The 70327-nt window shown below is 35.9% G+C and overlaps 8 protein-coding genes across 11 annotated transcripts; all 8 read right to left on the bottom strand.

The window, feature by feature from the left end:
• Positions 1–5059: 5059 nt before the first annotated feature.
• LOC107641686 (proline-rich receptor-like protein kinase PERK15) lies at positions 5060–8778 on the bottom strand. Of its 3 annotated transcripts, XR_001620399.3 has the most exons (10): positions 8331–8778; positions 7693–8242; positions 6992–7585; positions 6817–6887; positions 6614–6690; positions 6215–6359; positions 5952–6116; positions 5652–5885; positions 5407–5568; positions 5060–5303 (listed from the first exon to the last, which is right to left on the bottom strand). XR_001620399.3 is itself a non-coding variant. In XM_016345159.3 (9 exons), exons 2-8 carry the CDS (start codon positions 8171–8173, stop codon positions 5658–5660), a joined length of 1761 nt encoding a protein of 586 aa, XP_016200645.1. In that variant the 5' UTR covers positions 8174–8242; positions 8331–8752; the 3' UTR covers positions 5060–5568; positions 5652–5657. The 3 variants fall into 3 exon arrangements, 2 of the variants coding, with proteins under 2 accessions (XP_016200645.1, XP_088345019.1); XM_016345159.3 differs by having other exon boundaries at positions 5060–5568; positions 8331–8752; XM_088488893.1 differs by lacking the exon at positions 5060–5303 and having other exon boundaries at positions 5431–5564; positions 5648–5885; positions 8331–8752.
• Positions 8779–8918: 140 nt separating this feature from the next.
• Positions 8919–9743, bottom strand: LOC107642865 (anti-muellerian hormone type-2 receptor). Its single transcript, XM_016346360.3, has one exon. The coding sequence runs from the start codon at positions 9646–9648 to the stop codon at positions 9148–9150; it is 501 nt and encodes a 166-aa protein (XP_016201846.1). The 5' UTR covers positions 9649–9743; the 3' UTR covers positions 8919–9147.
• Positions 9744–10730: 987 nt separating this feature from the next.
• On the bottom strand, positions 10731–14639 carry LOC107642863 (Leucine-rich repeat (LRR) family protein). 2 transcript variants are annotated; one of them, XM_016346359.3, is made up of 3 exons: positions 12987–14450; positions 11314–11536; positions 10731–10992 (listed from the first exon to the last, which is right to left on the bottom strand). In XM_016346359.3, the coding sequence occupies exons 1-2, from the start codon at positions 14076–14078 to the stop codon at positions 11318–11320; spliced, it is 1311 nt and encodes a 436-aa protein (XP_016201845.1). In that variant the 5' UTR covers positions 14079–14450; the 3' UTR covers positions 10731–10992; positions 11314–11317. The 2 variants fall into 2 exon arrangements, with proteins under 2 accessions (XP_016201845.1, XP_016201843.1); XM_016346357.3 differs by having other exon boundaries at positions 10731–11536; positions 12987–14639.
• Positions 14640–18085: 3446 nt separating this feature from the next.
• Positions 18086–20535, bottom strand: LOC148563362 (uncharacterized). Its single transcript, XM_088486767.1, has 5 exons — positions 20386–20535; positions 19642–20233; positions 18919–19358; positions 18558–18647; positions 18086–18475 (listed from the first exon to the last, which is right to left on the bottom strand). Exons 1-5 carry the CDS (start codon positions 20401–20403, stop codon positions 18086–18088), a joined length of 1530 nt encoding a protein of 509 aa, XP_088342893.1. The 5' UTR covers positions 20404–20535.
• Positions 20536–42689: 22154 nt separating this feature from the next.
• PBRP (plant-specific TFIIB-related protein) lies at positions 42690–45674 on the bottom strand. The gene is made up of 3 exons (XM_016346356.3): positions 45013–45674; positions 44479–44637; positions 42690–43730 (listed from the first exon to the last, which is right to left on the bottom strand). Exons 1-3 carry the CDS (start codon positions 45601–45603, stop codon positions 42981–42983), a joined length of 1500 nt encoding a protein of 499 aa, XP_016201842.1. The 5' UTR covers positions 45604–45674; the 3' UTR covers positions 42690–42980.
• A 6286-nt stretch (positions 45675–51960) lies between these two features.
• On the bottom strand, positions 51961–55075 carry LOC107642861 (polyol transporter, putative (DUF1195)). Its single transcript, XM_016346355.3, has 3 exons — positions 54402–55075; positions 54100–54315; positions 51961–52378 (listed from the first exon to the last, which is right to left on the bottom strand). Exons 1-3 carry the CDS (start codon positions 54627–54629, stop codon positions 52310–52312), a joined length of 513 nt encoding a protein of 170 aa, XP_016201841.1. The 5' UTR covers positions 54630–55075; the 3' UTR covers positions 51961–52309.
• A 796-nt stretch (positions 55076–55871) lies between these two features.
• On the bottom strand, positions 55872–57708 carry LOC107640124 (spindle assembly abnormal protein (DUF620)). The gene is made up of 3 exons (XM_016343674.3): positions 57394–57708; positions 56963–57304; positions 55872–56363 (listed from the first exon to the last, which is right to left on the bottom strand). Exons 1-3 carry the CDS (start codon positions 57706–57708, stop codon positions 55872–55874), a joined length of 1149 nt encoding a protein of 382 aa, XP_016199160.1.
• Positions 57709–64820: 7112 nt separating this feature from the next.
• On the bottom strand, positions 64821–67890 carry LOC107641685 (putative polyol transporter 3). The gene is made up of 2 exons (XM_016345158.3): positions 67589–67890; positions 64821–66466 (listed from the first exon to the last, which is right to left on the bottom strand). Exons 1-2 carry the CDS (start codon positions 67683–67685, stop codon positions 65076–65078), a joined length of 1488 nt encoding a protein of 495 aa, XP_016200644.1. The 5' UTR covers positions 67686–67890; the 3' UTR covers positions 64821–65075.
• Between the last annotated feature and the right edge of the window lie 2437 nt (positions 67891–70327).

The raw sequence follows: 70327 nt of genomic DNA, 5'->3' as shown, positions 1-70327 counted from the left end.
CCTCGGTCGAGCATTCCCAGGCGAATGGACAAGCAGAAGCGGCCAATAAAGTTATATTGGCAGGATAGAAAAGGCTTCAAGAAGCAAAGGGAGCTTGGGATGAAGAGCTTCCTCAGGTACTATGGGCCTACCGAACCACACCTCATTCAACTACTGGCGAAACACCTTTCCAACTTGCTTATGGTATTGAAGCCATGATCCCTATTGATATCAACGAGCAAAGTCCAAGGGTGAGATTTTACAATGAGGTTGGTAATGTTCAAGCCCACAAAGAAGAACTCGAGTTGCTCCCAGAAGTCCGAGAACAAGCACAGATAAGGGAAGCAGCGTTAAAGCAAAGGATGGCAACAAGGTATAACCAAAAGGTCATTCGAAGAAGCTTCGCCTCAAACGACTTAGTCCTCATCCGAAATGACATCGGAGCAAATAAGTCGGGAGAAGGAAAACTTGCTGCCAACTGGAAAGGACCCTACAAGATAGTTGAGGTCTTGGGAAAGGGCTATTATAAAGTGACTGACCTAGGAGGATTCGAGCTCCCAAGGCCATGGCACGCTTGCAATATGAAGAGATATTACAGCTAGAAACGAACCTCGCTCCCTGATGTACTCTTTTTCCCGACTTCATAGTTTTTTCCCAAAAAGGGTTTTTCCTAAAGGGGGTTTTAACGAGGCATCAAAGCAAGAGCTAGGGGCAGAAAAGCCATAAGTCGCACCCTTAGTAGCAAAAGCACCCTTATGAAACCACATTTCATTAGTAATAACATCTCTGTTTCCATCTCTTTACTTTTCTCTTTAAAATTTCCATTTATCATTACCACGATACGCACTGACTTAAGCTCAGAAAAGTGCAAAAATCCACTGACCAACCTACGTGGTCGGCAAGATAAAGCGACGAGGTACAAGTCAGTATAAAGAGGTTATAAAAGTCGATCATAACAACTCGGAAGTAAAATAGCTAACGACTTATAAGTCGGAAATCCCAAGCGAAACTAAATGCATCACAAGAATAACCTAAGTTATGAAAACAGTTCAATAAGCACAGCGAAGTTAAAATGTAAGCGAATAAAATAATGGAAAGCGAGATATACGAAAGCCCATTGAAGGTCAAAGTCGGCAGCATTCCCATAGGAATCTAATCAAAGTTGAGATTACTTAACAAAAAGTTTCTCAGAAGCCACAAGTCAAACTATCTTAGAAAAGTTTTTCAAAGCTTCACGAAACTAAGTTTCATATAAATAGTAAGCAAAACGTCACTACATGCATAATAAAACGACGATTTTATTAAAGGTCCCATCCAAAAAAAAAGACCAAACGAAATAAAATTTGTTGTTAAAGGCCCTATAAAAAGGACCAAAAGTCAAGGAACTACTAACAAAATACACAAACAAATATAAAGAGTTCATAAAAAGACCCACAAGTCATGCCTTTAAAATCATTATCACTTGGGGCCAAGGAGGGGGTTTGAGTCATTGGCAGTGGAAGAAATCAGATCGGCCACAGGAGTCGAAGGGGTTGGAGGGATCTCTTCGGCATCACGAGTTAGAGCAACCTCGGGACCAGTGGAAGAACTCGGCATATCTACCTCACGAGGAGGGATTCAATAATACGTTGTCCCATCATCTTCAACTCGAAATCAGTCTCGGGACGAGGAGGAAACACTATCTCTCCATTAACAACAACCTTGTCAGGGTGAAGAGGGGATAAATCCAAGTTGGGGGCAATGACTCCGACTTGTTGTTTCAACACCCTAAACACCTCTTCAGTACCCTCAACAATGGAGTCCTCCAAGTCCTGGTAGCTCTCCCGAAACTGCTCAACCTCCTTTTTCAAATCAAGATTGGCCGAAAAGATCCTAACATAGTTCTGTTCAGCTTTGTCCTTCAGACCCTCAGCCATAGCACACTAGCCCATTAATTTTTTCTCCCTCTCCCGAGTCTGAGCAAGCTCTTCCTTCAGCCTATCATTCTCCTCCTGCAACCTTTTCTCATCATCTTGATACATGACAATCCTCCCATGGATATCCTCCAAAGATTTTGAGTAGCGCTCAACGAAGTTTTGTCAAAGATATCAAGAAGAGAGGTACAGACCCCAGCAGTCCAAATTCCCCCTCGGATCAAGATCTGAAGATGATTTTGGATAGCAGCATCATCCATAGCAATTTGACTATAGGGAAGGATGTGCTTCCTAGTAAACTTAGGCCCATCAAAGCCGGTATTCCCAACACTAGAGGAACTGGCTTCCATGGTCTTGCGTTTCTTTTTTTCAGGTTCCGAGGAGGATTGAACTGGGGGAGCAGGAGGAGGAGGAGGAGAAGCAGGAATAGGGTTTACCAAAATGGGCTAAGAAAAAGTCCCCAAACTCGAAACTTGACGATGAGGGGGAGTGACGGAAGCCTCGGCCTCCTGTGTAGCAGCTCGGGCGCGGGCATTTCTCTTAGCCTCTTGTACCTTGTTGTAAGCCACCCTCGATCTGCTTTTCATTTTCTGAAAGAAAAAGAAAAAATAATTAGTATCCAAATCGGAAGTAAGGCAACAGATTAAAACAAATCGGAAGTAATCAAATTCGACTACCAACAAGTAACTACCTAGCTCGGTCATGACGTAGCTCGGAGCTCCAAGAAGAAATTTCTTGGTGTCTAGGTTTGGAACCCGCCCCCAGGCCTTTTGGAAAAAGTCAACTATAGCCTCCTCTACCTCCTCCAAGTCTACTAGACTGTATTTTTCTACAGGTGAGGTTTCTACCCAGTATAAAAGAAACCGGGGCTCATTGTTTTCGTTCAAGAAAAATGGGTGATGGTCTTCGATAGCTTGGACTTTGAAGAAAAAATTCTTGAAATCATGGAAGGATTCATCAAAGATAGAAAAAATTTTCCGGCCTTGAATAACTCGGAAGGAAACCCACTGCTGCTTATTCCTAGTACTAAAAGGTTTTGTCAGATGGAAAAGATAGAAGAAGATCTTTAAAGAAATCGGAAAGTCAAGCCCTTGGCTGACAAATTGATAAATTTTGAGAAAACTCCAAGAATTAGGATGGAGTTGGGTAGGAGCTACTCTACAATGGGACAATACTTCCATTTCAAAATCGAAAAAAGGCAGGGTAACCCCAAGACGGGTAAAAAGACAGTCATATATGAAAATAAAGTGGGGTCAGTGTCATTAATCCTCCCACAACAAACTCGGTCCTCGGGATCTGGGGCCACTAACTCATATTTGGGTTCATCGCTATCAAGGTTACAGACCCTATGGTGTTTTCTGAGCTCAATTATAAAAATGGTATCTACTATTGGGTGTTCAGATAGCACAGAGGAGTCTACCCATCTCAGTAAGGATTCAGGGATACGAGAAGATATTTTTTCAGAAAATGAAAAATGTACGTAAAAGTGATAACACCTACATTACGCAAAAAGAAATCATCAAAAGTCAGTCCACAGCAAAGCAGTTCCTTTTCAAACAAAAGTCTAGAGCAACCGATAAATCACAGCCAAAAAGACTCTCACAAAAAGAAGAAAACCCAAAATATCAAAAAATCTTCCTACTACGAACAGTAAAAGATATCACAAAGGAATCCCACCCCCAAAGTATACAGAAGAAACAAAAAATACTGTAAAAAGCGAAAGGGAGATACCAAGAACTAACCTTTGTGAAGAAGAAGATAAAGAGGCAAACACTGCAGAACACCAGCGGATGAAAACGCAAGGGGTTTTTTGAGTAAGAACAGAGAAAGGAAGCATCGAAACGAAAGAAAAGAAAGAAGGGAGAGGGAAAGGTATTTATAAGATACCAGGGGCATAATCGTAAAACGGTTCAGTCATTAAGAACGCGCCATTACCAATGTAACTGCCCCCTCCCCCACGTGTAAATGCAAAAGCCAAACAGACGCGACATTTGATTAGACGCGACGGTTGAAAATTCAAAATCACGTTGGTTACAAAACTAAAATCACGTCGGTGTTCCAACTTGAAAGAAAATATCGACTTAAGCGTCCCCGAGTTCAAATTAATACTCGCTCCAACTCATAGCTAAGAGATCGGACTCGAGTAGGGGCACTGTTCATACCCTGACCCAAGATATAAGACAGGCACAATCAAGACAAGAGGCCCAATCCAAAAGGTTGGCCTTCACTAACTATCTGACCTCCACTAAGAAGTCAGAGTCAACACACGCAAGCAGTCAGCACTTATCCAAGGGAATAACTGCCTCCTTAAATCTCCCACCCACTTCTAGAAGAGAGATTCCAACAACCCTAAGATAAAGGGACGGTTATCCACCATTAGAAGTGGAACTACTTCAGCGGTGGTTATTGGTTCCTTCTCTATAAATACATTAACACCCTCAGGTAAACTTAAGTTCCAATATACTTAAACCTTCTTAACCCCTTGCTGACTTAGACATCACAGTGTCTTCGCAGGTACCACTCCTCATTCTTCAAACACACAACTCGGACGGCAGCTCCTAGGCAAGAACAAGTCGGAGGCCACCTTCCTTCAACGTTTGGGCCTTCCATTCGAGCCCAATCATCCGGTTCTAGGTAAACCCCGAAACAGATGTCTATTAAAAAGATTTTTTACAATTATTTAACATTATATATATATATGAACATGTTTTTATGATTAATAACCGTAAAAAATATTTTAAATACTTTGTTCTGACAATTTAATAATTGTATAGAAGATTTTACTAAAATAACTATTCTTATACAATAATAACAGTTGAAAATGGCCATTCCTCTTATAGGTAAAATACTAAGAATAAATAATAAACTAGTTTTTATGGAGCGACAAGATATCTTCATAAAAACATAAATATGAAACATGATTTTATAATCAAGATTAGCTCCTAAAGTATTAGAATTTATAGTTTGATTAACATTAATCTCCTTGAAATGAATATCCGATTTTAACATACAGAGCCAAATATGAATCTCCAGTCAAAATTTTCCCAAAGAAAGATATTCGTAATCATGTATACTCTTAATTATTCTATATAATTGTAATTTTTTATATAACATTATTAAAAAGAAGAAGAAGAAAAAGAAAAGGAAGATGAGGGCAGGCACAGGGCTGTGGTAACAATGACAATAATTTATGAAGGAGCCTCGTCATTACAACATGCACTCACTTTCAATGATATGATTTTTGTTTTTCCCTTCTTAATTAATTACACATAAGAAACCTAACTATACAAACGATAACAAGGGGTTTACGCGAGAAACCACCAAAAACAAAATTTAAAAAAAAAATGAACTTCCCCACCGATCTTATGAAGTTCCCTCTATAGCCATCCAGTTTCCAATACAAGGCAGCACCTGCATGGAGGACATTGGCGGTAAACACCTCTTCATAACTGCCATTTGAATATGAGAGCGACGTAACGGCTATATCTTAAAGAAAGCGGGAAAAAGAGCTAACCGATTTTTAAACTAAACACATTCACAACCAACACATCACTGTCATGGTCATTGTCATCGTCATCAATTTCTTCTTCCTCCTAACCAGCATTGACTGCTTCAGCCTGTCCAATTCCTTGATAATGAACAAACTACCAAGCACCATGCAAAATCTTCTATCTGACTGAGATTCATTCACCATATTAATTCACATTAATTTTAACATGAACAATATATAATTGAAGAATGATAAGGAACTTAACGTGCCTGCAGTTATTTGCTAAAGCTTTGTTCACCACTACTCATGCTATATTCCTGGCTTGCAAACACTGCTTGTCTGAACTTTGCCATATCAGCATTGTATTGCATTGTGTCATAGCCAGAGCTCGCAGTTGCAGGGTTGTAACCACTTGAGGCCGCGTAATTGCCGCCAGACGGCGGCTTAGCCCCCCCATCCTTCAAGTCATCCAATGATACATCTCCTTCCAATGCCCTTACAATCTGATGTACATCTCATTCATTATTATCTTAATTAATTACTCAAAGTATGCAATTAATTAAATGTACCTGACTCATTCTTGGACGCTTCTTAGCAGAGTGACGGATGCTGGAAGAAGCGCAAGCTGCCATCCTTGTCATTTCTTGTTTGTTGTAGTTTCCTTCCAAAAATGGATCCACCAACTCTCCAAAGTTGCCATCTTCCTCCAACCCACGTGTCAGTAGTGGCCGCGCCTGTCCACATTCCCAATAATGTTTTATTCTTCTTCATCCATAAATTAGAGCTAAGGAAAATCCACTCTAAAGTTTAAACATGCATGCATGATACTAACCCAGTCCACTAAGCTATCATCCATGACACCTGAGAGATCCACAGGGCGCTTCCCACTTAGGATTTCTAACAGCATCACCCCAAACGAGAATACATCAGACTTCTCTGTCAATTTTCCACTTGATGCATATTCAGGAGCTAAGTACCTGCATGCGTGTTGCCATGTGAAGATCAGGACATCAAGCTATATTCATTATTTATAAGGATACCCCTTAATTTGATTACCAGTTATGTTAGAACTATTTTTTTTATTAGTTAATGTGACAGATACCTCAACACTGAAGTAAATCATGTCATGTGTTTCTATGAGACTATATCCTATCACTTTTTTGTCAGTGTTGAATTTTTCATTGAAGTTGCTATATATAGGTAATAAAAACCTGTAAGGAAGAAAATGTACCCGAATGTTCCCATGACACGAGTAGATACATGAGTGTTATTATCTGTGGTCAACTTAGCCAATCCGAAATCAGCCACCTATGCATGTTGGCGTGTATATATAATTAATCATCTTCATCAATTATCAATAGTAACGCATGGCATAATGTATGAGTAACGTTAAGCTAGCAAAGTAGAAGATAAAACATAGAAGTAAGTGGGAACCTTTGCTTCGAAGCTATTATCAATAAGGACATTGGCAGCTTTGATGTCACGATGGATGATGCGAGGATGACCTGGGTGTTTTTGTAAATATGGAAAATCAAAACAAATAAGAATGTGTACAATATTATGAAATTAAGAAAAGATAGATATAGATGAAGATAAGAATGTTAATTACAATCTTCATGAAGATAAGCAAGTCCCTTAGCGGCTCCCATGGCAATGCGCATTCTGGTAGGCCAATCCATGGTAGGCTGACCCTTAGCATGAAGATGATGTTCCAGTGTGTTATTAGGGATGAATTCATAGACCAACATTCTCTGGCCACCAGCAATGCAGTAACCAACAAGAGAAACAAGATGGCGATGATGAACACGGCTGATGATCTCAATCTCAGCCTGGAACTCGCGCTCGCCTTGGCCGCTACCACTCTTGAGGGTCTTAACCGCCACTTCCTTGCCATTAGGCAAGACACCTTTGTAGACATAACCAAATCCACCTTGTCCTATCATATTTGACTCTGCAAAGTTGCTTGTGGCCAGAGCTAGTTCTTCGTAGCTGAAGGTGCCGCTGTTGAGAGCCAGTGAAAGGCGAGGAGGCAAATGAGATCCAGTCGAGTAATTCGAACTCATTTCGGCGCTGTTCATCATCAGAGGAGTGGGTGATGAACCCCAACCACCACTATCACCACCGTTTTGCATTCTCACAACATGGTTTGGGTTTTGGCTACCTCCATAGTAACTTTGGCTCTGCCCGCTGTAGTTATTATTCACTGTCAACATTTTTTCAGTAAATGGATCAATACAATTAGCTACGTACATTCTTCTAGGTTTGTAAGAATCGATGAATTAGGAGCCATTTTGAAACGAAAAAGCTTACGATTTAGTTGGTCAGTAGATTTCTCTCCACCACCATAAAAGTACATCTTCTGTTTCTTCCTTTTGGACCTCCTTCTAATGCAAATGATGGCCACAATGAGGAAGAAAACAAACACTATCCCTATCACAACGAATGCTGCAATAGATCCTGAGTTAGTAGAGCTTGAAGAATCTTTAGACGGCGGTGCTAATTTTTTGCTATGTTGTGATGAGCCAGAACGTCCCTCCGGTGGAGTAGGGGTAGTGGTAGTAGAAGGAGTAGAAGGAGTAGCAGGAGTATTATTGGGAGGAGGAGGTGATGATGACGACGGCTTCTTCGAGTCTGATCCATCAGCATCATCAGGCGTGGCATTATCCGGTGTGGCGTTGTCCGGTGTAGCATTATCCGGCGTGGCATTGTCCGGTGTGGCATCGTCCGGCGTGGCATTATCCGGTGTGGCGTTATCAGGAAATCTATTATGAGGAGCAGATTTAGACGACATTGTTATATATCCCCTTCTTCTATCTCAAATTAACACATAAACAAGCACTTCTCTGGAGAATTGAGACCCCTACAAAAGAGAATCAACATATTGTTACATGAAGGTGATTTGTCACAATTAAGAGTAACTAAATGTTTTGTGCAGAGAGAAGGTATACCTGGTAGGAAGAATAGCAGGGGTTCTGGAGAAGAAGAAGAAAAGGAAAAGGAAAAAACTTTGGATAGGAAAAGGTGCGATATTGAAAAAGAAAAGGAAAGGAAACGTTGTAGTTAATCTTTGTCCATCCATGATTGCCAAATCTTGCTTACTCTTCACTCGTCACTTTTAGGTTTTGACCAAAATTTTCACCGGTCTTCATTTCTTCATTATAACCCCTGATTTACATGTTTCCCCAAATATAGCTTAAAACTAGATTCCACACAAATGCGTTTGCGCCGATATATCATCATTTTGTATATTTTTGGTGCAACTAAAATTCGTTGCAGCTTTCTCACCAACTATGATTTCCTATCTTCATTATTAACTTATCAAAATTAGTATCATACAATCCCATGACATAAATAGTAAAACGGTCAACATCTAGTTGAGCATTCTTTCATAATGAAATAACTCTTACTAGCGTGACAATATTATTTCATTTCTTGTTTGGTGGGCCAATTATTTTTCTTCAAGAGAAGTGATTGAACTGAGATTATACGACGGAGTAATGATTTACTTGGTATCAAAACTCAGAAGTAGCCGATACTAATTGTAAAACTAAATTAGTTGAAATACTCTCATCAAATTGGGAGGTACAATATCAACAATAGTAGAATACGAATTGAAAAACAGAGGAAGGTATGGGAAAATGACATACATGGAGCGACCACATCCACAAATGCTAAGATAGAAATAGTAGTGGCCACCAAAATAACATTATTATTATTATCTTGAAAGAAAGAGAAGGAAAAGAAAAGAAAAGAAAAGAAGGTAAGCTAGCCAAAGCACTGATCAGCAGGGAGAGGACCAGGGATGTAACCTTGGTCAAGGTACTGCAAACCAAAGACAAGAAGAATGGCAACAAGTGACAAATAGGAGAAGCCCTCAACAGCACCCAACAGCCCAAAAGGGCCATTGGGAAGACCAGAACCGGTCTTGGCCTTGGTATACAAAGACCAACCCACTATTCCCACAACAACAAGGTAGCTTACACCTTCAAGTGCGCCAATAGAGCCACCTGGACCAGGAGGGAGGCCGCACCCGGTGGTCTTCAGTGTGTAGAGGGACCACCCTATCACTGGGGTTGAGATTAAACCTCCAACTATGGCTGCTTTCTCCACGATTCCGTTGTTGTTGCTGCTGCTGTCGCTGCTATCCTTTGCCATACTCACTATCTTCGTCGATACAAACTTGTTAGGCCTTCTGAGTGAATCATTGAAGCGAATTTTGGAGGCCGATATTGGAGACAGTAGTAACATTCTTGACGAGGCTTCCATCTTCACACGGCCCTTTTACTCCTGCCTCTTGTGGCTTTTGCACTGCTTTAAAAGATAACCCAGACTAATATAAAATTAGTTAAAGATTATATCTGTGTATTTATTTTTTGGTCAATAATAAAGATTATATATTTTCTTTCTCGAAAAAAAGAATATATTATAATAATCCAATAAAAATACGTCCGATTTTATCATTGGGCCAGATGTCTATGTAAAGCTAAAATTCACTTTGGGCTTTTTCGTTGCTAAAAAGAAACAGATATATGCGTGCGCGTATACTACCTCCAAAAAGAATTTAATAAAGGAAATGAGTAAAAATATTTAATATTCACATATCTCTTGATTCTCTTCTTTACCCATAAAACGGGGTAAAACATATATTGTGGGGCAGATAGTACAATACGACGATCGAGTAAAATTCCGAGGTCAAGTTCATCTTGAATTTTTATTCAAAAAGTATTTATCAATTATCTAGTATTCTATTACTAACAATGTGGGGAGAACGTGCCCATCTTCCGATTTAAAAAAAGTCCAACGTGAGGTCCCCCAAATCATATGAGCAAAATGGCTCCGATATTACAACCAACTAGATGTACTCTACCAAACCCAGACCCTTTGTACAACTTTGCGTGTGGCTTACGCGACTAACATTAGGGTCAGCTGAATGATTCCCTCTTTAATCGGTTCGGTTCCAACAATTGGGGAAAATTCAATAACCGACGTCTATGCATAAATATCAATGCGGATCTGCCGTCCAATTGAAGATCAAATACTCAATTCAACGCCACGTGGCAAGCTGCAAAAGTGACCTGTATTATATAATGGAGAATGACAGTACTCAGACAATTGTAAAAAGTAAACATAAAATTTCGTCAATGTGTGGAGTTGGTGGGATAAAAAAGGATTGCATACCTAGATTGAGGGGCCCATTGTCACATGCTTGGCTATTGACTACTACCAAAGGACCAAGCATCGACGACCAAAAATAAAAGAACCATCGTTCACCCTTTGTTGTCATCAAGCTCGATAAATAATAAGATCGGATTGGGTGGTGAAATAACTCCACGTAACAAACACAATAATTTATCATCGAGCCACGTCACTACATCATGCACCCACTTTCATTGATACGATCATTTTTTGATAATTTTTTTCCCTTCTTAAATAGACATTAGAAACCTATCTACATATGTTTCCCAAGTTTTCTTGCTCTCTCACCAAAAGGACACCGATGACATGGGGTTTTACGAGAGAAACCACCAAAAACAAAATTTGAAAAATAAATCCCAACCCATCTTATGAAGTTCCCTCCAAAGGCATCCAGTTTCCTATACAAGGCAGCACCTGCATGGAGAACATTGGCGGTAAACACCTCTTCATAACTGCCATTTGAATATGAGAGCAACGACTATATCCAAAGTAAAGCGGGAAAACGATCTAACCAATTTTTGAACTTAACACATTGGCAACCATCACACAATTCTATTCCCTAATATTTTCCCGTCCAACACAGCTAAATCCCTAAAAGATCAACCATAATTCTGTCTAAGGTGAGGATCCCATGCCAATAATCCGAAATAACATTAAAAACACGACGGATGAACATGTGCTACATCAATGGGGTGGCGTCAATCATGCGTCTTAGATGACTTTAGTATATATTACCGCATCATTGTTCATCATCGTCCTCATCATCATCATCATCTTCATCATCACGCTTCCTCTTGAGGTGTGAATTGGAAGGCAATACCTGAGCATCATCATCATCATCAACTTCCTCCTCCTCCTCACCATCATCGTTACCTCCATTCACTGACCCATCCCCAGCATTGACAGCTTCAGCCTGTCCGACTGGCTGAACAAAATACCCAGCGCCATAGTCCTCTTCCTGTGATTCAAGAGAAAATCATTACATACCGTGTTAAGAAGTTGCCGATACAATTCAATCGAAAATAACAAATATAATTCACATTGATCTTCAAAAAATATAAATATTAATATGATGCAAAGCATTTCTGCATTCGTACCAAGATTAAACAAAACATCACTCAAAAAGTGTAAATAATCACAGCAACATAATATCAAGAAATGATTATCAGTCACCTAATAAAGAAGAATAAATGAGTAATCCTAATTTCAAGCATCACAAAATTAACGATGACTCATCATTAAGTCGTTAAAAAAAAAGGAATCCTAATAGCAAGAATATTACTAAACAGAATTAAAAAATGCAAAGAAAAGTGAAAAACCCTAGCCAATTTGAAGTCATAAGCAAACTGTGACAATGAGTTACAGTACAATAAGTACTGAAAATAATACACATACAATAATTTCCCAAAACTGTGACAATGATTTTGCCCTCAATTTCTACACGTCTTTTCATCTAGCCAATTAAAAGACATTCTAATAACAAGTGAAAAACCTTATAGTGCCAAACTTAGTCACCGATACTAACCCAGGTGAATATAAATCCACAAAAGTATTAGTTGGAAAGTCATTGGAGAAATTAAAATTACACTACATATTAAATATAAGTATATAAATAAATATAAATTACACAAGAAAAGCATCAGAGGTGAATCATGCAAGAAAATAATTAGAGACATAAATTCTGAAGCAAAAGCTCTTTTCCAGAGGTAAAAGTTAAGCAGAAAAGCTTTGGTCAAAAGAAATTATGCTGAAAACCCTTGGAATAAAAATTTTAAAACAGTTAGAAGAGGAAATTATGCAGGAAAACCTTTATAATGATAAATTTAGATTTGGACTTATGCAGGTTTCGATCAGGCGCTGAAAACAAATTAATATTAGAAGGATAAACTTGCGATAGTTATCCCCACAGAAATAACACCAATAACGGAATAATACACCAACAGAAAATAGGCCTGATATAGCATTAAGCAAATCAGTTAAGAACAAAGGATTTAGAATAGTACAACGCTAAGATTAGAACTCAGTACCACTTAAAACCACTCTCATGCTCCAAAGATAAGTAGGGATGAACATCAAGACAAAATAAATCAACATATGACACCATGCAACTTCAACAATCATGGAATGCAACAAAATTACAAGAAGCAGGCAGATACCATATCTATTTAACAACTATCAATTAACATAATTTCACAAATATCAAACGCAAACACAACCATGACTACGGCATCCGCTTCAACAATCTGACAACATGAACAAAAGACGTTAGCCAGATGAAAATCATCAGAAGACGATAGAAAAAATAGTGGCGCAAATGTTTTAACACACAAATATATAAAGAAGCAATCAATAAATTAAAAGCATGAACCATAAGAACATAAAAACACTGAAGTGGAAGGGCATCTCACTTCATCATCATCTTCATACTCTCCATCATATTCCACGCCCATCTCATCTTCCCCAGTCTCTCCATTGTCATCTTCATCCCCATCTTCCTCCCCCTGTTCATGCCCGTCAATCTCCCCTTCGGTGCTCTCCAACCTCCCAGTACTCTCTGGCTCTGCAAACTCTCCTTCATCATTGTCAACTTCCTCCTCTTCCTCATCCTCATCATCATCGTCATCGTCATCATCTTCATCATACTCAACCCCATCTTCATCATCGCTGTCTTCAATCTCATGCACCTCAACAACATCATCATCGTCCCCATCATCCTCATCTATCTCCTCTCCGGACTCATTATCCTCTTCATCATCTTCCTCCACATCATCCCCCACAACAGGCTCAACCCTGAACCCATTCGCCTGGCGAGTCGACCCACCGTTCTCCCTTCTCGACGTCTCAGCCTCTTCCTCGTCAGCCTCACTCTCCTCGTCATCGTCAACATCCACAACCCCATCAGCACCCTCGCTGTGCCCGTTGCTAGTCACAAAGGGACGATCCTCACCGTCAATTTCCCCACTCCCAGGATCATCCTCCTCCTCTTCATCCTCCTCTTCTTCATCATCCGATTCAGGCCTCTCGTTCTCCTCCGCATCCATCTTATCCAAGTACTTAAGCGATTTTATGAGCCCGAAAACCCTAGATCGATAATCCTTGACGCGCGTGACGGGGCACTCGTACAGATCCAGCGAAACGAGCTTCAGCTGCGCGAGAGGAGCTAGATCCTCAATGTACTGAATCCGGTTGTTAGACAGATCGAGGTCGCGAAGGGAGTCGAGGCCAGCCTGTACCAGAAATTCAAGCCCGCCGGCGATTCTGTTGTCGGAGAGGATTAGTTTCTGCAGATTCAGGAGCCGCGGAAACTGCTCCAGCGACGAAACGCCTATGTTAGCTATTGACAGGTGCTGAAGGTTCTGGAACCTCTCCAGAAGACTCGGTGGCGGTAACCGTCCCTGAACGCACTTGACGGCGCCGTCTAGGGTTAAAGACCTAGCGGAGGCGTGGTCTGTCTCTCCGTCAAGAGCCGTCTCCACGGCCCTCTCCCAGATCTCATCCATCAAATACGACCACTCACAATCCTTATATATACAACTGTTACACCAGGAATCTATACGTGTGTTTTCTCCACGATGCTGCGGGAAGAGCTAATTTGAGGTTGGAGCGAATTCAGAAGGAAACCCTAATTTTTTAGGGACTCGAATTCACAACGGTTATCTGTGGCTCAGTGAAGGGATTGGAAACCCTAATTTTGTTTTTAGTGTGGGAATTCAAATATTTGGGAGTTTTCTTGAGGAAACAAACAGAAAAACGCGATGGTTTATGCACTGCGCTCGCGCTCTCTCTCTCTCTCTCTCTCTCTCTTTCTCTTTCTCTCTCTGGCGTGTTGTGTGTAGTGGGAGGGGTGGCCAATCGGGATAAACCTCTCGGGCTAGAGGTCCGGGTCAGCTCTAGGGTTCAAAGGGTGGGCTCGACCGCGTGGTTCTCCTTGTTGGGCGACCTATCACGGCCGTTAGATTGGGAGAGTGGAGGATCCATGACGTGGTAGTAATGGATGGCTGAGATTGAGTATTTGTGTGTTTGTTTTCGAGAAGGGTGTAGGATGAGCTAAAGCGTGAATCAGACATCTCATATATGACACGTCACCCGTTTTGTAAATATCGGGCTGGCTACGTTATTGCCACTCTGCATGAACGATATTACTTAAATGCCACGCTTCAGTTTCTGTTTGTTAGTGTACGTGGAATGTGGACTGCAAAGGTGGGGCGTGATGGGATCAAGAGATGCTGAAAATCAACCACGGCACTCGCCAAAATACACCCAATAATTTAAGAAAAAGAGTAAAACTTCGCTCGGATTCTTAACTATAAGAATTTAAATAACTTGTCTTAATTTTTGTCCTACAAATACAAACAAACAAACCAAATATTTATTTTTTTCTTTTAAATTACTTATATTTATAATAAAATTTAATAATTAATTATGTATAACTAAAAAATATTTAACTTAAAAAAAATAATTGAAAATAGTCATCATTACAATTATCTTTTTATTTTCAAATAAAATCAACTTTTAATTTTTTTATTATTTTAATATTTTAAATAAATAATGTATATATTTAAAGTTTTAATCATTTAAACGTTAGAAAAATAATTAAGAGGATTAATTGCTACAAATTCATATAACATAAAATATAAAATAATCATATATAAAATAAAAATATAAAAAATAGATAAAATTATAATTTTTCTTAAAAGTAAAACCTCACTTAGTTCATAATCATTGCTCAATATAAACACTTCGTCCTACTTCGAGTGAAAAATGATGCTGCCTTTCACTATTAAGGATGTGTTTAGATTGGTGTTGGAGAAGATAGTAGTTCGTTTGAATTTCTTAAACGCTTCATTCTTATGTTTGGTAACATTTTTATACTGTAAACGTTCTGTCTTTAATCCATGTTTACTAAAAGTTAAAAATTTTAGTTTTTTCGTTCACTTTTTTACGTTGGATTAAACTTTATGTTCTATGTACCAATTATGTCTTTCATTATTTATATGTTTATTTTTTTTTATAATATTTTTTTCTAATACTCTCTTATATATATTATTATGTTTATTGTTATTTCTTTTTTGTATAGAATATTTATTTTACTTTATATTATGATTCTATTAATTCTATTAGAGTACTAAAGAATATTAAAAGTACTAAAAAAATATTGAAATTTATTTAAATATTTAAAATAAAATTATAAGATAACATCAAATAATTATTTAAATTCATATCATTTTCTGTAATTTTTTATCTAAAAGTGATTTTAAATAATGTAATCCAAACAATATTTAGTTTACTATAATCCATTTTTAATAAGAATTACCAAACATAAATCACGTTAATACTAACTTATTTTTTATCAAAATTAATTCTATAAAATTATTTTTATACAAACCTCTGTTTATAAACTAGCTGTAATCTAAACACACACTAACTCCTTCAAATTTTTTGACTTCTTTATTAAATTTTTCGTTTAGAGTTAACGAGTATTATTTACGTATGACATTAATTAATTATGTATCAAAAAAATATTCCAAAAAACAAAACGCCTTGTCCTGTCAACGATACGTTTCCAAAAAGTAGCACAGATAAACTCATCAAAAAAAATTTTAATGACACTTAAATTTTTAATTAATTATAAAAATAGACACATAAATTTATAATAAACCATAAAGTAAGACAAGTAACCATAAATTTCAATAAAATATTGTACCTGCTATTAAATTGGTTGCTATTCTTAGTTCTTTACCTCTTCTTTTCTTTTTTTGTAAAATTTTGATTTGATCGTAGTAAAAGTTACCTCATCAAAATTAATCTTTTTTTAATTATTCTCTCTTTGATCTTCAATATAAATTCTATGTCTCTATTTTTATAATATTCATTTATTAGCGTTGTGAAGATGATCTTGTTAAACTTTAAACTGTTTTTGCTTATCTCATTTACAAACTTTCTAATGTTCTTATATTTGTATTGTCTATCAATTAAATTGGTGAAAATAACACAATTTGAGACTGACTAATTCTTATCCATGCCATCAAATAAAATCTCAATAAAAAAAATTAAAAAGAAGAGGCTATCACTAACTAAAGCTAACAACCACTAAAACAATAGATACAATAACTTATTAAAATTTAGAGAAAAGGACAATTTAGTCCCTGACCTTTTAACCCGTAGACATTTTCGTCCCTGAGCATTGGAAAATACATTTAAATCCCTGACGTTCCTTAAAATAAGACCGATGAGTCCCTCCGTCCATGAGCCACCCTCAGGGCGGATGGAAAACGCTGAGCTGGCTCCCCCTATGCTGACATGGCTCATCGGCGTGCCCACGTGGCAAGTAAGTGAGTTGGATGTTTTGAAAACGGGACACATTAGTCCCTCTAACACAATACGACGCCGTTCTGAAGCCTGCCCTAATATTAAAATTCGTATGGGTCGTTCCTTCATGGTGGCAGCAGGTGTTGAGGAGAAGACTTGTTCAGATTTTGGTAATGGCGACGAAGGGGGCATCATCAACCTCAAGAAGAAGTGTTAGTGGAGTAAGAGAAGAAAAATCCGTTTCAAGCTCAATTCCATGTGGTGTTCATGCTGACCAGCCAAACGACGCCGTCGCCCCTAGGTGCTTTTGTGGAGTTTATGCAATTATGTACAGGTCGAGGACCAGGAGCAACCCTAACAGAATCTTCTTGGGTTGTCCATTCTATAAGGTAAATTTAAAAATTCTGCCTTTGGTTTGATCTGAGATGGATGCTGACAGTAGATGATTTTGGTAATTTTGACAGGGAACTGAACCTCATTGCAAATTTTTTGTTTGGGTCGATGAGCATCTTGCCAGAATAGGAAGCAATTGGTGCATATGTGAGAGCAGACATGTCGATGGGAAACATGTTGAAGTTGTAGAAGAAGAAGAGGAAAAGGAAGATGAGTTGGATCATAGAATGGTTGTTTTGGAGGAGAAGATTATTGCTTTGGAGAAGAAGAAAAACCCATTAGCCTTGTGTATTTGTGTAATGATATTTGCTGTTGTTGTTGCCTTTTATGTAGTTATTGCTTGAGAGATGAACTATAACAATCATGATAGAGAATGGTATGTTGTAGGTTCATGTTATGTATTGAAATATGCCATTTTGGCAAGTTATGAGTTCTGTAATCTAAATGAAACTGGAGTTATAATATCAGTATGTTGAACTTATGTTTTGAGTATGTAAATAAACATGGAAACATTGAGGAATTAAAAGCTGTAGTTGCATACATAATTTAGAGAGATGATGTTATATTGCTAAACAGTTTTCATAAATTTTTCCAAAATAAACAAGTCTCAAGATGAACAAGCCTCATAGCCATTGTGTACTAAATATTTCCAAAATGAACAAGTCTCAAAAAATGAGTAGTTTGTTGAAGCTTAAGATGTCAAAAGTAAGCCTCAAACTCAAAATACAAGGCATAAGCCAAACTGTTCAGAAATAAGTAGAAACCTAAACTCCAAAATGAGCATAACTATAATCTAGACAGTTCTTCACTTCTTTGGCACAATGGTAGGTGGATTAGGGATAAATTTGAATAATCTGCTTGTGGCCGTGCCTGCTGCCGCTAATGTCTCCTGGGTAGCTGCTGCACTTGTTCCTGGTGGGACTTGAGGTTGTTGTGGGTTAGCGGCGTTTGGTTGACTTTGAGGTGGTTGTGGACTGGGGCATAGCGGAGCTGGTGGCCTGAATATCTTCTGCTTGGGCCTCATCTTCGGTGGAGTTGCTTGACCTTTTTGGGCCGCTGTGGATGGTACTTGGAGTGGAGGTCGAAAAGGTGTCCTCCTGGTTGCTGGTCCTGGCCTGACTTGGACTGCTGCTTGTGTTGCTGCCACAGGGTTGGAAGGACCTGGGATGACACCACTTGACCCCTGTGTTGAGAGCTGGGTTGAAAAGCATTGTAATTAGTCAAACCAATTAGACATAGTAGACATTAATTAATCAATTGAATAGTTAGTAAGTTACAGTAGGTGTGGATTGCTGAGTAGCTTTGTCATGATCATGACCAGATGGAGCATCATGAGTAGGTGGAGCATCTTGAGTAGATGGAGCATCCTGATCATAATAGATAACAATGCAAACAGATAATATACTCCTAGCATAGTTAAGAAATCACATACACTCCTAAAGAAATCAAACATTGAAATAAACACATACACTCCTAAAGAAATCAAATATTAAAGTAATCAAACACATACACTCCTAGACAGATAATATACTCCTAGCATAGTTAAGAAATCACATACACTCAAACATTGAAGTAAACACATATACTCCTAGCATAGTTAAGAAATCAAACAGATTACTCCTAAAGCAAATTACTTACACTATCATTTGGGGCTGACTGTGACAATGGGATGACTGCAAGTGACTGAGATGTGGAACCTTTCTTGGGCTTCTTTGCCTTAGGTTTCCAATTGGGATTAGATGGAGCGCCCTTGCATGTCTTGTAGTTATGTCCCGTTGAACCACACTTACTACAAGTCACTTTGAATGACCTCTTCAACTTATCTCCTTGTTGCATCATTGGCTCAGCTGGATCCTTTTGTCTATTATGCACTTTTGGCCTGCCAATTGGCCTCTTTATGATTGGAGGATCCGGCCTTGTGTATTCAGTCCTTGTCCAGAACTCCTCACTTGGCACAGGCTGAATACAATGAGCATATGTCTTGTGTATTGACTCCATGCATAACCATGGATGCACATAATCCTCTGGATGATCATGCCTCTTCCTTATTGCTGCTATGGCATGGATACATGGCATGCCTAACACAGAAGACAAAATCATCAACCAGAATTGAGTGCACCAGTAATAAAATAACAATCAGCCAGCAACTTAAAATATTGAGTGCAGCAGTAATAAAACAAGAATCAGCCATCAACTTAAAATATTGAACACAATATATTAAAATATCATTCAGTTAGCAAGTTAAAAACAACAAAATCAACATACTAAAACATCATTCAGCCAGCAATGAAAAGATTGAAAACAATATAACTAATTCTTGAATCAGATTAAGGTAACGCGTTTGAGTAACTTAGAACTTACCAGTTAGCTGCCATTTGTTGCAGGAGCAAGTCTGCCTTATGAGATCAACGTCAACCTTTGTAGCTTTACGAGTAACTTCGAAACGCTTGCGTGCATCATCACCTGTCCAGTCTGCACGCCATTTATTGCTAGGCCTTATTAGACGCTCCATCCTCTTCTGCTGAACTGGTGCCAGCTTCCCAGTATAATCACTTAGTAGCTCTTTATGCTTAACCATTCTCCGCATCAGATAGCACCTAATTTCTTCACACATGGTGAGTATAGGCTTGCTTCTATAGCTGACTATCTTTGAGTTGAACACCTCACACATGTTATTTGTGAGGTTGTCCACTTTTGGCCCGTGGGAGAAATACGCCTTGACCCAAGTTGCTGGCTCAAACTTGGAGAGATATTCCCATGCCCCTTGATTAATGCCTTTCAGTTTCTCCATCTGTTCCTTGAATTCGGGTATGGTGGTGCACCTAGCACAATCCCAAACCACCTCCCGAATATACAAATCATTAAATCGGTTTATGAAGTTTTTCCAAATGTGCATCACACAGTTTCGGTGATGTGCATTTGGCATAACTTCTTTCAAAGCAGGCAGCAAACCCTATCAGCAGTACACAATGGTTTCTCCATTAAACATAACTAGTCAATTGTGAACAATTGTATTATTAAACTAAGCATAACAGTGAATGAATATCTAACTATAATAGAATTCACCAGTAAAAAATTCAACCATTATCAAGTTGTGAATATTACCTTCTGTTGGTCGGACATGAAATTCCAACCATGAGTCTGAACATCCCCCAGATCCTCCTGAAGTAGAGTAAGAAACCATTTCCACGACTCTTTGGTTTCAGACCTTGCAACTCCATAAGAAACAACATAAAATTGATTATTCGCATCTTGTGCCACTGCAGTTAAGAGTTGTCCACCATAGTATGTTTTCAGGAAGCAACCATCAAGGTGGATTAGAGGTCTGCATCCACTCTTGAACCCCTGCTTGCATGCCTCTAACCCTATATACAGCTTATCAAACACAGGAGGGGCTTGAGGAATTGGAGTTACACACAGCTCTGCCCTGGAGCCAGGGTTGCTTCTTAGAATCTCAAACAAGTAATCCCTCACATTATTGTACTGCTCCCTCTCATTGCCCATTATCTTCTCCCTTGCCTCCTTAACTGCTCTGTAGACCATCTTTGGATGTGCAGTGAGCGAGAACTCCTCTCTCAGAAAGTCAACAGCTTCATTTGTTCTCATGTGAGGATGTGAACTCATTCTCTTCTCCACCTTCTTACTAATCCAATGTTGATCAACAGCGTTACTTCCTAGGTCCCTTGCACATGTGTGATCGTTTTTGTAAGTCTTCACCTGATAGCATTGCAGTGATCTGTTGTAAGACAAATGAACTAACCACGGGCAGTCATCATCCTTGCATCCCACCCTAACTCTCTCCCTATCATTCTTAATCCACCTAAGCTCTCTACCCTCAGCAATAAAAGAGTCTTTCACAACTTCTTTAAATCTCTCTATGGTTGCAAACCTTGTCCCTAACTCAAACCTCCCCTCTCCAAAAGCATAATCATCATCAAATTCAGGAAACTTGTGCCTACTGGACTCATCATCTGATGAGTTAGGAGTGTGTAACTCCTCAGAATGGTAATCATATATAGGATCCTCATCATCATCATCTTGGACTGTACTGACATAGAACCTCACACTTGGATCTGTGTTGGGCTGTTCTTCATTGGGCCCAAAATCAGCCTCATGATCATTGGGCCCAGATTTAGCATGCTGCTGTTTATTGGGTTCACTCCTGGCCTGATGCCTTCTATTCACCTCAGATGTCCCCTTTCCACTACTCTGTCCCTTCTTTAACCAACTTCTCCTACTCATGTTCACACCTGTCTTCTTTGCATCTGGCTTCTTGGCACATGGCTTCTTTGCAGATGGCTTTCTTGGAGACACAATTTTCTCCTTTCCCTTACTAACTCTCTTCCTCTTGCGTGCTCTGTCCTCATTGCTATTATCACCATCATCACTGTCAGTTTCATGTCCGGGTGGTGGAGGTTTGTAGGGCTCATCCTCCGTACTCTCATACCCATCATCTGAAGATGAACTCTGAATCTCTCCTAACACTGGACTCTTTCCTTTTTTTCCAGCATCCTCCACAATATCAGGCTTATCAATAGGGTGGTCAAAGTACAGGTAAAACTCATTCTTCTTTGTATTCTTCATTATGTTCTCTCGCATGGCATTGATCCCTGCATCCCCTGTCAAACTGTGTAGCCCCGACTCAATGTCATCACTCATTGGATCATACCAATAAACTGCCCTATACGACTGGTACCCCAAGCCTTTAAAAAGTGTGATCAAGTCCCCAAAATTCACATAATCCAGGTCCATTTCTGGAAATTTCTCTACCTTTCCATTTTCATAAACAAGGGAACCATTACTTTTTCTGACAAAACTTCCTCCATGGTAGAAAACAGGCACCACAAACACATCTACCATCTGGAGAAAAAAAACAGAAATCAACGCTCAACTAACTATACACTCATACATCAATCTCCTACAAAAAAAATAGAAACAGAAATCATCCAAGAACTTTTCTTTGCCCTAGCATTGAATCAAATTTACTGTTACAACGCACATACAGTTTATACCATTACTATCACCATGCACGTACAACAGTTCATACTTTCATAACAATTGAACTACACAATCAACTCACTAAGCAATGCTACTGATTCTTACCTTCTGTAATGAAGACGGCAACTCAGACTGAATTCAGACCGAATGCGCACCGGAACCTTTTCCGTCGGGACGGTGGTTTTTTTGGAGGGAGAAACAGAGTAATCCCGTCTTTGATCTTTAATCTTCCTTAGGGTTTTGTGTAATTCTGTAAAAGCTCTGTGGGTGTAATAGGGATTGCACACAGGGAAAGGAACGATAATGTAAATAAGGGGCAGGCTTCAGAACGGCGTCGTATTGTGTTAGAGGGACTAATGTGTCCCATTTTCAAAACATCCAACTCACTTACTTGCCACGTGGGCACGCTGATGAGCCATGTCAGCATAGGGGGAGCCAGCTCAGCGTTTTCCGTCCGCCCTGAGGGTGGCTCATGGACGGAGGGACTCATCGGTCTTATTTTAAGGAACGTCAGGGATTTAAATGTATTTTCCAATGCTCAGGGACGAAAATGTCCACGGGTTAAAAGGTCAGGGACTAAATTGTCCTTTTCTCTAAAATTTATGGTTACTTGTTTTTACTTTTATGGTTTCTTTTCTTTTTGTGGGAATTTTTTTTTGTTTGTCGATTCATTATAGATTTATGTGTTTATGTTTTATAATTAGTTAGGAATTTAAGTATCTTATTATAAATTTTTTCAAAAAAATTACTTATTTTACATTATTACAGCGTATTATTGACACAATAAAAAAACATTTTATCCGTTAAAATTATTTTTTGACAAATAATCAATTAATAATAGACTTTTTTATTTAAATAAATTAATAGAAGAATCAAATTACTCGATTCCTCTAAATGAATTTTAAAAACGTGATTCCCCTAAATCATATAATATATAAATCGTCCTAAGCTTTTGTGTTTTAAATAATATATGAATCATGTTACCTTGGGACGATTTATGCATGAAATGCAATGCTCAAAAATACATAAATCGTCCCATGCCTTTGTGTTTTACAAAATGTATATAAATCGTCCTAGGCCACCATGAGTTACATTTTTTTATCCTAAAGCTCATTGTCCTAGCATGATTTATGTGTAACTAGTCACCCTTCAAGACCCTAGCACGATTTATGTATTACTATGGTAAGGCACATTAGGGTGGGACAATTTACATTCAAAAACACAAAGCTCATGATTATGGAATAATTTATGTGCTAAAAGAGGTTATAAATAAAGGAGAACCATGAATATCGATCAATAGTGAAGTTGAGAGTTTTAGAAAGATGGCTCAGAATGTGTTTTTGTAGTTCATTACCAGAGAAAAATTGATGAAAAAGTAAGGGGTATAACGTTCAGTAGTAAAAAGTAGGTCAGAGTGTTCGTAAATCTTTCAATAAATTTAGAGGATTTACAAAATAGTATATTATAGAAGTAAATAAAATTACAATAAAATTAAATAAAAAATAAAAAATTTTATACACAACATAAATATAACATAAATATAATACAATAAAATATGCACAAAAAAAATAAAATATCATAAAAATTAATAAAAATAAGAATTTATATAACAATATTTGTCATATAAATAAAAAAATACAATAAAAATAAATAAAAAATTATATGAACAGTTTTTTTATCATTTACTAAACTATTTTTTATATGTATATTTTTTATGAATTTTATTTTTATTTAATTTTATTCATATGATTTTTATTTATTTTTATTGTATTTTTTATTCATATGACAAATATTGTTGTATAAATTATTGTTTTTATGATATTTTTATTTTTTTTGTTTATATAAATTCTTTTTTTTTTTATCTTTTATTGTACTATATTTATGTTGTATATAAAATCTTTTATTTTTTATTTGGTTTTATTCATATGAATTTTATTTATTTATTATCGTAATTTTATTTACTTCTATAATATACTATTTCGTAAATCCTCTAAACTCGTTGAAGGATTTACGAACACTCTGACCTACTTTTTACTATTGAACGTTACATCCTTACTTTTTCATCAATTTTTCTCAGGTAATGAACTATAAAAACACATTCTCAGCCATCTTCCTAAAACTCTCAACTTAACTATGGATCGATATTCATGGTTCTCCTTTATTTATAACCTCTTTTAGCACATAAATTATTCCATAGCCATGAGCTTTGTGATTTTGAATGTAAATTGTCCCAGCATAATGTGCCTTACCATAATAATACATAAATCGTGCTAGGGTCTTGAGGGGTGACTAGTTACATATAAATCGTGCTAGGGAAATGAGTTTTAGGATAAAAAAATATAACCCATGGTGACCTAGGACAATTTATATACATTTTGTAAAATACAAAGGCCTGGGACGATTTATGTGTTTTTGAGCATTGCATTTCATACATAAATCGTCCCAGGGTAACATGATTCATATATTATTTAAAACACAAAAGCCTAGGACGATTTATATATTATATGATTTAGGGGAATCACGTTTTTAAAATCCATTTAGGGGAATCGAGTAATTTAATTCTTCTCTTAATTTATTTGTTGAGTTAAGAAATTAACTAAATTAATTAGTGATGACAAACATTATTTTTGAGCAAAATAAATAATTAGTGTTGATTAATTAAATATACTTATTAACTAATTGTTTATTGTTGCAGGCCAAATGTTAAAAGCCCAAATGGAATGAAAGGCATTCAGCAAAGAATATTGGGCTGAAAGCAAAATAAAGAGCCAAATCAAAAGCAAAGGAAGAAACCAAAGAAATTAAATCGGGCCAAGCATACTAATACCCGATCCAAGCCCAATCTGGTTTCAGAAATACAAATCCCTCTCTTTTGCTTAACCAAAAGCAACGTTCCTCTCTTCTCTAATCAAGTCACATCAAGACTTCAGAAAAGTAAGAAAGAGAAAGAGAGAAAAAGGTTTCTCCATAAGCCAATAACCAAAGAAGCAAGAGAGAGAGAGAGTTGAAGCTTGAAGCACAGAAGCTAAAACAGAAATCCCAAGCTAAATCAAGCTTAAGAAAGGTAATCCATCTCATCTTGCATGCATCAAATCTTCATCCCTTCTTCCCAACTCTCTGCTATATCCGAAAATGGCACTCAAGGGAAAGTTGGTCTCTGCCCTATTCTACTTCACATCTACGGTCACAAGTGATACTTGGGGACCAAGTAGTTTTTCAATGGCTAAGATCAAAGTTGACCATAAGAAGATTTCTATTGTTACTGTTTTGTGGCTTTCGGTCAAGTTGGAGAAGTCAGAAGCAAAGGTTCTACTTTGATGCTTGAGAAAAAAAAAAGTAAGCTTATGGGTTGGTGAAGCTCAAGGCTCAAGGTGTTGACCTTGGAAGAAGAACTCAGCCACATGCAAGGAGATATAAGAAGTTTGCTGTTCATTCAGAAACTAAGGAGAGAAAACCAGTGAATAGAGGTTATTGTTCTGAGAGAGCTCTTTGAAGAAGTTCAACTAACTGGACAGTGTAACCTAATCAAAGGTGCATTCCGCCAGTATGAAGAACTGAATAAGAGGCTTGCTAATCTGGTTTTTCGCATAGCACAGAGGCTATTGATGAAGTCAATCTCCTTCATGTTTTACTGATTGTAATGTTCTTTTCAATGTTTATCATTCTGTAATTTCTAGTGAGAAAAGGCATTGTGAGAAAACTCAAGTAAAAGCCATGAGTGGAAAAAGGCTGAGTGAAACACTTGAGAGAAAAGCCTAGAGTTTTTTGTTCAGATTTCTTTAGGTGTGTTTATGTCTTGTATCTTGTACCTGTGAGGTATCCCTTTCTTAGTTGGGTTAGCACTAAGTAGTATAGTTAGGTATTAGCATAGCCAATGTCAAGTTAGGTTAGAACTTGAGTGTGAAAGGATTGGGTCAATCCTGTGTTATTGGTGTATGTAATACTGTTAACTATAGTGAAATTCTTCCATAGTTGTGGAGGAGACTGGATGTAGGTTGCTTAGCACAAAGCAACTGAACCAGGATACATGTTGGTGTTAGCTTTTCTTTTCTCTGCTGTGTTCTGTTTTCTGATATTCATGAGACAAAAATAAATTGTCTCATAAATTTCTGCTGCTAAGTTAAAACAGAATCAGAATTGCAAATCTGTTTTAAAAGGGTAACAACAGCAAGTTAAAAGGAAGGCATAGATTCAACCCTCCTTCTCTAAGCCTACCACAACCTTCATTATTTAAATAAAAATGCCTTAATATTATATATAGATAAGATCCGTTAACTCTAGCAACAAAATTTTAACAAATAGGTCAAAAAAATATAATAAAGTTAATAATTAGAGATTGTATTGTTACTCTCCCACCGATGGAGAGCGAATTGTTATTTTAAATAAGAGAAAATATGGGGAGACAATGAATTTAGTGTACAATGTGTACAATAAAAATAAAATTGAAATTATAATCCGTTAATAATTAATTTAATTAATTCTTAATAATTTTGTATTTTAAATTTTAAATAAATAAGGATTTAGTTAGGGAGAAGTTACGTATTCCTCCATTTTACGCATACGCTAATTCGGAATTGGACCTCCACGAGGAACTCCAAAAACTGAAGATCCTCGCGCGGATCCCCTGAGCTCTACCCTGACCTTGTCGCACTCAACATCGTCCCCTCCATCATCGACCACCTCAACTACGACAACACTAACATCGCCATCGACGTTGTTCAGCTCCTCCAGGACCTTACTGACGAGGATGTCCTCGATGACAACGATGAACCGGATAAGGTTTTAATTGATGGTTTGATAGAGAACAGTATTCTCGAGCTCCTGGTGCAGATTCTCCGCCGACTCAATGATTCTGATCCCGATGACTCTATCATAATTTACGCGACGCTCGCAATGATAGAGAATCTTATCGAAGTGAAGCCGGCAGTGGCAGAGTTAGTTTGCGAGAAGACGAAGCTGATGAAGTGGCTGTTCGAGAAGATTAAGGTATGATTATTACAATGAAAATAAATTAACGAGCTTCATAATTGGATGTTCAATTCACTAGGTATGTAGATGGTTATTTTAATTGTTAATTGGATGGTTATTTTGTAGGGATGACAATTTCCCCCGGCGGGGCAGGTATCCACGGGGATTTACCCGCCGGGGAGCAAATATGGGGAACGTTTTTTCCCCGCAGGTGGCGGGGACGGGTACCCGTCTATTAAATGGGACGGGGGCAGGGGAAGAGGTACCCGCCCCGTGGGTACCCGTATAATACCCACAAATATAAAATTACATAAATACCCATATATATATATATATATATATATTATGTTAAAAGCCCAAATGTTACCCTAGCAGCCACCCTCCTCACTTCAGATTCACTCTCAAACTCTCTCCTTCAACCCAGTAGCCACCTCTTTCTTTTTCTACCTCCAGCTGATGCTTCTCTTCTCCAACAACAGCGTCACCGCCGTCTTCCTCCTACCTCGTCACTTCGCCAGCCACGCCAAGGTTCTCCGCTGCTTACAAGCCTCATCGTTGGTCACCGCTTTCTTCCCTCATTCACATCGTAAATCACCGCACTATCACTCACTGTCGCTGCCTCATCATCGCTGCCTCCTGCTCCTTGCTCGGTCACCATCATTGCAGCCTCCTAATCGGTCTTCCTCATCGCTGCCTCCTCAAGCAGAATCGTCACCGCTACCAGCACAATCGTCGCCTCCAACAGCCTCTTCGCCGCTCATCGTCGCTGTCTGCCGAAGCCTCGTCGTCGCCGTCTGCCGAAACCTCGTCGTCGCCGCATCAATAAGGCCCTTTCTCTTTGTTTAGTTTCTTTTGAGGTTTTTTTTCAACATTTGGGGTTTAGGGTTTGTTCAATATTTTAAATTATTTATCTTCTGTGTTTATATCTTTATTTCTGCAATTATTGTTGAATCTTTATTTGGGAATTCAGAATTTGTTCAATTGCTAATGTTCTGTATTTGAAATTGTTTGAAATTGTTAATCTTCTGAGTTTTATTTCTGTCTGGACAATTGTTGTTGAATTTTGATTTGAAAATTTAGGATTTGCTCAATTGTTGATGTTCTGTGCTTGAAATTATTTATTGTTCTGTGTTTGAGATTGTTAATTGGTAAAATCCGTGGATATCCGCGGATATCCAGATCCCCGGCGGATACGGGGTCCCCGTTACCCATGGCGGAGACGGGGCAGGGACGGGGGGCGGATTGTAGTGATGGGGGTGGGGGGCGGGGGGCATGTCCCCACCCCCATGGAGACCCGTTGCCATCCCTATTATTTTGTTTGATTCCATTTAAGTATATACAATTAACAAATGCCGGATGGTCATTTCACTAGGTAGTCGGATGATTATTATAATAACTACGTAGATGGTTGTTTGATGGCCGGTGAAGGAGTTTCTAATGCCGGAGAGGTGGAATGATTGATGAGAGTAGGGTAGCAGATGATTTGGGGAGGGTGTTTGGGTAAATTTCTTTGGTAAATTAGGATTAAGATGGTTAATTTTTTGAAATAACAGTTTGCTCTTTTTTTTTTCTTTGTATTGAGTCAAATTCAAAACTCATTGTACATATTGTCAAGATTCCTCATTATCTCCCTAACGGAATTCTTTTAGCAATCAGTGGGTAATACCAGCCTCCAAACAACCTTAAGCACCTTGGAGTTTATCGTTTTTTTTTTTTTTTTTTGCAGCACATCTCAATAAAATTTATCTCTAAAGGACTTCTCTGCCCTTCTTTTTAAGTAAAATTTGTGACAGGTCTTTTTTTAAAAGATCTCAACCTTGTCACATATTTTACTATTTGCCCTTGGTATTTTCTAATTTTACACTTTTTGCACATAACTTCGTTTTTCTAATTTTCCTTATGTTTGGTTGGAAGGAAAGAAATAGAGAGAAAAGAAAGGAAAAAATTGAGTGGTTTTTTATTTTTCTTAAATGTGTTTGGATGGAAGAAAAATAAGAAGGAAAGAAATGTTATAAAATATAATTTTATGCTTATATTATAAAATATATTGAAAAAATGAAGGGGTAATATTGGAAGTAGAGAGAACGAATTAGTTTTCTCTCTATTTTCTTTCCAATGTTGGAGAGAAAAAAATTGGTGGGTCCCACTAATTTTTTTCATCTCTTTTCCTTCCTCTCTAATTTCTCTTCTCAACCAAATAATGAAAAATAATCATTTTCTTCCATTTTTCCTTCAAACAAACATAGCCTAGTGACACTTTCACCACTAATATTATTACTTCACTATTTTACTCTCATATATGTTTTTCTAACTTTCTTACCATTCATTAACACTATGTTTGGATGTATGATAGAAAATGAGAGAAAAGAAAATGAATGAAAAGAAAATGAGAGGAAATAAAAAAAAAAGTAAAATTCTTTGTATATTGTTTGGATGAAGACAAAATGGAAGGAAAGAAAATAAAAATTTTTTCTCTTGTTTGAATATAAAGAAAAGTAAGAAGAGAGAAAATTATCATGGAGTAAAATTACCTTATTACCCTTACATATATTATATACATATTATAGTTTATTAATGTATTTAAATTATTTTTCTAATACAAAAAAATTATCCAAATTATTTTTCAAAATTTTAAATGTCATAAATGAAAAGATATATCTTTATTTTTCAAACACATACAAATTAATAACTGTGTAAAAGAATAAAAATTACTCTTAGGTTACGTTATTAATTTCTTTAATTATATTGCAACGAAAATGTCACTAGATCGTCTTCCTAAAAATAAAATAGTAACATTAAAAGTTGTTAGCGTTTCTTTCTTACTACAAGCGACGAAAAATCATATACAATTCTTATAACCATATAATAAAACACCAAAAGAATAACAACGACCAGCACTCCAGAAGAGTAATATTTAAACACCACACGCCAGTACCAAAAATGGTAATTCTTCATATTTAGAGTCACCAGCGTATGCCTACTTCCCAAAAAATTAATTCCACATAGCTAGAGTCATCTATACATATCTACTTCCAAAAAATAATATTTTTTCTAGTTAAAGATATTAACACATGATCTATTTTTGCTTGTACTAAGCAGTATACTTGTTCACAAACATCTTCAAGTATTATGATCCCTGCACAAGCATACACAACAAATAAAAATTACTTAACATAAAGAGTGGATCATAATAAATTATTTTTTCAATATTTTTCAATTCAAAGAATGATATCAATGAATAGTAATTTGTAACCATGTCTTAAAATAAATAAAACATAGAATGATATCTTGGTCAAACACATGGACATATACTCATAGATTACGGTAATAAAAATATAATAATCAATTGTTAAAAACAATAACCTCAAATTTCACATAAATTAAGTCCTTCATACCTGTAATGGTGAATATTTTCTAGAAGTACTATATCTCCTAGGCAAACACCAGCAGCAGTCATGAAATGAAAAAGAGCATCTAGTCGCAGTTCAGGTGGGATACAAAAATTTGGCGCTTTTGCTGCTCATTTTCACATAAGAATTGATAATATTGCATCCGATATGAACCTATCAAACCCAATTCAATCAACAACTCAACATATTCCATACATTTGATTCGCTATAAAGGCGAGGCCTACTCTGTTGCATTATAGCTAACCCTTTTTCAGCAATTGTAACTTGTCTTTCAATTAATGAGACTTATTTTTCAACAACCAAAACTTGCTTTTCAACAACAGAAGCTTGTCGTGAGTCACTTATCACGAACTCGTAAACGCCAAACTCGATTCTAAACTCACTGTCATAAATGATAAACAAAAAATGTAAATCACATGATATATTAATCAATGCAATGGTTTAGCAACAAAATTTAGTGGGCTTAGCTATTTAAACATTAGTAATGCCTAAACCATGTGTACATATTCTATAAACTCTGCAAACTGTTTAGTCCATGTTGAGAACACTATACTTTTTTTTAGGTTGCCAAGCTATTTGGATTATTATAGAAATTTTTTCTATGACATATATAACAAACAGACAAATTATAGAATCAATTTTTATAATATTTCTAATTTAATATTTACTATCTAAAATAATTGTAATTGTCATGGTTTATCCACTACCAATCTTTGATTAAACTAATTTAATTCTGATTCATGTTAATTTTCTAAATATGTACAATGGAAAATTTATCCAAATGATCTTTTTTTTTTAGTTTTAAAGCATGTATTCCAAAACACAAATGTGGAGTTCAAAGAAAAAAGTGAATACAAGTCAAGAAAAGAGTGGAATCAAAGGCAATAATTGAAAACTATAGATGGATAAAGTGGGGAAAGTGATTATATTAGCTTCTTAAGGAGTACAGGTGATGAAAGAACACAACTAAAAAAATTCAATTCAATGTATTACGTTTGAGAAATAATTTGGTCTTGTGTTGTGTGTATTGTGTACTTATTTATTAGTTTTACGTTTAGATTTAATATGTACTTTGTGGTTGATTTTGGTCTTTGATGGCAATGTCAAAGCGGATTAAATTTAATCACTTGACATTAGAACTATGTACTCCAAGAGTCGAGTTTTTCACTACTGATCTAAAAAAAATCTTTTTTTAGTTTTATAAAAAAAATTATCTATAGAGCAAGTACCTGATACACTAAGCAAATGATGCATGAACTAAAGTGGAGTTTGTAGAATCCTTTTGGTTCTTATATTCAATCATAGATAATCTTTTAGTGGAATTTTTAGAAAACCTTATATTCAAAGTCGAACAATCAGAGCATAAAACCAAATTGTATAAGAGCATCTCCTAACCTTGGACTTAGTTACTTTAATTGTATAATATTATCATAAATTATAAATAAAAAAAGACCTTATGATCTTCATCTTGTGATATGCTTACCATATCTTTATTACTCTGTTATTACTAGCACACTTCATATGCGAGACAGTTGCATGGAGGGTTATTATGAAATCCAATTATAATACTGAATAAAAATGTGAAATATTACATGATTAATATTTTTTATTAATATTAATTAATATTTTAAGTTAATATTTTTCATCAAATTCTAATGCATTAAAAATCTTTTTTTGGACCAAACATAAACTGACAGCGAAATATAAAGTTGAATATAGTTAGATTTTTCAATTAGGATGAAAGACTAATTTAAAAACAGAGAAGAAAGCATGGATTAATTTTTCACTACAAAGATAAGAATCATACATAGAACATAAAATCAGAACAATATCTCAGTTGAAAAATAAAAGAATACAAAATATGGACCGTGATGAATTTTGCATTTCGTTTATGAAAAAAACTCTGACTACAATGAAAAAAGAACGCACATTTGGCTTGAGGATGCAGGGATGAAGATGCCGTGGAGCTGTCACCACAATGACGAAGCTGCTGTAGCAATGCCAACGACGTTAGGAAGCTCTGGTTACGCTGTTGAATATGACTGCAAAACGGAAAAGGAGAAGAGACGTGTTTTTATTTTTTCAAAGAGTGAATTAGGATTTTGATCTGTTACTAAAAGGGTAAATATATACTTTTACCCATCTTTACATTTCAGTCCCAATTTTCTTCGCATCTTTGGGGAGAAAAAATTAAACTGGCTCCACATACATTTTTTTTGTTTTCCATATAATTTTTACTGCTGATCCAAACAGAGAAAAATTAAGTTTTTCATCCATTTTCTTCTCCCCATTTTCTTTCCTTACAAATTATTTTGAACCAAACAAAGTGTAAGTTAATTAATAACTTTTAATTTTGACTTTATGCCTAAAATTACTAATATATTCCTAAGTACTCTAGTTTTACCGTTTAACCTGATTTACTGTCAAAATGTTATCGGGTTAATCCTAATATTTTTATATGACCAAATTATTCATAATACTTTTAGTTAATGCCAATTCTACTCTTAGAGACCTAAAAAATCATTTTATCTTTTATTAATTTATTTACTTATTCTAGTTACCGTTTTTTACCGTTTTACTTCTAATTTTTACTAAAACTTTTATTTAGGCTCAAAATTTTATTGTAATTATAATTTTGACTAAATTAATTTACATAATTACTAATTTATCCTTGATGACACTAAGTTCAGAATTTTGCTTATCTTTCAATTAAATTATATTTTTAACCCTCTTTTTACCCAAAAATAACCATAACACCCTTTCTACTTTTACGCCTTTATTTCATAGGATTAAAATCAGTTTTCTAATATCTTTGTAACTCTTGTACACGCGACTTTCATGATCATTTTATGGCTGAATTTCCAGGGATGCAATTTGTCATTTGTATCCACTTTTGGGACTTTTAAGGCTTGAAACTTGAATCCCAAGTGCTCCAAATAATTTCAGTAGTTTTATACAATTTTCAGAGGCAAATAAACTTCATATATTAATCAAATAATAGTCCAAAAATAAAGAAGCATCACTGAATTTTTAGAATTAAGAATCAAGTACAGAATCACCATAAGTGGCTCATATAAACACCGAAAACAAGCACAAATATACTCTAACTAATCTTAACCCTTATCTCTCATGTTATTCAGTTATTAAACCTTTCACACACTCTAGAAAATGTGCACACAAGGGCAGGAGCACAGCTGGGTGATGGTGCAGTTTTGTTTTTGGCCGAAAGTATTGCAAAAACATCTAAATTCAACCACTTTGAGCTCGAATCTCTCTAACTGCTTAGGCGTACTCCATGGGTACTTCAAGAGAAATTTTCTATACATGAAGGAGAATAAAAATTCATCATGGCTACTATTTTTTTAGGGAAAGGAGAAATAACAAGAGTTTACCTAACCAAAATTTCTTATAAACCCAATAATTAGCGAAAACGGGCAAGAGTTTGTGTTTGTATGGATTGAGTACGTGAAAAATACATGAAGAACAATAGAAGAAGATTTGAAATAGGGGCTGGGACGGAGAAAACAAGTACAAGAATTTTCTCTCTTTCTCTCTCAAGATTTCGGTTAAAAGAGTGTAAAAATGTGTAAAGCATTTTGTGAATGTTATGGCCAATACTTCCTTAAATAAAAAATCAAAGTCTTCCTGAATTTATGATGGTAAAAGAGGCTGAATTTCGTGGTCAAGGATTGGAATTTAATGAAGAAGGGCGTGAAAACGAGAAAGCTTGGTCAGCGCTTGCGTGTCGAGCTTATCCACAGTTAACTGCAATTAGTTACTCGAGGTTAAAAACACAGCAGAGAAGGGTAAAAAGCTGAGATAGTCTTGGTCCAGAAGCTGAGAAGGAGAGACAAGTTACTTGAGTGACAAGTAAGAAGATTTTGGGTCTTTAGGAGTCGTTTGCGGAATACTAGTCAGAAATTCAATTCAAAGTAAATTTTATCGTGTGGTAAAATAATTAATGGCTAAGATTTATTCTTAAAAAAATAAATCATGAATGGATTGCTAGTATTAATCTTGGGACATAATTACCAAGGTAGAAATTATTTTTACCATTGATTTCAAAGTTTTTGGTTACAAGAGTTTTTTTGGCGTATGCAAAACCGTCACTAAAAGTAAATTTCTGCCTCAAAAGTCTCTAGTGAGAAAAATAAACCAATAGTAGGCTAATATTTATTATTTACTAGTCAAACTTGACTTAGGGGGATTAATTACCCTCATAAAGTCAATTTTGACTTTATTAATGATATTTTTCTATTTAATTTTTTCTTTTTTTCTTTTTTTTTTTAACCGTTGGGCCAGCCTCACTATTTCTTATTGGACTGTGATTCGAAATTTTGTGAAATAAATTTTAAAATAGCTAAAAAAATCTATTTACTGAAAATCGGGTTCTTACAGTAACAATGTCGATCATTACGGGAACAAGGTTCATGGTGAAAGTGGCGGAAGAAGGAGGGAAGGAAGAAGCGAGAACTGCCATGCTGTGTGGCGTTGTGAGGTTCATGGCGACGGTGGCAGAAGAAGGAGGGAAGGAAGAAGCGAGAACCGCCATGCTGTGCGGCGTTGTGACCTTGATCTTGCGGTCGAGGTTGTGGTAGGCGAGAATGGAGTGGATATTCTGCATGGTTTTGAACAATGCATTGCCGTCGAGGTGGTTGCAGCGACACCGATGAAGATGCGGCGGCGAGAGGAGGAACGGAGATCGCTCGATTACAGAGGAACAACGATGGTGTTAGGGAGCTTGTCGGCCGGAGGGTTACAACAGCGCAGGTGAGGCTGCGGCGGCGAGAGGGGACTAGAGATTAGGAGGATATGACGATATTAGGAGTAACCGTCCATAGTGTGAATAGGTTTAATTGGTAATTCTAATTTTTTAAATTTCAAAATATGGTAATTTGATAATTAATTAAAAATTTGATTTTTAATTATAATGTACCTTCATTTTTTAAACTATTATTTATATTGTTCATACTTGTTATTATTTTTCTATACTCTCTCTCGTTTGGAGACCAAATTTACTAGAGCATAACTTTTAATATCACGGACGAAATTACAACTTTTTTATATCTATAATTACAACTTTACCTGTAGCAATTTCTGTCCAACACGTTCAATTAGAAACCATTACATCTACATCTTGTAGCGATTTTTATAGATATAAAAAATTTGTGCTTTCGTGTGCTATATTAAAAAGTTGTAATATGATAAATTTAATTTTCAAATAATTTATAATTAATTTCTAAAAAAGATAAGTATTTATTCTATATTTTATTCATTTATTTAATCTCTTAAAAAAAAATCAAGAACAGAAAACAATTCGTTTTCTTTTTTGATAAATAAATAGGGACATTTGAGAGAAAAATTATGGAAAAAGTTAATATTACAAATCTATTTCTATATGTTTTTGGAAAAAGCAAATATATTCATTTATAAAATATAAAACAATAACCACTATAAAAATTCTTATAAGATTTTTCTATTACACAATTTTTAAAGTGTGATAAATTATATTGTGATTATTATTTGTTAGATCTAAAAATTTAACGACAATTAAATAAAAAATATACTAATGTGTACACAAAGGATGTAGGTATATTTAAAAAGATTTAATTAAAATGTCATTAACAAAATAACATAATCATTATATTCTATTAAAATTTTTTATATAATTATTTAATTTAAACTAACAATTAAATATATAATTTAATTTTGATACACTATTAAAATAATTATATACATGCATCTAATTATATAATTTCACATGAGAAAAAAAAACTATTTTTTTACATTAACCATGTAAATAGTCATCGAAAACAACGAATGTAATCAAACGATTATGTAAAATATTTTACATTGTGAATATATATAAATTAAACTCTTAAATATATAACTAAATAATTATACATTTTAACTTTCAAAAATATCACGTTTTGTAAGAAGGAGAGAGCGGGGGCGAGCGGTTGAGGGTGAAACACAGTGAGGAAGATGGCCATGCCATCGGAAGAGATAAGAGGGAGAGTGTGGGTGGATGTGTATCCGGTGTTAAGAAGGGTTCTTCTCGAGAGGGGTTAGAAAAGTCATCCAAGGTCTCTTTTAGAGATAAAGTCATTGGTGCAGAAAAGTCTAAGGCTTTTGCATTAGTAGGGTCTTTATCTGTGGATGGTATCGCGACGGTGACAGGTAAGCAGGGTGATTCTCGCCCACCAAGTGTCAGTTTTACCAAGGAGGCAAAGAGCTGTCTAGCTGAACCTTATAAGGAAGCCATCGTGATCAAGGTGCTGGATAAGCATTATGGCTACACGGCTCTCATGCATAAGCTTCGGATAGTATGGCGCATCAAAGGAGGGTTTGATTTGTTGGATGTGGGGTTTGGGTATTTTTTGGTTAAATTTGATGTTGTTGCGGATCGTGAGAAAGTCATTCTTGGTGGCCCGTGGTTGATAGACGGTCACTATGTTGCAGTAAAGCCATGGGATGTGAATTTTAGGCCATGCGAAAAATCCTTTCGATCAACGCTGGTATGGATTCGAGTCTCGGGACTTCCAATTTGGTGCTACCAGGAACAAGCAATGCTGCGAATTGCTTCTGCAATAGGGGTTCCGGTAAAAGTAGATTTGGCCACTAAGCTTGCAGAAAGAGGAAAATATGCCCGAGCTTCTGTTCAAATTATTCTTGGGTTGCCTGTAATCAAACATATTATAGTGGAGGGTGTGACTCATGAAGTGGAGTACGAGAGTTTAGAGTTGATTTGTGCTACTTGTACACGGTATGGGCATGATAAATCGTTGTGCATGGAGAAGGAGTTCTTGGAAGGAAACAGAAATTCCTTTGGTGAAGGAAAAAATAATGAAGCTCCGACACTAGTGCCACACAACAATCATGAGCTTCATAAAGAGACTGAATCAAAAGCTCGTGATTTGGGTGAGAATTCTCGTAATTTGGGTGAGAAATTAGGAGTTGTTAAAGGGAAGGATGTGGTTACGGAATCATTGGCTCCTCACGTGTCTGATGGTCATGTTAATGAGGCATGCATGGATGATGGAGAGGGCTGACAACAAGTACTGCGTAAGGAAAAATTCACAATGGGCCAGTCATCAGGTTTGAAGGACCAAGATGGAAAGCAGCACAAGTATGGTTCGAGAAGGGTTCCAAGGCCCAATTTGCATGGTGATGGAGGCAAATCAATTGGCATTAGGATGGGGAAGCGAGAAAAACATGAAATTGCGCCATCTTCATCGCGCAGAACTCCTGCACGTCGTGGAATTTCTCTACGGAAGTGTCCTCAGCCTTCCTCCCTGCAGAACTCGCCAGTTGATAAAAATGGTGGTACAACGGAGAAAACCTTATTAGATGAAAGTATGGCAGGTGCAGTGTTAGGGGGTCCGAAGGTAGCAATTATTGAGGATCAGAGTGTGCCAGCACCGCAGGACAAACCACCTATTGAGGTTGGTAATTCTGTTTAGAGTTTATGTTCTTATTTATTCTGTCCCTATTATTTATGGATAGTTTAAATATGATTGTTTGGAATATTAGGGGTGCTTCTAATAAGTTAGCCCAGGTGCATTGTAAGGAACTTGTAAGAAAATTTAGACCTATTTTCTTTATTGTAGTTGAAACTAACTCCCCTTTTCAGTATTTAAAATTATTTTGGGAAAGGTTGGGGTATCACTCTGTTGGTATAGTAGAAGTAGAGGGGCATAAGGGAGGTATTTGGTTTCTATCCTTTATGAAGGGTGTTTGTTGTAAGTTCATTGATGCTTTTGATCAGGGTGTTACTGTTGAGGTTCAATTTGATAATTTAATTTGGAGGTGTAGTGATATTTATGGCAGTCCTCAATTTAATAAAATGGTTCTCCTTTGGGATTATCTTGTTGCACAATCTATGATTTTTCAGGGACCTTGGATTGTTCTTGGTGATTTTAATGAAGTCAAATTTTCTCATGAATCTAAGGGCTGTCAATTTTCTCATCAAAGAGCAGACATGTTTACTACTTCATTAGGGAATAGTGGTTTGTTTGATCTGAAGACTATTGGGAGGCGATTTTCTTGGTACAGAAGGGTAAAAAATTATGTTGACGTGGCAAAAAAGCTTGATCGAGTCTGTATAAATAGTAGTTGGTTATCTATCTTTCCAGAGGCTTATGCAGAAGTTTTAAATAGTCTTCAGTTTGATCATTGCCCTATTCTGGTGTGTTGTAAAGGTCGTCCTCAGCCTAAAGAGAATCGACCTTTCCGATTTGTTGCTGCTTGGGCTACTCATCCTGGGTATAGGGATATTGTGAATCAGTCATGGTGGTCTGGTAATAGAGGGATTCATGGCAAGCTTTCGGAAGTACAGAAGAATTCACTAGAGTTTAACTCGAAGGTATTTGGTAACATTTTTGTTAAGAAATGTGAATTAGAGCAGCAGATTCATTATTTACAAAAGCGGTTGGAAATGGTGGATAGTATTTATTTGCGTCAGAAAGAACAACAGTTACTTGATGATTATAATAATACTCTAGTGCAAGAAGAGCTCCTCTGATTCCAAAAGTCCAGAGAGCAGTGGGTAAGGTTCGGGGATAGGAATACAAGATTCTTTCATATTCAAACTCTTGCCCGAAGGAAGCATAATAAGATTCATGGTCTTTTTCTCAAGGATGGAGTGTGGGAAACTGATCCAGAGGTTCTGAGTCAAGAAGCAGAGTCTTTCTATAAAAGCTTATTCTGTCATTTGGATGATGTTGATTTGGGTTGCCTTGGTGATGTGCCTCTTCCTTCTCTGAATGTGGAAGCTTGCAATAATCTTATGGCACCAGTTACTATGGAGGAAGTCAGAACAGCTGTTTTTCACATGAACTCTTTTAAAGCTCCGGGTCCTGATGGGTTTCATGCTTTCTTCTTCAAAGAATATTGGGAGATCATTGGTCTTGATGTTTGGAAGATGGTTAAGCAGGCATTCTCCGGTGTTACTCTTGATCCGAGAATATTGGAGACTTTACTGGTTCTTATTCCAAAGGTTGAATCACCGGTATCTATGAAAGATTTCAGACCGATTAGTCTCTGCAATGTAGTTTACAAGATCATCACGAAGGTCCTTGTTAATAGGCTTCGTCCTCATCTTGCGGAGATTGTTGGCCCGCTTCAAGGAGGATTTATTCCAGGACGAGGAACTCCTAACAACATCATTATTGCTCAAGAAGTTCTCCACTTTATGAAGAAGACTAAATCAAAGAAAGGCACATTGGCCTTTAAGATTGATCTGGAGAAAGCTTATGACAGAGTTGATTGGAGGTTTTTAGCTCATACCCTAAAGAGCTTTGGTTTTCCTATTCCTACAGTTAATTTGATTATGAATTGTGTCACTGCTTCTTCCTTATCTATTCTTTGGAATGAGAATCATCTGAATGGCTTTACTCCTAGTCGAGGTCTTAGACAAGGAGACCCTATGTCACCCTATCTTTTTGTACTATGTATGAAGCGATTGGCATGCTTTATTAGTCATAAGGTTGATTTGGGCTTGTGGGAGCCGGTTGCTATTTCTAGAGGGGGACCAAGAATATCCCACTTAATGTTTGCGGATGACTTGCTTCTATTCTGTAAAGCTACAAAGGGACAAGTGCAAAAGGTGATTTTGGTTTTAGAGTCTTTTTGCAAAGCATCTGGGATGAAGATTAATGTGGAGAAGTCTAAAGCGCTTTGCTCCAAGAATGTCTCTGCAACAAGGAAAGAGGTTTTCACTAGGGTATCCTCTATCAGATTTGTCCAGGACTTGGGCAAGTATCTTGGAGTTACCCTTAGCCATTCTAGGGTAACTTGTTCAGCTTTCAATGGTGTCCTGGATAAGATTCGGAGTAGGCTAGCAAGCTGGAAAGGGAATTTACTCAATCGGGCTGGTAGACTCTGCTTAGTTAATTCTGTTGCAGCTGCTATTCCCACGTACCAGATGCATGTCTCTATTTTTCCCAAAGGAATCATGAGTAAATTGGAGTCTATGAGGAATTTTCTTTGGAAAGGACAAGTTGATGGAAGAGGATTGAATCTCATTAGTTGGAAGGTACTGGTTACTCCAAAAAAATATGGAGGTTTGGGGGTTAGAGATCCTTATTGTGTAAATATTGCTCTTCTTGGGAAGCTAGTTTGGACTTTTTTTCAGCAGCCAAACAAGCTATGGGTCCAATTGTTGGATGCCAAATACCGATCATCTCTATATGACTGTTTTAGTTATCCTAAGAACAAGGACTCTCCCATTTGGAGGTGTCTTTGCAAGGCTTGGGAAGTGTTGAAAGATGGGTTTGCTTGGTGTATTGGAGATTTGAACCAGAATTTTTGGTTTTCTAGCTGGAGGAGAGAAGGACGATTATCTAATGAGATGGATTATGTTCACATTTCTGATTCGAATCTCCGGATACAGGATATTTGGTCGGTTGGTAGGTGGCATTTGGATACTCTTTATTCTCCTTTATCTCAAAATCTAAAAGGTAATATTCTCTCTTACAATTCAGATGAACAAGCAGGTCCGGAAGTGGGTTGGTATTGGTGTGGGTCTGCTGCCAAAGTCTATGACTCACGCAATGGTTACTTGTGGTTGTGTAAGCAGCTATTTGGTTGGGAGGAGCGGGAGAATTGGCTTTGGCTTTGGCGTCAGCTTGTTCCGGAAAAGCATAAGTTTTTGGCTTGGTTGTGTCTTAAGGAGGCTCTTCCTACTGCAAGTTTTCGCTTTAGAAGAGGGATGTCGTCATCAAATAGGTGTCCAAGATGTCTTTCTAGCCAGGAATCGGTTTTACATTGTATTCGGGATTGTCCAAAAGCTCAGCTTGTCTAGCATAGGTTGGATATTTCTTGTCATCCTTTGGATTTGAAAAACTGGTTCTTGTATCATAGCAGAGAGCATTCATTCAAGTTCTTTTCTGGACTTTGGTGGATATGGCGAGCAAGGAATAATGACATCTTTAATCCTCATGAAACTTGGCCTCCGGAAAAAGTGATTTGTCTGGCATTATCTTCAGAAAAAGAGCTTAGGAATATTTTTGAATTACAACGTATGTCCCTTCCCTATACTCTAAATGGTTTTTGGAATCCCCCATCCATTGGTACTTTTAAGATTAATTGTGATGCTAGTTATTTTGGTTCGGGTGATAGTGTTGGTTTTGCTTGTGTTATTAGAGATTGTAATGGGAGTTGGCAAATGGGGTGTTTGGGAATGATTGAGAGTAATAGTATTCTTCAAGGAGAATTGTTTGTCATTTGGAGAGGATATCTCTTAGCTTAGGATGTAGGTCAACGAGATGTTATTTGTGAGACAGATTGTGTGGAAGCATTTAATCTTGTTACTCAAGATGGTTTTGGGCTTATTGATCCATTGGTGCTCAAAATAAGAGATATCATGCATTGGAATCGGCGTGTTGACTTTCGTTTGATTATGAGAGATGCAAACACGGTGGCAGATACTATGGCAAAGATGGCGATGAAGTTACAACTTTCACATGTGGAACTTCTTTCACCTTGGAAGGAATTTAAGAGTAGTCTTAAACAAGACTGTCCTTCTATTTAAACAGTTCCTTGTTTTGTTTGTTTTGTTTTTCTTTGTTTAGTTTATTTCAGTCACAAAAAAAATATTCAAACAACTAACCTTTTATATTTCTAAATAAATATTTGCATATATTTTTTTCAAAATAAAAATTTACATACAATTATCTTCATGTAAAATTATTAATTAAAATTTTTTAAATAATTTAATATATTTAACTAAATTACTATTTAACAATCTCAACTAATGACTTCATATAAAAACATCTGCCTATAAGTTTTCACTATTTCTTAATGTTTTCCTTTGCCATAAAAGAACACACTGCTAAATAGAATTAGAAGAAAAGAAAGCCTTTGCGAGATAATTGTTGATGACAGCATTGACAAATTCTCTCCGGGAATATTGTCATATATACACTGTCAGTGTCGTGCAAATTAGTTTGCATGTGATCAAATCTATTTTTGGTCTACACACAACATACATCTACATCTACATCTACATCTACATCTACTATTTATCATTGCTTTGCGGCTATACTATTTACTATTTAGTATTTAGCACTACTTTTACTGTCTCTGCAATTATTCCAGAGTTTTGACAGTATTCGCAATTACATTGCAACTAGAAGTAAGAGGAATGGATGATATGGCAATAATCACACCGTTCACAACCCAAAAACAAAAACAAACCAAATGGCACACTATACACAATACTATACTCTGAATAAACAATCACATTTGTTTACCTACTAGGTTAGGTGTTGGCACAAAAAATCCGATTCAATAAAAACCATGTCCATTTAGATTAACTATTCCTCAGTTCTCCGGATAACCTGGCATTGTCTTAGGTGACTGCGCTAATCGAACATTCACGTGTCCAGATGAAGGGGAAGCTGAAAACTGCCTCATAACAGAGCTTGCACTTGAACCAGGAGGACTGTAAAGTTGGCTTGGGTTTAGAGAATTGGCACTGGCAGTGCCATTTGTGTCCTCTGCCATCTTTTCAGTGTGGGGGTGGTTACTCTCTGATCTGTCGATATCCATTCCTTGCAAAACATTAGGATGACTGTTTGTCCCACTGGGAAGCTGGGATTGCCAATAAGTTGACTGTTGATTCTGTGTGGGATGGTTGGCGGCACGGGCATTGCTTTTAACTTCGGCCTCATCCTTCCCTCTGGGCTGTTGCACAGTGACTGAGACCTCAGTCGGTTTGTTAGGTTTGATTTCTGGCAACTTCTCTGTGTCCAAAGTGGCCTCTATTGCATCAACCTTAGCTGTTGTGGAGCGACCAGAAGCAATTACGGTCATGGGAAATGCTCTCTCTGGAGGCACAGCCGGGGTGTAATTTGATGGAAGCAAATCATCCCAATTCTCCAGTAGTTCCTTGTACACTTTACGTAGAGTGACTTCAGTAAGGCCAGTTACCTTGCAAATTTCAGCCTGAGTTTTACGTTTGTCTTCGAGTTGGCAAGCCAAATATATAGCAGCAGCTGAAATGCTAATTGGATTCCTACGAGTGCAGAAGCATTTGTTGATCACAACCTCTCCTATGTGAGTAGCCAGTTCCTAAAATTCAACATTGAACATGTTCTCAGAATTTCATAATATAAAAACATAACAAGAGTGATTTCATTTCCATTTTAGGATACATTACAAAGTCACTACTAACTACCAAAACCTAATCCCAAGGCACCTAACCATGTTACTCAGTGTGCAGCCAAACAAAAACCACCAGTACCCAAACTTTGTTCTGCCATACGCACATAAAATTACATCCTATGCATGATATAAATCCCAATGCTCGACAACATAATAAAAGCATTGAAAATTTAGACCAAGCAAATGTAGCAGCAACTATGTGAATGTGATACGAGAGCCGTCTTAGAACTGCACAACCCGCCATAGAGCAGTTGATCATTGCTGAATGTAAAATCACAGCATAATTGATAATTAAAAGATTTTTATTTGCACATACATTTTCAGAACAAAATTAGGATGGTGATGTCAACTTTCAAATTGATTACGCAGAAATTGATGTCTTTGTTAAATTTCTGATCATTGATAAGGAATTGCAAACATGATGCACCATCTAGAACACAACAACACTTGAATATACATGACATGGGCATAAAGATATAGACTGCGTTCACAAACCCATAAAGCACATTGGTTGACCGCAGAACAAAAACAAATCACACGATTAAAAAAACACATAAACAGAAACTTAAATATACATATAGCAATATCATCCCAGAAGTAAAATAACAAGATCCATGAAACAGTCAACTATAAATTAAAACATATTTTCAGATACCTGAGCAGATTTGTTGAGCTGTAGGAGCGTGCAAAATCTTGGCATATGGACTGATATGGAATTGCTGTTAATAGGTTGACTTAGCTGTAAAGCTTCTCCCAGAATCTTCATATACTTCCCAATTTCCTTTTGTGGTACATTAGCTGCTATTGAAATTTCCTGCAATACCACAAGAGAAGCAATATCAGACGGCTAAAGAATACAAATATGCAGTAAACAAACCAGAACTGGTCGAAGTTAGCTACGTTAAAGTAGAAACAAAGAAATCATACATCCCTAAGAAAAGTATCAAGCTAACAGCATTAGCCTCGGTAGAGACAGTGCTTTTACATATATATTCGTTAAGAAGACTGAAATATTTGTCAGTACTAACTATATTGAGTAGAATAACTGAAAGATGATTCTATCTCAGACCAAAGTTCGGAATTGTCCAGTTTATTTGGAATATCATTATTGGAATCAATCTACCAAACACTACCAATTCGAAAAATCAACAATTGCAACATATTAGCAACAATATTGAAAAGTGAAGACCTGAAGGGTTCGAGGCTCTTGGGCCTCTCGAATGGCTTGAACAAGAGCGGCAGTAGCAAGAGCCTCAACGCTACGGTTTCTGAGGCAAGTAGCCGAGCAACAATCCCTGAACAGCTGAAAAGCGTGGTCGGAAATATCGCAGTCTAAGCCAAGTATGGAGGCCACATCGATAATCTGCATGTACGCCCTTAAATTATCCACCACAACCGTCGAAGAAGAAGAAGACGACGACGACGATGAGGAGGAGGTGGATTCGAGAGTGCGCTCGAGCTCCGCGAGGTGGCCGGAGAATGAGAGAGAGGACTGGAGGTAGAGGGGGATGGGTTCAAGGGACCAGGTGGAGAAGGCGGTTATGAAGCCCGTGGGCTCGAAAGGATCGTCGTCCTTGGTGATTGGAGAGGGTTCGGGGTTGGGGAGATCAGAGGTCACGAGGCATAGAGGGTTATCCTGGGCCCGCACGTGGAACAGGTGGTGTGGGTGGGAGTGCCGCTCCTCCACCACGCGCCCGCATGACGTGCACTCCGTGATCGATCGACCGGAGCTCGTGGTGGCGCACCGCCCCTGCGTAGCCGAGCAGAATGGACACTTCATTCTTTTCCTTTACTGCCGTGCTTCTCGTTAAGCCCTTTTCAACTGGGTTGGGGTTTGATTTATATTTATTTTTTAAATTTAAGCTAGTGTTTTTGTGCATAATAATATTACTCTAATATAATTTTTTTGAAATTATGTTGACTTTATCCTAATATTATAATTTATGGCAGAAAAAAATTATAGAATAAAATGTTATAGGAGACAAATTTCTGTGAGTCAAGAAGACTAAAATTTTTGTAGATAAAAAAAATTAAATAATAAATTTTTTAGTTATTATTTTTATAGGAAGGAATTTAATTTTTTATTAAAAATTAATTTTAATATTTTTTATCTAAAAATTAAAAGAATTTTTTTATATTTGATTAAGTATTAAGTTTATTACACAAATAAAAATAATTAATTTTTATGTTTATAATTAAAAATATCTCATTCGCTATATAAAAATATAATTGGATATTAGTATAAAAAATTTATATTAATAATTATAAAATTAACACAAAATTATTTTGTTTGAAATAATTGAATTTTGGTTATAAGTATTAATCACAATATTAATATTTTCTTCAAATTATATGTAATAAATATTTGAATGAAGAAAAATAAAAATATAAATTAAAAAGATAAATAATAAAAATTTAAAACTAAATAAAAAAATTAAAAAAATATGCATATAATAATATCTTTTTATGTGAATAATATTATGAGATATTTTTAATTATATTTAATTATAAATTTAATGTATTTTTTATAATTTTATTATATATTTTTTTTATTTTATTTTTGGTAAAACAAAAATGTAGAGGGAGATAGAATATGAGAGAAAGAGAGAGAAATAAAAAAGGAGAGAGATATTGTTAATTTTGGAGAAAAATATTTTATTTTAATTGTAATGAAAGAATATCTCATGATACATTTTGGTTTGTCAAATTAGTAATATAAAATATAAATTATAAGTTATATATAGAGCAGAATGGATAGAGACTAGAGAGATAGAGAACGGGGACTGCAATAGTTACAAGGATGGAAAAAAAATTTAATAATTTTGGAAGAAAATATTTCATCTCAATTTTAGTTGTTAAATTAGTAATATATAATATAGTTATATTTTAATTTTAATTGCAATTAGAGAATGTTATGTTACACATTTTGATTATTAAATTTGTAATTTGTCATTGATAATGATATATAAGATGATTTTTTTATTTAAATTAAATAATTATATAATTTATGAAAATACATAAAATACAGAATAATTACTTAAATACACAACGTACCACATCTTGGATACTGTGAGGGTAACTCAATTATGGACGTCTCCTGGGTACTGAGATCTTGGACTATGACGCAACAAAAGTCTCACGTATCTTAAATGCATCCGGGATACATTTCACGTGGAAGAACGGGTACTGAGCACCTAAGATGCTTACCAGTTTCAGTATCTGAGATACGATAAAATGCGAAAATTGGGTCACAGCACCCGAGATATGTTTATTATGGTCTAGGCATTTCTACACCCTAAACCCTAAACCCCCTATATATATATATATATATTCTCCTATTCTCAACCATAACTTTGTTGATACCCTACATGTGCTAAAGACTGTCATACTGAGCAACATGAGGGAATAGGTTCCAGGAAAGTTGGGCGAGTTGCGTATAAATTTTTGAACAATCTTTCGAGCGGTGAATTTACCAACAGATTATTCTAACTTGAAGGGGATCAGCATGTGAGGGTAATGTTCAACGTCCATGCAAGTGGAAACCTAATGACGTCATACTCAGCGGACAAAATGATGGGTACGTATGGTAGATCCAGGACACCATAAGCGGTATGCATCCCGCAATGTCAGTCACATCATGTCCAACAGCAGTGCAGACTGCAGAGTGATTGGTATGTGTGTCACTACAAGAAAAATGTTGAGTACCGTCAGAGAACAGCGGTAACCACACCGAATTCGTAAGATTTTTTAATTACCATAGAAGCCTTAATGTTTGGAGAGAAATTAATTAAATTGGCGCGTCCTTTAGTCCAACGATAATGCAATTCAGTGAAACGATACGTTTTGATAACCCGAAATGGTTAACCATCGGATAATTTGACGCTAAAGATAGCGTAAATTCAAATCACAAACCCCTTCTCCCTCATTCGAACCCTCACCACCATTACCACCATCCCTCTGTCTTGCGTTCCAGCCCCCTCCCTGTCAAGACCACCGCCGTCGCCACCCATTCTCTGTCGTCGTCAACCCCCACCGCCGACGGCTCCTTCATCTCCTTCCCCTACCTCTCAGCGTCGTCGTGGTCAGTTTCTCCTTCTCCTTTTGTCGTTCTCAGCCCGTAGTGCGCAACTCCTTGCTCCGGCGGCTCACTGCCGCCACCTCTAGCTCCGGCAACAATCCAGTGTCGTCACCTTTCTCCCTCCTTCTTCATTGCTTTCTGCACCCTGCATTCAAGGTTCAATGTTTGAAATTTTTGTTTTTTTTTCTTCAATCCTGTTAGTTAGTTTATTTTTTTATTTTAGTGGATTTAGGTAGTTAGGATAGTTTAGTTTAGATTTATAGGTTCTAAATTGTTGCTGAAAGTGTCTGAAACTATTCTGAGTTTGCTGATTGAATCAATGGAGAAATTGCTGTTGAGTTTATTTGGTTAATTGTTTGATTGTGCTCATTCATTATGTTAATTATTATTTTGTTGTTTTTGCTATTTTGAATTAATTAAACTGTTTAGTTAGTTGTTGTTTTTCCATTGACTAACGTTTTTGAATTTTGAATGTTTGAGGTTTCTTACCTAATATAAGTTTGATACACTTTACCCTATGAAATTTGATTTGTTTAATTTTAGTTTAATTTAGTTTAAGTTTTATTAGAATTTCAATTTTAATTTTTAATCAGTTTGGAAGTTAGTTCAGTTTAATTTTTTTAAAATTAGTGGATTTAGGTTTATTAAGTTAGATTAGATTCAATATATTAGATTTTGCTAAGAAAAACGCTGCTAAATGTTTGATAATTCGATATTTGCAGACATGTCGACTGACAAAAGTGCTACAGATCAGGCTGCTGGTCGTTATCGTAGTCGTAATCGGGGTAGAGGAAAAATTTCTTCCGGTACCCACAGGATTTCTAGATCTCTCCCTCTACGCTGACCACGACGGCCACACGTGGCAAGTTTTATCGAATCTTAAGAATTTTAACTTAAAAGTTATTCAAATATCTTCTTTTTAACTTTACTATTTTTTTTTAATTTAAAAGAATTTAATCCTAAATTCTAATATATTAAACTTCGTTTATTGTTTTACCTTCTTTATTTTTCATACAGTAAATTTAGAATTATTATTCATATAAAATTCTTTTATATTAGAATAAACTACCAACTTTTATTCATGAAAATTGAAAACGCTGACACATCTATTCATAGAAAAGAAAATTACCATTTGTATCCACAAAATATGAGTTTCACGAGTTAATACTCAAAATGGCCTCTGAAAATTGACTCCTGACTCAATTTAACCCCCAAGGTTTCAATTGACTCTAATTATACCCTGAAATTTTGACTCGTGTCTCAATTTGGCCCTTCCGTCATTTTCCATCACCAGAAAGCTGACCTAGCAATTTTGGTTGACACCTGACAACAAAGCAGTTAGATGACGTGGCAAAATGTTTGAAGGCATCAATTTAACCCCTAAAAATTTCAAATAAAACCTAGCATTCCCAATTTTCCCAAATCGCAAGAGTCTCTTGAAGATAACCAAATAACATCAATCAATTGGATCCAAAAAACATTTAACCGTGTATAATAAACTGTTACAAATTAGTCAACAGTTCATCAAATATTAGAAACCAATCACTACCTGTTCTTGATTTTCTAACTGTGAGTAAGTGGTTTGGGTGAGTAAAATCTCTGAAGCTTTTGCATCATCAACAGCAGGATATGGTGCTAATGGAGCATTTCGAGTCACCTCACTAAATCTCACATGTATTTTCATATATCAATGCAATTTTATAGATCAATGCAATTTCTCAAAGATATACACAAGTTGCTCGGTTGTTCTATACCACATCTCATAAATTTTACCTCATAGATTATTATATCTATTAGATTTAAAATGATCAAAAGGTAACAAGAACATATTGAATGACATACAGCATGAGTCTACCATTAAAATTACATAGTTTTCCAATGAAAAATCAATTAAAAAGAACAAATAAACAAACTAACTAGAACTGCGCAACTAGAATGTCAAATTAAAAGCTAATATTTTGCAAAAAATAATAGAATCAATTTTCAATTAAAATAGAATATGAAGGAGTAAGATTGTCATTTTAAAATTGAATATGAAGAATCAATGACTGCATTACAAAAAATTATAGGATTCAGTTGATCATAGCCACATACATACAAAGAAATCAAACCCTAGCATACAAGAACTCTACCATCATCAACAACCGTAATCAACCAAAGTCCCCCAAAGTTTCACTGATGAAATAGAGCGAAAAAATGAAGAACAAATCTCATGCAACATTTTACAAAAAACACAGCATCGTATGTTGAGAGCAACAATTTTATTACTAACCTGTTTTTGAAAAGATGGTGATTCCCAGGCAATTAGTATTTACAATGGGGGCAAAACAAGTAAGAAAAGCTTCAAGCTTTAGTTACAGCGACACCCATGGTTCTTCTCTGAGGGTACGTATACGAGGGGAGGAGGAGGAATAAGGAGGTTCAGTTAGGGGTTTCATTTTTAAGTGGTTAACGTTTGGGTTTTGGTATTAACCCTTTTCTCATGTAAAACGACGTCGTTTCTAAACAATTTGTGCGCCAAGAGTTAAACGACGTCGTTTTGATAGTGCCAGGTGTCAACCAAATTTGCCAGGTCAGCTCTCCGGTGACGGAAAACGACGGAAGGGCCAAATTGAGGCGCGGGTCAAAATTTTAGGGTACAATTAGAGTCAATTGAAACCTTGAGGGCTAAATTGAATCGAGGGTCAAATTTCATGGGCTATTTTGAGTATTAACTCGAGTTTCACACAACAAAATTATCCAAACACTAAAAAATCACCTAGAATCCCAAATTACCCTTATCATCATCATTTTCAACTTTTCACTGCATTCAGAACAGAGTGCTACCATCTAATGCCCCTGCAACAAATCAATTGCCAAACTCAAACAGGCCATGTGAGAAATTGAATGAATTGAGCAATCCTCATCTGAGTCAAACTCTGAGTTCAAGGGCACCACCACACCTCATTTCCTTCATCACTACCACCACCACCACCACTGTACCTCCATCATCATCTTCTTCACATAAAGCAACAACAACAGTAAAAGCAAAGAGGAAAAATGAAGAAGATAGTGACAGATCCACATAAGAAGCAAATGCTATGAAATTGAGAAAGAAAAAAATTTGTAGTTGTGGTGTGGTTTCAAACAGTAGAGGAGACACCGCAGTTTCAAAGATGGTACTCCCGTAACAGTCCTTGTCACCTCTCTCAATTTTTCCTCTGTCACTTTCGTGGCCCAACTCATCCACGCCCTTCACCGCCATGAGTTTCCTGTTTTTATTTTCTTCCACTTCCCATAACTCAATCAATGTAGAATCTGCAATCCCATAACTATAATTTCCTATTTTCGTTCTAAGTTGCATGTTGATTCTAAAGAAAGTTATTTTTCTAGGGTTTCTATTTTAAGCGAGTTTTGAAATATGAGATACGGCAAGAGATGATTATCAACAGTGCTGCACAGAGGATTCATCTTGGAGTTGAGGATTCGAAGAAGCAAATTACAGAATGAGAGAGAGAGGAAGGAGTTAGCGGAGTTGACAGACTCTGACAGCAACGACAAGCTCAGGAAATGAAAGAAGAGAGAAAGGATAGGGTTAGTGGTGGTGGTAGTAAAGTGATGAACAAATGAGGATGATAGAGTGGTTATTGGCGAGGAAAAAAGATGATGCGGATGATGATAAAGGTAATTTAAAATTTTTATGTTATTTTTTAGTATTCGAATAATTTTATTGTATGAAATTCATATTTTATGGGTACAAATGATAATTTTTTTTATGAGTAAATGTATCAGCGATTTTAAGTTTCGTAAGTAGAAATGATATTTTACTATTTATATTAATATTCTATTTGATTCTTTCAAGTAAAGATGATGACTATTGACTCAAAATTTATTTATTGTTAACTTATATGACATCAACTAATAAAGAATCTTAACTAACAAAATACATTTATTAATAGAATTTAATTTTGATGTATTAATCCTCTACTTGTCATATTTGAATTCAGAATATACTATGTTCCACTCTTACCCCTCCTCCAACACAGCAAAACTACCCGTAACAATAATTCAGAATAGCAATGTCCTCTGAACAAATAAAAAAGACTTCTTAATGGATCACTTGATTACAGATAAGTATGCTGGCCTTGATCAAAAGAAATTTCTTAACACAACGATGTATAGAACTTGGTTGCTACGAAATAAGAACACTGAAAGCAATATAATCAGTTGTATTCGCCGTGTTTCACTTTACTATTTTCTTTGTGAAGTCTGTGAATTCGTGACTGCAAAATTTGAAAGAACCACAACCTATTAAAATACATAATTATAATGTGCCTCGCCCATCACTACCTGTCTTCATAAACTTATGGTAGCAGATGAGCATGTTCCAGTGCAAAGTAAATCCCTTGAATAATCCACATTCTAACCCTTAAGCACGCCTAGTTGCTTCTTTTCCTTTCTCAACTTGATCGAGGTTCTTGCTAAATTCCCTTGCTCTCTGAAATGGTACACAGTGAAATCATAAAGCCAGGAATACAATAACAACAACAAAGCCTTTACCTATTAGGTATCAAACTGCATATTTTATTGACATAACTTGTAAATAAACAACACCAATAGCAACCATACATTCAGAATTCTAGAAAAACAAGTTCCAACATCAATAGGAACAAGCTTGAATCTAAAAGTGAAACTGACCTTATTTTTGTTTATCAACATGCAAAACAGTTGCAATATGGAAATGTACAAACCCTTACCAACCATATCCAAGTGACTGCAACAAGGAAGGAGAAACTAATTCATGCAAAGATGCCAGAATAATTATGTAAACTAACTTGCATTAAAATTTAAATTTCCTAACTGCTTTCTGCAAAATGCTTCTACTACACTTGAGAGTAACATGATAACCTAAAATAAGTTTTAAAGACGCACAAGAGCAAACAGGAAGGCCAGTGAAGAAAATTAGCAATACAACAAAGTCAATCTCAGCTTAGAAACTATCTGTGCTTGTCAATATCCCTTCTTTTGCAACACTTCTTTTTTATATGCCTCCCAATTTCAAAACTTCTCATGATTTTTATTGTTACATGTAGTCGTGTCATGCAAGCAAACATATTTGCAAGGAGAAAGATATCCACATCCACAAATACATTGCCAAATCTGCAAATTTTGCTGGCATTGAAAGAACATTGTAATAAAGAGATCACAAGGCATGTGGATGCACTAATTTGCATCAATTCTAAAACCATGGGGAAGTGGAAGTCCATGAAGTTGGAACCGGGGTAAGAAAAATTAAACTTTAGCAACCAAGATGAACCAAAGTGTAATCAAGACAAAAAGGAAGAATTCATAGAGCTTCTTTTGCTAACAAGGTCAACAATGCAGCTAAACATATAACTGAATATTGACTCCTCAGCATTACTCATCCAATACATCATAAATGACTATTGAATAAATTCTACAGATGTAGGGTAACCGATCACAGTCTTATAAAATCTGATTAGTGATCTGATAAATAATAATAAATACTGTTTCCAAATTTATGAAAAACTAGCCTAATGTATAATGCATTTTTACTTCCTGAATAATTCATGGAAAAAACGAGCATCTATAATTGAAATTTTCCAAGCTCTTGCCTATATTATGCCTTGTCTGTTATAAAGGAAACTTTATCCTCCCAAGGGGTACTTATATTATTTTCTGATTTTTCTCCAAATAAACAAAGGACCAAATATCTCACACACAAAATCCATTTCAAGAAACAAAAGAGAGAGAGATGTGATAGGGGAGAAGTATCGTTAGACGAAGTTCTGACCAGAGTATCTTAACAATAAGTCGTAATAATCAACCACAGCAGTAAGAAGTGAAAAGAATTCCAAATCCAAGCTAGCAAGATTTCTGTTTCAGGCTTTCAACATAATTGCATATCACTCATAATGGAAGCTGTCAACATCTTGCAATCTAAAACCTCCTTCAAATTGATATCGATCAAAGTGTGCAAAATAATCCATGTAAAACTACAAAAATGCAAGCTATAAAGCAATTTCCCAACCAGAAAACACACCAGATCATACTTAATCAATTTTCAGTTTTCCTCACTAACAAATAGAAACAATCCATACACTTGAATGCAATGTATATGCGGAAAGACAGAATCAGTTTTCCTCTACCATAACAATGAACACCATGAGTTAGACATTAAGAAGAAGAAGGACTGACCGCGGATTGGATGGGAGGGGGATCAAAATCGATGGAGCGGACGGACATCTTGGCGATCTCAGTGATGGCGGCGTCTCTGACGGCAGCATCGTCACTGGTGAGCTCTTCATAGGCAGCCTCAAATGCCTCCTGCCAAAACCGCGGCAGCCTGATCCTGCGGCTGTTGGTGTACACGTCCCACATGTGCCTCACCACCTTCTCCCTCTCCTCCATCTCCTGCAACAGCATGCATCATACATAAATAAAAATTACAAGATCCAACCTGCAGAGCAAAGCATAGAGAGAAAGGGAAAGAAGCATACAAGGACGTCGAGGTCGTCGTGGATTGGGATGTCGAGGTCGTTGGAGAGGGAGTTGAGTGTGCCGGACCACCGTAGGGAAACGGTGCCGGTGAACATGGACCAGAACGCCAGAAGCAATATGGCCGCAAGTGCCCAGAACTTGTACCTTCCTTTCCCCAACATAACTGAGTCCGAACTTTCCTTCTTCGTGCTCGCTGTCGTCGTTGGAAGCGCGTCTTCATCCTTCATTTCTTCTCTCTCTCTCTCTCTCTCGATTAATTGAACAAGACAACAACCACGAAGCTAAGTTGATTAAACGAATCGAATTTCAATTTTGAGGTGATAATTTTCTTTCTTTTTTTTTTTGGTTATGTAAAATTGGAAATATTTCCCTGTTTGAGTTGGCGGTGGTGCAGTGGCGTCACCACTTTCGGACTCAGATTTGCGAAAAGGGAGAAAATATTGAGCCCGATCTGATATGAATAAACGTGAGAGTGAGTGTGACCGCGTTTTGGTGTGTTACTAATACTCACTCAGATACTCTGCGATGCGAGAGAGTGAATGAAGCAGCATTTTCATTTATTTTTTTGAGAAAAAAAAAAAAAAAAAAAGAAAACGACGGATTTAATGGCCGTGTGGGGCACCACATTTTGTTACCTTTGATTTGGATGACTTTGGTCTGATGTGGGATAATCGCGAGCGTTGATTTGAAAGATACCATTTAATGTGAATGTTTACATCGGTGCGAACCGACACCAAGACGACATCGTTTTGTATGCGATTTCATTTGACCTGGGTACTGGTTAGTTCCTTAGTTGGCACGAGGTGACACTTCAGCCTTCAGGAACCACCCGGCTATAGTCCTCTACTAAGATGAAGAATTAAGAGTCGCTTCACAATGTAACTCACACTTTGCTATTGTATTCTCTCTTTTCTGATCTTTATCTGTTTTTCCAGATTCGTACCCACAAGATAAAAATGGCACAAAGTAATCAGCAATCACTCACAGGAGAGATCAAGCAAAGAAAAGAATTCAACATATAAAACGCAAAACAATTAATAATTCAAATTTACAAGTACGTGCGTCACAGGCATTGAAATACTGTGGTAACAATTTAGCAATTTTGTCAATTTTAAAGGGTGACGTTGCTGCACTTCTCAAGAGTTGGGAGTGTCACGCACTCTAATTGTAGTACGTCGTTGTCTCATTGATCAGCATTATTAATTTAGTATTTAAGAAATAGATTATGTAAAACTTACATAATAACACTTCTTGGGCTGGTCACATCTCTCAATGAATAAAATGGAGCAAAAATTGTGAAACAAATGCATTTCATTTGTAAAACGTGCTTTACTTTAGGACGTATGAGTATATGCACACTGCTAGATGAGTACTACCACAATCTGCTGTGGAATCAATTTCATGCTTGTCATTACATAATATATATGATATGATTTGATGTGGGCAAAAATACATAGGCTTATTTTCTATTATAAAGTATTTGGTGTCTTTCCTAAGCCAGAAGGAGGCATAAAGCTCTCAGCAGTCAAACCCCGTACATTAAAATCTACCTCCTCAATCTTCCACCTCTCTTCCAATTCTCTTTTATGGTTACTTGATTGCTCACCATATCTTGAAACTGTGACTCGAGTCTTACCACTGTGTGACACATTTATCCCATCAACATACTTATAATCCTCCATCACTGACTCTAGGCTTGTTTCCCAGAAAATATCATTGTCATCTTTGGTTCTCATAGTGAGTAACCTAGAGTCCTCAAACTGGACCATGAGCCCGGATCGTTGGCTGAAATACCCCCATATGGTGTGGTGGATGATCTCAAAGTTTGGGCCTCCTTGGGCCTCACGAATAGCCGGGCTTGTCTCCAACTTTAGAATGAAGCATTCTTCGTCGTTTATTATTTTCTCTCCTATGCACGCGGCATTCAAAAATAAGTTAGCCGTAGCTCTCGGATCCAATCCCTAAAATCCAAAAGCAAATCATTCATATTTCCTTACCCAAAATAAAGAAAAAATCATTCATATTTGATTTGATATAAGTTCCTACGATGCACACGGATACTGGTACAAACATAGAGAGTCTGACACGTATAAATTTTAAAATTTTATAAGATATGGAGACATACATACATATAAAATATAAATTTTTTTTAGATAAATCGTAATGATTTTTTGATATTTTATTGATATTAAAAAATAAATTAATTTTTTAATTAATTTTAATATTTTATTTTAATTATATCAAATATTTAAAATATCTTTTTATTTTAATAAATAATAATATATACTGTATCTAAATTTATTTCAAGAATATATGTTAAGAATAAAATTGAACTTGCTGAAACCTAATGATATTTATTTAAATGTGTCAAAGTGTATCTAAAATATGTACGATAGACACAACAACTCAGCTAAGTGTCTAGGATATAACACTATAGCTAGGTAGATATTAAAATTTGAAACGAATGCAACCTGTCATCCTTTGTACGGAATTAATTTAGTGATAAATGTTTTGTTTGTATCCCTATGCGAATTAACATTGAAATTTGTAGGATGCATACCTGAAGGAAGCGACGGAGGGGTCTAGGGGCACCTTTAGAAATGGGAGTTTGTTGGTTAGAGGAATGACGCCATGAGAGCTTGCCATTGCTACCACAAACAACCTTACAACCGGCAACAACCACCTCCAAGCACCACAAATCAGGATCCTTCTGCCACAAAACAAATCCCCCAATCTCTTCAGAAGTCTTCTTCACTTCTAATACCCCTTCCGTTTGATGAAAATCCGAAGCACTAATCTTGATCTGCCCCGTCACACACATGCTCTCCACGGCATTCAACGCCGGCGGCCCTCCCGTCGCCGCTATATATTGTTGCACTATATACTTAGCGGTTGATGCTTCCTACATCATCATATATAGCAGTTGGATTGTTATACGTTAATAATGATAATAATGAGGATGATATATGATGGCTTGTTTTCATTTCTTACGATGGAACTATCTCTGACAGGACGGTGGATGGAATGGCCTAACTGGACCTGAAGAGGGATGAGAGGGGATCCAACGAGGTAGAGAAGAAAACGAAGCTCGTTCAAGCGTGCAGAAACGGCAGGGGATGATAACTTGTCCTCGGTTTGAGCCTTCATCCACGTCAGCATGTTCTGCCACCTCACTGTCACGTTGCTTCCCATGGTTGCGAACATTTCCTCCGGTATTGGTATTTCCAGAACAGTCTCCAACCCATCGTCTTTATCAATGTTCGGACAAAGCCTCCTCAACGATGACTTTGCAGCTGCTTGTTTCATCAGTTGTTTCTATGTGTTTTGTTTCTTTAATTTCTTGTGGTATGGTGTGGTATGTTAGAGAGAGAGCTAGGTTTGTATGTGTGGAGAGGATAAAGATGGATGTATTGTTTTCCTTAAAGGCTCTCCTTGCTTGTAGCTCATGTGTGGGCATAAATTAGAGTCATCAATCTTTGTCAAATCAACTATAATGTCAGGTCCAAAATTGTGCATGCTCTTTAACACCAAATTTAATCTGAACTTTAATTTTAATTTAAACATGGTGCGCGCATGTGATAACAAGTACTAATTAATATTTGGTGAAGTTCCGTTGTGCCATGCATAACATCCATTTGAATTCGAGCGTACTATAATAAAGCAAGTAAGCAACGATATCTTAATTATTCTTGCTCTATTTCATCGCCACCAACAACGAATGCTACAAGGGGATTGCCCCATACCCCAAAAATGGTGAAAGAATTCATATCTTGTATACATGGGCCAATATAATATAGATACGTGGTATCATAAATGTTAGTCAATTAATAATTAAATAATTTTAAAAAATTAAAATTTAATATATTTTAAAAATATATTAAATATTATTTGTGTACAAATATAAATTTGTATATACATTAATTATATATGATCATAGTTAAATATTATATTTTATTAAAATTAATACAAATTAAAATAAAAAAATCTCTCTTCTCTTTTCTCTCATACTCTCTTAATCCCTAAACACTAAAGAATAGCGATCTTTCAATTCAGAGAAATACTTCACCTCCTTCATATCTGAATCTTCACTGGCAGCTTTTCCATTACTGTCGTTCACCACTATTCACCAACATTATCACATTCCTTCTATCTTTCACTCTTTTTTCTATTTCTATCACCATTTATCCCATCTTTAACCTTCGTGACCCCGATTCCATCACCCCTGTTTCTGCCTACAATACCAGCACTGTTGTGTCTCGCCATTGTTTCTCATGTCCTGAACCTCCGTGACCTCTGTGTCCGCCTCCTCCGATCCGTCAGTATCGTTGCATCTCCATCACCGTCTCTCACATCTAGGGATGTAATCGGCTCGGTTCGGTTCGGTTTTGGACCGAAAACCAACCGAACCGACCTGATCGGTTCTTCAAAGAAGCCAACCGTTCGGTTGGCTGCTGTTTGAGCAACCGAACCAAACCAAACCGAACCAACAGCGGTTTGGTTCGGTCAGTTTTTTCGATTTTTTTACACCTACTTATCTGAATTTAAAATACCATAAAATGAAATTTAAAACCTTTAATAAACTAGAATAACAAGAGTTTATCACATCCAAATCCAATACAAATTCAACTTAATTAAACATAAAACAAAAACAATTAAAAATGTCTAGCAAAACAACAAAAATAAACACAGTTTAAACCGAAATATTCACTTTAAAACAAATAAAAGCCAAACAGCCACCATGTTTAATCAGAATCCACACCAGACTCATCCTCATCTTCTCCGGTTGGTGCAATTTCTACAAAAATAAAACAAGAAAATCAATATAGATTATAAACATAATATAGATTATAAATTATAAACATAAACCATAAAAGGAACTACAAATTTCTTTTTTGCATACCTAATTCAAGTTTCTCAAACTCTTCAATAAGCTCCTCAAAATCAGTTGTCATTGGAAAAGCACGAAGCCAATTTTGTGTGCATATCAATGCCTCAACTGTCTTTGGAGTTAAAGAACTCCTATAGTTGTTAAGCACTCATCCACCAGTGCTAAAAGCTGATTCTGAAGCAACAGTCGAGATCGGCATTGCTAAGACATCTCTAGCTATTTGGGATAAGATAGGATACTTCCTAGAATTTACCTTCCACCAATTCAATATGTCAAAAGTATTTTGATCATGAGGCTTCTCTAAATCATCCATCAAATACAAATCCACCTCATTCTTGTTGATGATCTCATGAAAATGTACCTCCTTGAAAAAATCACCAGCCATGTCGCTATCAGGTACTCCCACATCTGATGCACCATCCATTATTGCTGAAGTAAAAGATCTACCCCCATTATTTGCACTCACATAGCAATCAAACATCTTGGAGAAGGTCTCTTTCACTTTTGCACCCAAAAAATTAGCATCATCCTTATCATATAGCTTTTCAAAGCTAAAGTTCACAAACTTCAACTTGTATCTAGGATCAAGAACCACAACAACAAAAATCATCATATTGATATTTTTTATGTTACCCCAGTACTTGTCATACTTAAGCTTCATCCTCTCAGCCATACTCCCAAGTAATGGATCTCGACTACCACAAGAAGCCTTGAACACTCACAAAATCTTACAAAACTCATGAAAATATTGAGAAGAAGTCACAAGCAAACTACCAGACACACTCTTTGTAACATCATGAAAATTTTTCAAGAATTCCATAAAGTGTTTTGCATTGTCCCAATCAATATTCCGCGGAATACCACCTTGCATTAGAGCATATTCTATATCTCTCTCTCCTAGCCTCTTGAACGCCTTTTTTGAAACTTCAAACCACTTTCAAGCATAGTGTATGTAGAGTTCCATCTAGTGGGAACATCGAGTTGAACAGTACACTTGTCTTGTATCCTAGCTTCCTTTATGAAAATTTTGAACCTATTCATGCGACTAAGGGAAGCACGCACATATCTAATAGCATTTCTTATCTTACTAATAGATTCATGCATCTCTTTCAATCCATCATTAACAACAAGATTAAGAATATGTGCACAACACCTAACATGCAAATGTTCTCCTTTCAAAGGATGTAAATTCCAATCCTCCATTCTAGTTCTTAAATAAGATATTGCAGTATCATTAGAACTAGCATTATCAACAGTAATTGTGAACACTCTAGATAATCCCCCACCCCAAAAGACATCTCTCAATTTTTTTACCAATTGTTTCTCCCTTGTGGTTTTTAATAAGACAAAAATTGATAATCCTCTTTTGCAATTTCCAATCATGATCAATGTAATGAGCAATGAGACACATATAATTCAGATTTTGCACAGAAGTCCAACAATCAGTAGTTAAACAAACAGATTGATTCGGTTGTTTGAACACAGTTTTCAACCTATTCTTCTCACTAATATAAAGATTCCAACAATCCTTAACAACAGTAATCCTTCCTGGAAGTGGAAATATAGGTTGCACAATACTCATATAGAATCTGAATCCCTCCCCCTCAACAAACTTGAACGGTAGCTCATCAACAATTATCATCCTAGCAAGGGCTTTTCTACACATTTCAGTATCAAAAGTAACTGCAGTAAATACCCCTTCACCCTCTTTTTTTTTTGTTGGAAGGTAAGGATTGTTTGACTAGAGTCACCCGAGTCCCTAGGAAATTTTTTACATTGATTCAACAAATGATAACGCATATTAGTTGTACCATTTCTATGAGAGTCACATGCATATGATGCACCACACCAATTACATTTAGCCCTAGGATGTGATGGCTTGGACTTAGGATCCCTTGTAAAGTGTTCCCAAGTCCAGGATCTAGGTCTAGAAGGTTTTCCGTTACCTTCATTGGCTTCATCCTTGCCATCCTCTTCATCAGTGTCCACATTGTTTGGAGCTGGATTTGTAGGAGTTGCTCCCGAAGTTGCACCCACATTAGTTGAATCAACCTTTCTCTTCTTTGATTGAGGATGGGGCGGGGGTTTGGTAAGCGCGCCGCTGTCCGTTGAGGAACGTACCACGGAATCGACATTTTCACCCCCAACTTCAGGCGTCCGTTCATTGGGCACCTCATTGCTTGTTGGCTGCATACATATAAATAGAACAATGAAAAATGAGCATTTTTAACTCATAAACAGAACCAACAGTTTTGTTTCCATCAACAAAACCACAACAGCTCATAAGCAGCTAATCAACCATTAGTTATATATTAACAAAGAAAATAAATTTGGTTGATATCAATACTGAAGTCAAAATGATATTTGTTATAAGAGTAAAAACAATACAGCAAGGATTTTCTATCCAAATTCCTGTCCAAGCATACAGTAAAAACAACACAGCAAGGAGTTAAGTTAACAAAAACAAGGAGTGCATATTTATAAGTATATGTGCATATTTATAAGGTGCAAAGCTTGTTATGTATATGTGCATATTTATAAGGCATTGTTCAGCAAGGAGTTAACAAAAACAACACAGCAACATAAATTTTTCTAAGGCTTCAGCAATGATCAGTATCACAAATAAGAGTTAAAAAAATAATTTTACAATATTAAAAAGATTGATTAATATTTACTAATAAAAAGTTAGTTACTGAGTTATTTATAAATAGATAAGTACACATTTAATTTATCTTAATATGCATAGTTATAGCTACTAGCTAGGAACCTCACGAATTCACTATTGGTACTAAAAACACACATTTCAATATTATTATATCACAAGACATGAACATGAATTGTAGTTGAAGGAATAAGGGCACCATGCTTCATTTTTGTTTTAGAAGTCTGTCTTAATGTATTTCTTAACCTTTCAAATAGCTTAACCAACAACGAGTAATCTCTTGGTCCAAATTTAAATGATAAAAAGACTACTAGAATAAAGATTGATTGCCCTAAACTTAGAAAAATGGTAGTCAAATGGTGATGAATGTGTTCAAAGAGTCATAGAGTGATAATAGTTAGTAGCAGCAGATGGTCGATAAGGGCACATGAGAGATCTAAATTAAAAGAAAGTAAGAGTACTTTAATATTAATTTGTAGTGATGAGAGAAACTTCTAAGTAGTTATAATAAAGTAGTGTAGAAAAGGCATTGTTCTTGTTTGTGTTGTTCAGCAAGGAGTTAACAAAAACAACACAGCAACATAAATTTTTCTAAGGCTTCAGCAATGATCAGTATCACAAGAACAAGAAAGAGCAATCAAAGAGACTCACTAGTAGTTAACAAAAACAACACAGCAACGTTAACTAAAAAACAAAAGTTGCAAAGTTTTTCTCAGATCTAACAACTCCAGAACTTCATTTTTTCTGTTCATTAATTCTGTATATTTTTAAATAAGTCTTCCAAATCACTAAACATACAATTAGAAACTCACATAACAATACAAATAACCAAACACAAAATCTTACCTCCGACGAAGACATAGCTCTGTTTCGTTTTGGGTTTTTGCAGGAGAGAGACTGGTTGTTCCGCGACTCGACCACTGGAGTCTTGCTCGGCGGCTGGACTGGTTGGATGTTGGAGTGCTGCTCGAGTGCTCGGCTTTGGCTTTGTTGCTCGGCGACCCTGCGACGGCGACCCTTCGACAGCGATGATGAACGACCTCGAGGCTTCGAGTGACGACTGGCGAGTTCTCTGTCTCCCTCAGCCTCTCCTTCTCTCAAGTATGGAGGTCGGAGGTGGAACCGTGGAACCTTCAAAGAATGGGGGAGAGATGCGTGGGTGACTGGCAGACTGGGTAAGTGGGTATAGGATAGGGTTCGCGGCTGAAGAAGAAAGCTAGGTTATTTTTCTGAGTTTCCCTTTTATACCTAGGTTAAGGGGTAACTTAGTAAATTCACACTCCACTGAACCTTCATTCTTCGGTTCGGTCCAGTTCGGTTCAGTTTTAACAAAGGCAACCAAAAACCGAACCGAACCGATCGGTTTAGTTCGAAAAAAATAAAAAAACCAATTTTTTCGGTTTTCCAATCGATTGTTGTAAAATTCGGTTCGGTTCTGCGATAACTTTCGGTCCCGTTCGGTAATTTACACCCCACTCACATCCACACGTGACCCCTATTCGCGCTGCCCGCATCCGGCTCCTCCAACAGCGCCATCCTATCTCGCCATAGCGGTAGCAGTCTATTTCTCCCTCTCGAATCAGGGAACAGAGCCAACGATGACATTAAGTTAGGTTTTTATTCTTCAAATTATTCTCTGTACTTATTTTAGTTATTATTTGGACTTGTTTTGGTTGTACCTTCTGATCAAACCATAAATTGTATTTTATTGACTTTTTCTGGATAATTATCAAATCAAATATTAGTATTGTCATCACGTTTAATTTATGGATCAAATTTGTTGTCATGAATACAATGTTTTGAGCTATATGTCTATATAGATTGAGATAGATAATCCTCTTATTTAATTTGTATCTTCATATCCGATTTTATTTGAATTAAAGAATCTTTTAGAATAATTGTTTTTTTATAATTTTATATTTAGTTCCACGCCTTCTGTTACCTTAGCATAACAGGTGATTATATCAGATCATTTAAATAGTTGTTAGTATTTTTTTATTTAAACTTTTAAAAATTTGGTAATTAGTTTGTTGGGATAATTACTTAATTTATAATTTTTTTATTTTTTAAAATTATTTTTGTATTTATAATTTATTTTTCAAATAGAATTTTATTATAAGCATGAACATCGATAACAATAAATTTTTAGAAGAGTCTATCGAATGTGATGAGTTGTATTTTGAGTATGATAGTAGTTCTAATAAGAAGGGGGAAGATATTATCAACAATAAGAGTAAAGTTTGTTGGTACTGAATAAAAAGGATAACTCCAACAATATCTTTGTCTTCAACGCCGCTTAATTTCTCGGAATTAGTCACCTCAACATCCTTCGATGGTTATACGGGTATCCAAAAATACGAACGAGATGAATGTTTGTTGTCCCAACCATTCTTGTTAGGTCCGATCCCGAAAAGAAATTAAAAAAAGAATTTTTTTACAAAATTTTTGTGTTATCTATTCCTATAACATTAGTATATTAATAAAGTGTTATATTGTAGCTACAAAATTTAAGAAATTAAGAAGAAGTTAAACGAATTAAGAAATATATGATGACATGGGGGGTTTTGAGTTTGATACCGTAGATCAATATTGTGACATCAATACAACTAGTTTATACTAAAATATTGTCTTAATATTTTCATTGATTAGCTATGTTATTCAAACCAGTTATGTAGCGTTTTTTATGTATATTCTTAACTGGTTCTTGAAGGAAAAAAGTTAACACAATAAATATGAAGATCTTAATGGCAACAAAGAAAAAGGCTGTCCAAGAAAAAAGGTAAGGCATGTAGGATATTTTATTTCATCCCACTTTTCATTCCTTTCTATCTTTCCATTGCATTTAATTATGATCAACTCCACTCCATCCTTATATTAGTAAAAGCTTCAAATCTAGATTAAGCATCTTAAATCCATTGTAATATACATAGAGATTCAATCACAACCAGGATTTCAAAGTGAAATCAAGTTTAAATTGTCAACAAGCAGTACACGTATAACCTGATAAAAATTGTAATTTGAACATCAAAATTGATGTCCCATATACATATTTGTTTTGTAGAAGTAGTAGTAATAATAATACCGTATATCTCTCTACAAACACAAACATATATATCATACGTACTATCTCGTATTATTTTGAGTTCCAGCAGCAGCAACATCTCTATGACTTTTTCTGGTGAAAACCATCTCCATTTCTTCCAAGGCCTTACCCTTGGTCTCAGGCATCAAGAAAAAGAAGAACAACCAAGCCACTATAGATATTCCAGAAAACATGAAAAACGCTCCCCCTATAGTAATGGCCTTGTAGATCGAAATAAAGCTCATAGAAACCGTAGCATTCATCACTCTATTCACCGCAACACCAATACTGGCCCCTTGGGCCCTCAGTCTCAAGGGAAATATCTCTGAGCTATAGACCCACGTCACAGGCCCAAGCCCAATGTTAAAGAACGCAACAAAGGTGTAAGTAGCAACTATGCTTAGTGTCAAACCCCACGCGAGCCTCTGCTCGGGGGATCCCTCCACCATTGTTAAGCTGAACCCTAACACCGCAAGCGCACAAACCATGCCGCCGAGGCTTACCAGCAAGAGCTTCCTCCTCCCAACTCTGTCAAGCAAGAACGACGCTATCACCAAGAAAGTAATCTTCGTGAGTCCAACCCCGATCGTCGCTAGTAGAAGATGCTCCTTGCTCGTAACACCGGCTTTCCTGAAGATTCTTGGACTGTATAACATAACCGCCTCGATCCCAGTGGCGTGTTCGAAGAAGTGAATCCCAACCGCCGTAATGAGCATCCACCGAACCGGAGGAGAAGGATGCAACAACAACTCTTTCCAAACGCTTTTGCCATTTTGGTTTTCCTTAGCTGCTAAAGAGTTATTTTCATCACCAATACCTGCTGCGAGCTTTATATCATTGAACCGATTCTCTGCTTCTTGTTCGGTGTTCGAAATTTTCAGCAGAACTTTCTTTGCCTTTGGTAGATGGCCACGCATCACAAGCCACCTTGGGGATTCTGGCATGAAGAGAATCCCTATAGCTAAGGCGAGTGAAGGAACTGCGGCTACACCAAGCATCAATCTCCAACCAAGCTTCAATGGCAAGAATTTCCCGAATACGTAGTTTAGTATGTAGCCAAGTAAGATTCCGATACCGATGCAAAGTTCGGGGAGGGAGGTTAGAAGGCCGCGGGATTTGGCGGAGGAGATTTCTGCAGAGTAAACGGGTGCTATCATGAGTGCGAAACCCACGCCAACGCCGGCGACGCACCTTCCAGTCATTAAAATTGCGTAGTTTGGGCCGTAGCCCATGAGGATTGCACCAAGCATGAAGAGGATGGAGGCCATGGAGATTGTATAGCGTCGACCAACGTAATCGGAGATTCTTCCGGCGGCTAAGGAGCCAACCAATGCGCATATGTTGAGGATTCCGGCGAGGACTTCCTGTTGTGTGTCGCTGATTCCGAGTTCTTCTTTGATGAAAATCATGGCTCCACTCATAACACCCGTATCTGAATTCAGCTCATGCAATGCATGCGTTTATTAGCAAATTAATATTGAAATGTAATTTCCAAACACAAGAATATTAAAAAGAGCAATGCTAGGGCAGCAACATTTGTGATTGGTAGCTATCAACTAGCCATCAATGATGATTTGATGGTGTGAGATTGATGTGAGATTTCATCCAATAACTCATATTTTTCTGCTGGTTACATGCTGGCCAAAATGCAATAAAATTGCTGGTCTCCTAGACTTTTCCTATTAAAAATAAACTACATACTAGTATATATTTTTACACAAATCATTAATTGTCAGATTAAATTATTAACATATAAAATATACTTTAAAAATAAATTAAATAATATATTTATATATAAATACATACCGTATAATTTAGTGACTATTTTCTTTGCATGCACATAACATTTTTATTCTAGTTTATATTCACATATTAATGTTACTAATTAGAAAAAAATTGTATAAAAATATAAAATTTAAATTATTAATGCATTTATTATTTATTTCTTTTATTGATAATAATAATAATCTTAATATTTGTCTTTAGTTAACTCATATAATGTTTTACTTAAAAAAAAACAAAATAGATAATAAAATTGAAATCTAAGAAAAAGAAAATAAAATAAAAAGTAAAAAATAGTTAAAAGATAATTTTTATTGTGATAAGTATAGATAAAGTTAAAGAGTATGATTTAATATTTATAATTTAAGTCTAAATAAATGGTGAGATTAATCTTAAGTTGTATTTGGTGAAAATAGTATATTGACAAAAAATACAAAATATTTGTACTATGAATTTATTTACTATAATTTATCAAGCTAATCAAAATATAGTTTCAAATATTATTACTAACGTTTTAACAGCACGTTGTTGGCCACTTTTTGTTTTATTTTTTAGATATTAGTATAATTTATGATGTTAAAATATTAAAATTAAATTATAAGTTAAACTTAGAGACATCAAAATAGATCAAGATGCATAAATTATTGAAAGTATATAAACGCACTATATATATAGCTTAGTTTGTGTTGGAGAGAGAATAATATAGCGAAATCTAAATATATTAAAACAACAAAGGGTTGAGAAAGAGTGAGAGAATTGAAGTGATGCTTACCATAACCAAATATGATGGACACCATGGAAGCAACCACAGCACAAGCCAAAGCATATTTGTTGAACTGGCCTTCGTCTCCACCACCACCCCGCTCCATCTTAAATTCTTAATTATCAGAGATCAGATCTCTCTGCCTGGGCTATCTACTTTTCCAATAATTGCAATTATGTATATGATATGATCTTTGAGGATCGGCAAGCCAGCTGCATATATCACCACCCTTAATCCTCACACGTTTATATAGATATAAAGTAGAAGAGAACGAACAAGAAGATCAGAAGAAAAAGATTGCAGTGAGCAGTGAAAAGCTCATGTATGGTGGGTCCCAAATTTATAGAGATAGTCATGGATGATGTTACATTATTTATACTAATGTAATTACACGAGATACGAATTATGGGTTAAAAGAACAGAAAAAACAGAAAAAAGGAAAACTTGAAATTCATCCACATTAGGTGAATTAGTGTAGAGAGAAAGTGGAAAGATTGGGATAGGATTCCGTCAATATCGACGTCATTGTAACTGTCATCATATTCGTGGCTCTGCCACACTCCAATTTACCTTTCAAACCGTTTCCCTAATATGTGGAAAACTTTTAATATATACCTAATAAATAAGTAAAAATAAATGCCTAATTGTCAAAAAAAAAAAACATGCCTAATAAGTAGTTACTAGATGATAATATTTTGGATTATTGCTGTTGGATAAGGTTTCTTAATTATCCGTGAACACTATCTGACCTGAATATTGGTATGATCCTTGTTGGCAATTCGGTATGGCTGTCGGATAGTAAGCTAATTAAGGATCTTTGAACGTCAAGCTAAGCTCAGCCACACGAAAAATCGTTAATTGACCTAATAATAATAATAATAATAATAATAATAATAATAATAATAATAATAATGTACAAGATTATTTTAGTATGGATTGTGAGGTGGATTGGAACTTATCGATGGGAATGGTGGCTAAATTGTATGATTGAAACAATGGCATAATACTTGTAAAGATACTCTAACACTCAAGTTAGAATGAATCTAGAGATAAGTGGTGAGTAGAATGAGTGACGTATCTAAGGGGACTTAGGATTCCCATTTATACAAGTGATGGTGATTATCTTATCTTATTTTATTTGGCTAAGATAAAAAAGACATTTAAATTTAAATGTTAGTTAGAAACTCTAATAGATCCATTTTGATCCTTCTAAAAAAAAAAAGTGATCCGATTCGATATTTCAAGTTCAGAGGCTGTTCCAGATAAAGATCCAAAAATCGGATCTCTAACAAATAATAATAATAATAATAATAATAATAATAATAATAATAATAATAATAATAAAACCATTTCTCAAATTGATAGATATCACTATTTGACACTTATATATATATATAACTACTAACTTAGTTATATATATAGAATATATATTAAAATAGTATATATAATTTTGATGTATGGTATATGAAATAATGTTTAAGTATATTTAATTATATAATATCATGTCAATAAAAAAATTTATTTTTTATATATAAAATTTTTATGCATAATTAATATAAAATAATTTTACAAGTATATTTATTATATTATATAATATCATATCAATAAAAATAATTGTCAAGAAGCAATAGCTCAAATGACATAGTCTTCTCATATTCAATTAAGAAGTTGTGGGTTCAAGTCTCCATATCTTCGGTAAAAAAAAATCAATAAAAATAATTATTTTTTATATTGATCGTATGAATAATTATTCAAAAAATTGAATGTGGTTATATATATATATATATATAAATTTTTAGAAAGAACATATCATTTTTTATTTACCTCTTAGTATAGTATAATCATTTATAAGATCTTTTAAAGGAGGAAATATTGGCCGGGAATTGAATAGACATACATATTTGATTTGTATTTGATTTGGATGTTGTCTTTGGGACTTTTTATTTTAATAAATAAAATAAATATAATAATTATCGAAATAAATAATTTAAAAATTATTTATCGAAATAAATCTCTTTTTTTTATCTCATTTACACTGTAAATGAGATAATTTTGTACGTATTTCGTTTACAGTATAAACGAGATGTATGTAATTTTTTTATTTTTGTATATTGTGTAAATGAGATATATAACTTTATACATAATTAAATATAATTTTTAAAAATAATAAAAAATATTAATACTTTTAATTTGACCAAACCTTTAAAAATGAAATATTTCAAATAATAGAAAAGATAAACTGTCCATCTTAAATAATAGGGAGGATGGACGGTCCATTTATCACGTTAACACGTTTACTCTGAAGACACATAAGTGCACTGTTAAATTGTTCACTATTAATATTTTTTAAATTTTTATGTACAAAAACGAAATTTTTATGCACTCTCATGTAACAAACAAAATTTCAAATTTTTAAACAAAATAATTAAATATAATTTTTGAATTTTAAAATTTTAAATTTAAATTTACAAATTTTGTTTGTTGTATGGGAGTACATAAAAATTTCGTTTGTATACATAAAAAATTAAAATATAATTTAAATAACATTAATAATGAATAATTTAGCAGTACACTTATGTGTCTTTAAAGTAAACGTATTAACGTAATAAATAGACCGTCCATCCTCCTTATTATTTAAGATGGATAAGATGGACAATTTATCTTTCTTATTATTTGAATCATTTCATGCGTGGTGGGTCCCAAATTTATTGAGATAGTCATGGATGATGTTACATTATTTATACTAAT

The sequence above is a fragment of the Arachis ipaensis genome, chromosome B5 (assembly GCF_059453495.1).
Source record: "Arachis ipaensis isolate K30076 ecotype BB chromosome B5, ASM5945349v1, whole genome shotgun sequence".
Taxonomy (NCBI): Eukaryota; Viridiplantae; Streptophyta; class Magnoliopsida; order Fabales; family Fabaceae; genus Arachis; species Arachis ipaensis.
This window is presented reverse-complemented; position numbering and strand designations above follow the sequence as displayed.

Excerpts from the sequence above, each read along its gene's own strand:
- LOC107642861 (XM_016346355.3), bottom strand. The coding sequence starts at position 54,629 with ATGAAGGATGAAGACGCGCTTCCAACGACGACAGCGAGCACGAAGAAG. Across the intron at positions 54,316-54,401 it reads ACGACGACCTCGACGTCCTT|GAGATGGAGGAGAGGGAGAA; the intron begins GTATGCTTCTTT and ends ATGCTGTTGCAG. Across the intron at positions 52,379-54,099 it reads CCCCTCCCATCCAATCCGCG|AGAGCAAGGGAATTTAGCAA; the intron begins GTCAGTCCTTCT and ends GTACCATTTCAG.
- PBRP (XM_016346356.3), bottom strand. The coding sequence starts at position 45,603 with ATGAAGTGTCCATTCTGCTCGGCTACGCAGGGGCGGTGCGCCACCACG. Across the intron at positions 44,638-45,012 it reads AAGAGCCTCGAACCCTTCAG|GAAATTTCAATAGCAGCTAA; the intron begins GTCTTCACTTTT and ends GTGGTATTGCAG. Across the intron at positions 43,731-44,478 it reads AGCTCAACAAATCTGCTCAG|GAACTGGCTACTCACATAGG; the intron begins GTATCTGAAAAT and ends GTTGAATTTTAG.
- LOC107640124 (XM_016343674.3), bottom strand. The coding sequence starts at position 57,708 with ATGAAACAAGCAGCTGCAAAGTCATCGTTGAGGAGGCTTTGTCCGAAC. Across the intron at positions 57,305-57,393 it reads CTGTCAGAGATAGTTCCATC|GAAGCATCAACCGCTAAGTA; the intron begins GTAAGAAATGAA and ends ATGATGATGTAG. Across the intron at positions 56,364-56,962 it reads CCCTCCGTCGCTTCCTTCAG|GGATTGGATCCGAGAGCTAC; the intron begins GTATGCATCCTA and ends TTTGGATTTTAG.
- LOC107641686 (XM_016345159.3), bottom strand. The coding sequence starts at position 8,173 with ATGTCGTCTAAATCTGCTCCTCATAATAGATTTCCTGATAACGCCACA. Across the intron at positions 7,586-7,692 it reads ATCTACTGACCAACTAAATC|TGAATAATAACTACAGCGGG; the intron begins GTAAGCTTTTTC and ends AAATGTTGACAG. Across the intron at positions 6,888-6,991 it reads TGCTTATCTTCATGAAGATT|GTCATCCTCGCATCATCCAT; the intron begins GTAATTAACATT and ends AAAAACACCCAG.
- LOC148563362 (XM_088486767.1), bottom strand. Across the intron at positions 19,359-19,641 it reads CAACAAATGGCAGCTAACTG|GCATGCCATGTATCCATGCC; the intron begins GTAAGTTCTAAG and ends CTTCTGTGTTAG. Across the intron at positions 18,476-18,557 it reads CTCAGCAATCCACACCTACT|CTCTCAACACAGGGGTCAAG; the intron begins GTAACTTACTAA and ends TTTTCAACCCAG.
- LOC107642865 (XM_016346360.3), bottom strand. The coding sequence starts at position 9,648 with ATGGAAGCCTCGTCAAGAATGTTACTACTGTCTCCAATATCGGCCTCC.
- LOC107642863 (XM_016346357.3), bottom strand. The coding sequence starts at position 14,078 with ATGGATGAGATCTGGGAGAGGGCCGTGGAGACGGCTCTTGACGGAGAG. Across the intron at positions 11,537-12,986 it reads AGTATGAAGATGATGATGAA|GAAGAGGACTATGGCGCTGG; the intron begins GTGAGATGCCCT and ends CTTGAATCACAG.
- LOC107641685 (XM_016345158.3), bottom strand. The coding sequence starts at position 67,685 with ATGGAGCGGGGTGGTGGTGGAGACGAAGGCCAGTTCAACAAATATGCT. Across the intron at positions 66,467-67,588 it reads GTCCATCATATTTGGTTATG|ATACGGGTGTTATGAGTGGA; the intron begins GTAAGCATCACT and ends AGCTGAATTCAG.